The sequence below is a fragment of the Pteropus medius genome, unplaced genomic scaffold (genome assembly GCF_902729225.1).
Source record: "Pteropus medius unplaced genomic scaffold, Ma_sr-lr_union100, whole genome shotgun sequence".
NCBI lineage: Eukaryota > Metazoa > Chordata > Mammalia > Chiroptera > Pteropodidae > Pteropus > Pteropus medius.
In genome coordinates, this window is record NW_024342474.1 from 6598497 (window position 1) to 6670585 (window position 72089).

At 38.1% G+C, this 72089-nt stretch overlaps 3 pseudogenes; 2 read left to right on the forward strand and 1 right to left on the reverse strand.

Annotated features, from left to right (window-relative positions):
• The first annotated feature begins 24708 nt into the window (after positions 1–24708).
• LOC120605127 (uncharacterized) lies at positions 24709–24837 on the forward strand (annotated as a pseudogene).
• A 5585-nt stretch (positions 24838–30422) lies between these two features.
• LOC120604863 (ATPase family AAA domain-containing protein 1-like) lies at positions 30423–37637 on the forward strand (annotated as a pseudogene).
• A 15308-nt stretch (positions 37638–52945) lies between these two features.
• LOC120605087 (uncharacterized) lies at positions 52946–53064 on the reverse strand (annotated as a pseudogene).
• Between the last annotated feature and the right edge of the window lie 19025 nt (positions 53065–72089).

The following is a 72089-nucleotide window of genomic DNA, read 5'->3' on the forward strand; positions in this document are numbered from 1 at the left end:
GTGGGGAGAGAGGAAAGTGTCTCGCTGACTTTATAAAAATTATTTTTAGACCAAAACATTCTCCTTTCTAAGGTAGATTCTCATCTCAGCTGTGAAAAATTGTAACATATTTTCTCTGTTCTAATACATTTGTATGCTTTGTTCCACCCACCTCTGTGGAAGGAGTACGCATTTATCACTTTTTTGCATATTCCTTCCACACTTGTTATTGAGTGCCTGCTCTGTTCTAGGGGATGGGCTAAGCACTGGGACACACAGGCCTTACCTCAAGGAACTGGTATTTTGGTGACAGCCAGAAAATCACATTTCACAGAAAATTCATTTTAGCCATGTTTGAATGGCCTGCTGGGGATCGTGGTAAGGGCTCTTCTAGTGAATGCTCAGTGCCCCTGACTAGTTTTGTCCTATGAGCAAAGGTTCATGTAGTTTGCTTGTGGCCTTTGTCCAGCAAAGCCTTTACCTCTGCCATCAAGAACTTTATTTTTCTCATTTTCCCATTGAATTGCTGTTTTTCCCTCTTGCTGTCTTGGCAGCACATAAGGAAATAGAGATGTTTGAATAGACTCTTCTGAGATCTTATTTCTAAGTTAAAAAAAAAAGCAGGATTCTGGATTGTGGGTGTGTTCAAGGTAGAGCTCCTCTATCATTCTCTGTCCTGATAATTTGGAGGTGAAAAGATGTAGGCTTATATCCCATTTCCACCATTTCCAGCTACCTGACTTCAGGCAATTATTGAACCCTTCTGAATCTCAGTTTTTTACGTATAAAATGGGAATAGAATAGTATCTACATTGAAGAGTTGTAGTGATGTGAAGTAATGCCCGGTGTAGAAAAAGCGTTCAAAAAATGGTTGCTTTTGTCTTAATCTTCATGAAAACTTAAAATCCCACTCTCTGGATGGGGAAATGGTAGCTGCACTACTTTGCGCCTCTGTAGAAAAGATTGTTGAGAACTGAGTAAATGTGAAAGAGAATGAAAGAAATCCCCCTAACATAGGCTGGTTCCACTGTCTGCTTATGTCACCAAAATAAGAAAATAATTAACTAATGCAAGGAGATTGCTGGGCCTCAGTGTTCCCCTCTGCAAAATAAGGGTTGGAATAGATGATGTTTTAATTCCCTTTCAAACTGTAACTGTTCATTCATTTCAGTTTCCAGAATAATTGCTAAGTGAGGAACATCAATTACAAGGTTCAGGTCTTTTAAATATGGTTACATATTAGATTCCCTTTTAAAAAATCCTGATGTCCAGGTCCCACCCAGACATATTAATCAGAATCACTGGCAGGTAGTAATTCTATGGGGCAGCCAGGATTGAGAGTTACATTAATGGCTACAATAAGAGTCTTGTCTTTGATTTCCAGCTTATGACATCATTTATATTAAATCACTTAACAGGAGAATTAGATATCACAAGTTATTGCAATTTGCTTTTGCTTTTTATTGTTTATTTTTTTTGTTTTTATCCTCAAAGTGAATAATAAGGCTTCTTAGAGATATATGTAATTGCTAGACTTTGAGCTTCCTTCACCAAAATAGTCATAGCATAAAGACGTACGTTACCAATTATGTTTTTAATTAGAATGGAAATGTGTGTAAAGCTCTTTCATAGAAATACAGACTAAATCTGTTTTAGAAAAACTTACTCGTGAGGCTTTTTTTTTTCTTTTTACTCAATCCCAATTCAGACTTTGTTATTCAATCAAGAGAAGCCATTGTGATGAAATATTTTCTGACACTATGTGGAAATAGCTGTCCTTGATGTGTGTCTTTATTCATGTCAGGGTTCCTAACAACTCCCACAAATAAAACCTGTTTTTTCAATGAAAAACATCAAAATGGAAGATGGATATATGTCATATTGACCCAAATAGCTTGTGCATAATGAGCCCAACATGGAAGAGGCTTTAAAGTCTCAAATCTTCATGGAAAATACTTGTTGATTTTATTTCGCTATAATTGGAGGAGAAAACATAATGGATTTTAGTATGACAGTTTTTAATGTGTACTGATTTATCTTCAGTGTGTGTGGTCTGCTAAAAAGAATTTTATAGGAGAAACTTCATAAATCATATATATATGTATATATATATAATTTTAGAGTGATAATAACTATACACATTGTTTTATAACTCACTTTTTTCACTTAATATAAGTAGACATTTTTCCTTGTCAAAAACTTTGATCTTCAACATCATTTTAATGACTATATAAGATTCCTAATTACCAATACATCAGAATTTATTTAACCAATCTCATTGTTGGACATTTAGGTTGTTTACAGCTTTTCCTATGCTGCAATGAACATTCTTGTTCATATAACTTTTTGTCTTTGTACAATTATATTTTTAGAATGCATTAAAAGAAGTGGAATTACTAGGTCAAAGAGTGTTCATAATTTTAAGGATTTTCATACATATTGCCAAATTATATTGAATGAAGCCTGTACCAATTTATACTCCTACTGGCACAATTGGTTTTCATTCAGCAAGTTCTTTTCAGCAATAGAGTGTTGTCATCTGCAGAGTAATTTGAAATCCAAAATAAAACTCTCCTTTACTAACTCAGCAAATAACTTCTGAATTCCCCACACTCATTCTGCAAAGTAGAAGGCTGGAGAAAGCTACACACATATTGAAGCAACGAGAGTGGAGGCCCGGGAAATGAAGAGGACAAAGAGGTTGTCAACAATGGGTTTAGAAGAAATTAATATTTTTTTCACTCGCCAGGGTCTGACCCAACCTCTGAGACAAGGAGCTTCCTCTTAAAGAAAAGTTGAGGTTGGAAAGGAGGGAAAACCAGAAATTCTGCTTAAAATTCCGCTGAATCTCCTATTTGAGATTGGCAGCACTGAGGCATTCCAGATGGCTTTGTCTATTCTTTTGAACCTGCCTTTTGATCTTATTTAAATTTCCTCTTCATTTCACCTGTTCTGGGTTTATTGCCTGGAAAACAAGCAGGTGAACATATTAGCTCCTCCTTAAGGCACCACTAGACTACAGGAAATTTATGTTCAGGTCAGGAATCGTATAACATGACTACATGCTCCACATTTATGGGCAAGTTAAGCAACAGGGAATTTTATGCTGGGATTTATGACACAAACGTGTAACAGGCACATTGTGAGGTGGGAGGGAAATTTAAACAAGGGAAAACTCTGCCTGTAATATTGATTCAAGTTCTCCCATTGATGGAAAAAACATGTAAGGATTTTATTCTGGAAATTGTGAGTTAGACAAGGAGCAGGAAAGCATAAATATTATAAACACATCACTTCTCCTTTCTCCATATATTGGTTCTCCTCTTTCAGATGAAATCATTTCAGTTTTCTAGTCAGTCTGTGCACAGAACCAAATTATCCAAAAGCATTTAATTAGATGCTTTAGCAACCGCTATCCCCATAATTCCAGGCAGGAGTGGAGAAGAAAAGAGAAGCATGTGTTGAGTCGAGAGGGCAAGACTTCTACATTCCCTAAACAACTGACCTACACCTTATGTATCCGTTCTTGCAGCCCATAAAAGCCAGCACAAAAGAGAACGCCAGCTGGAATTGTTCAGTGAAGGCAATGGCTTTCAAAGACCTGGCTAGCAGCAGGTGGAATATACATCAAGGGTCTTTTTATTCTTTAGTACTTATTTTCAGTGGGAAGCAATATGGTTCTTATATTGTCAATAAAAAGCAAATCCAGGGTGTTTGCCCTTTAGCCAGTGTGGCTGATGATTTGTGATGACCCCAGCACCCAGAGAGTTCAGAAAACTTTGGACTAAGATACTAAAAGATGTGGGTCCTGGCTCGGCAGACCTGATTCTTCATATCCACTCGGAGGTCTGGAGACACACGGCCTAATGGCCAGAATGCTTCTGAGGCTTGGGGCTGCTGGTTCAGTGTTTGCTTGGAAAACTGTTTCTTCATGCTTGACTGGCTTCTCTCTTGCTAATTTGGTCAGCTACACTCCCTTGGGTGGGTAGGCTGTGTATGGCCTAGGTGGGTTTTGAGTAAATTGTCTTGTTTCTCCTAATAACATCTTTGTTTAAGAGTTATAGTTATTCCCATACTAAACGTAGATGGGTGGTGGTGGGTGGATGGAGGAGGAGGAAACCCCTAATTTGTCCACCTGCTTTGGGCATTCAGGGATTCGAGGACAGGTCAACAGTGTCCAATGCTGGAAGAAATCTGAATGTAAGCTCCTTGAGAGAGACTTTGCTGGTTCTGTCCTCCACTGTTCTCTCAGTGTCTGGCACAAAGTAGGAGCTTGATAAATATATTATGATGCCAAAGGCCAAGTGGCATGGTGAGGAGTGACACCATAATTTGTGACAACAGCAAGAAGGAAAGCTTTAGTGTTCTCTAAGGACAGATGCTCAAGAAGCTTAAAAATATGAAAAATGGCTCCTGTCATTAATTTCCACTTTTCTTCCTCGTGTGCTATGTGGGCTGGAATGGGGCAAAAGGTAGCTTGTTTAGGATTACTTGACTTATCATTGCTGAGGAGTTGGTTTAATCTTAAATTCAGAGCCCAGGGCTATCTTCCATGCTCTTTGTCAAATACAGAATAAGGAGCTGGATTCTAATTGAAGAGGGAATGCGTAGTGCACAGTGCAGTGGTTCTCGAACTTAAGTGTGCATCAGAATTACCTGGAACACAGATAGCTGGGCCCCACTTCCATACTTTCTGACTCAGTGGGTCTGGGGAGGGGCTGAGAATGTTCATTTCTAAAAAGTTTCCAGGTGATGCTAATACTGATCCTTTGACACCAAGCTTTGAGAACCAATGGCTTAGAGGAAAAAGCACTCGCGCTGGAGTCACATAGAGCTGGACTCTTTTCTTGCTTGCTGTGTGACCTTCAATAGGTCATTGTTGCTTAGCCTCAATTTATTTGCACAATGGTGATAATATCCACCTCTCAGGGCTGTTGTGAAGACTAAATAAAATAAAATGAATAAGATGACTGGTCCATGGTAGTCACGCCAATGATATAAGACCTTCTTTAACTCCTTTTGTGGGATCTGCATGTGATGCAGGGCCTGTTTGACGGTTTATTGTTATGTGAACGGAGCTTCCACTTTATTATCACTTATTTGTATATCCTGAGGTTTTTACTCTTACTGAACATTTACTATATGAATGGCGCAGTGTGAGATAATTATTACATTATATCATATATAACACTGAGTATTTTTTTCTTTTAAAAGATGAGGATAAGTAACTTGCACACAAACTCACAGCTTGTAAGAGGCAGAGCTGAGTGTTCAAACCAAGGTCTCCTCCACCAGCCTCTTAATTTCTTTGTTATAGTGGCTCCCATGACTCTCTGAGTAGAATATGTCAAGATTATTAGGTACCTTTCTCTATTAGTTACTCACTAATAGGCTATATCTATCTACATAGATAACACATTTGAGAAAATTAAGCAATTAGCCTGCAAATGTAAGTGAAAGGGATAGGATTTCTTGTGTATCTTTTCAGCCAGGCACTGTCTTATTCATCCTATCATGCTGCCTTGTGCATAGAGGAGCTCAGCAAATGCTTGTGGAATTAACAAATGAATTAAAGATTTAGATCAAATTACTAAGGTAATTACTAAGTTTCCTCCTTAAATGATCAATATGACTTACCTCATTATCATTTATACACACCAATTTGTACTGGTTCTTGAACAATTGAGTATTCTCTCAAGTCTTGGATCTAGGACCTTTGATGAAATGAGAAGCAGTTGTTATGAACTTCCCTTGCCTAGATAATTTGCACTCATGGTTTGATTTACCAGAATAATTTGAAAAAGCAAATCAGGGACCCCTGCCATGACCAGAACCATTCTGAATAGTCTCAGGTTAAGTTTCAGTTCTCCTCTGCTGAGATAACCTTAAACACTTCTGCACTTGAATCTGGTGCCCCTAGAGAGGTAGTTCTCAAACTTTTAAAAATCAGTCACTACTCATGATCCCTTGCTTCGTCCGCAAAAACCTCCAGCAAATCAGAATACAAAATTGCTTTGCGCAAGGAAGGCCACAGGGATGGACTAGCAGGGTGGCGGGGCTGCAGACAAGGCTTAGGGCAGGGCTGTGGATTGGTAATCATCCAAAGATGCATGACAAGTTTCCCACTCCTGCTAGTTTGCATTCCTGAGGGCAGTGGTGACTTCTCCATGGTGATGGCTGCAAATAGCATTCAGAGATGTAGAGGAGGCAAGTGGATGGTGACTGAAAAGCTGGTGGCCTTTATGTTATTTTTGTCACATGCACTCTAGGTCATTGCTTCCTACCTTGGAGCTCAGTTTAACTACTCAGTTTAACTATTTTGTCAACACAAATGTTCCAAGGATAAATACATGTGCTACAGATATTTGGGAAAACAATGAAAAAAATTTCTAAAAATACCAATTTCCAAAAAGCAACATTTAGTATGTACCAGTTGATTACTGCAGATGTCTGTACTAAATGGTAACCACCTGTAACTTACTTGTTTTTAAAAATTTTGAATATCACCCCAGTTAAAAGTAATAGAAACCACTAAAGCAATTTTATTTCTACATTTTGCAAGATCAGTGGGCTGTTGACATGGCATGATTTTCTAAAATTATACCAATACTATTATATTGCTTTTTTGATATTGGGCAGGTGAGAATGGGTTAGGTGGTGATTATACTTGAGTTACTGGATTTGTAAAATGTCTAATGGTGTGACACAGGCCACGAGATGTTTCAAGGGAAAAGCTGGTTTTAGCTCAGACTTCCAATCAGAAAACTACTCTCCTGCTGAGCACTCTTCCCCCATTCTCTCCTGCTTCCAGGTCACAGAGGGCAGAAGGCAGACCCAGAATACTCACATTAGAGAGAGAATCCATTCCCTGGCAGAGCCTTCATTCAATGTCATACTCGTCTCTGCACAGACTGGCACAGGATGAACATTTTGTATGGCACAGTGTCAGATTAGCAGATCCTGGGAGAAGAGGAATCCAGTCGAGGCCCACCCAAGGACTTGTCTCTCGTTTCCATAAACTGCTTTTCTTGACTATTGCAACAAAGCTAGTTCCATGCCTAGGGCATTACTCCAGGCTAGCAACAATTAGAACAGACAATTTATTGGACAAGATATTAACACTAACTAAAGCAAGCAGAGTAAGATACATTTTCTCTTTTTAATAGAAATTAATGAAAAGTGGAAATCAGAACCATTGACATGTAAATAAAAAGGAAATACATTAATTTCTCTAAGAGTACAAGACAAGAAAATGGCATTTCTGAATGTATATGCTCATATTTAAGGTTTTTACTCACATATGCAAAGTAATTAATTGCTCATGAATTAGTTCTTTGGAGGTTCTGTTGAATTGCACCATGGCTTCAATTCTTAAGAGATATGTGGAAGCAAAACACAAAATTATAGTATGCAAAATTTTTTTATTAAGAAAAGTGAACAGATTTAAAGTTCTCTTGGCTTTGTAACTTTTTTTGATAGCTTACACAGTGGAATATTTTTTAGCAGTCCAACAGGCATTTATTGGACTCTTGCTATGTACTTAGAATCACGTTAACTGATAAAGATGATTGATAAAAACTACATATCACATATCAGAACTCTTTGCACGGCCAAGATATCTTATTAAGGTGTGTGTGTATGTGTATATCTTAGTTCTTGCATTAGTTTTGTTATGTGTGGATGGGCACAGGGGTGAAGAAAAATGCTTTTTTTGGGTTTGTTTTTCTTTTGTTTTAAAAACAAAATACCATTGAAGTTCTCTGATTTCAGAAAGGTTAAGAAAAAAATTTCTCAATAACACTGGTGGAATTTTCTTAAAAGATAAGTGGAAGTCACAAAGGGCTTCCCAAACCATTCCCTCTTGCGCTGTCCCTCCTCATGTGCCCCATGACATACATAGCAGTCTCCTTGGGACTACATGCCTCCCTCTGGCCTGACACAGGTGCTTTTTGGATTTGGAGTCAATCCAGAATCCCACACCCAACTCAGCCAGTTCGAGCAGGGTCCACTCAGCCTCAGGTGAGACTGGGTAGTGTCTTCTCAGAGTGTGTTCTCTCCAGCTCTTCCTTTCTCTTACCTACCAACCAGAATAAACCTCGACACAATTTTAAAGGGAAAGAGAGTGAAATTTATTACATTCTGGAAAAGAAAGAATTTTAAAAGGGAAAGAAAAGAAGGAAACATTGGAAACCATACCTATCTGACAAGTACAAACTAAAGAGTATACAGAGAAGAAAACTGGGTCAGTCACCAGATTTGGTGAGGAATAGCTGTGACTGGCAAGATGAGGCCTATAATATGTATAGTCATTTTGTGTCAATTTAGCACTGTAATTATATTTTAAAAATCTGAGTAATTTGAGGGTGAACTGAGTCGATAGAAGACATCCTTTCAGTCTGACAATTGCTTTACACCCAAGTCCCTGTTGGCCACCTGGGGGCAGCACAAGAATCATAGGCCTTAAAATTCAAGTATCACCCGGTTTCTTTGTCTCTACAGGTTTGAGAGACCAACAAGTTCTGAGAGAGAGAGAGAGAGAGAGAGAGAGAGAGAGAGAGAGCGAGCGCGAGCGCGCGAGCGAGCTCACCTTGCTGCCACCACAACTGAATACAAATTCTATAAGATTTCTCTATGAGCATTTTAGTGTTAATCTCATGCACATTTACTTATAACCCTCATCTCATCATGCCTGGTTGGATATGGGGCATCATGATACAGTTTCATTCACAACTTATGGTGATCAAATATGAAATCATAACTCCTCAAAGAAAATCTTTGAGGGCAGACTACTGAGCCTGTTGAAAATTACTAAGAATAATTAAGAGCTCTGAGTTCTGTTCTTAGTATTTCCAACAACTAGACCAGGGGACTTCGGTGTTCCCAGGCAAACAGTTTATTGGCTTGGAGACTTGAAAACTCCTATGGGGCCCCATGGCAACCTCACCCTAATCTAAACTCCATTAAAGGACATTTGGGAACCCAAGTATCCCAATGGTTCTCATTTTTTCAACATGTATTACTGAATGCCTACTGGATGGTAGTCCCTGCATGGGCTCCAGCAGTGGGTGGGGTTAGGAATTAAAAAGTAAAAATGTACTCCCTGCTCTCTTATAGGAAGGAACAATACAAATCTTGAAAGGCTATAGAACTACGAATGTTCTCAGCATATGGAGTAAGGCTTGATCCCCAGTAGGTGATCAATTAATGTAAACTGAATTAGCATCTGACTTTCAAGTTTCATAACTTTCTTTAAACATCATTGATAATCTCTAGTGTAATTTTTTTTTAATCCTGGAATTCTTAGAATTCCTGAAATTCTGGGGAACAAAGACAAGACTGGCAGGCTGCTCGGTGGCTCTCTGTAGAGTTCACAAAGTGGATGTCTCCGTGGTTGACCAAACCACAGATGAGCTCCTTAGGGACCAACACGGAATGCATATCTAAAACTTGCTGGTAATTAGGCCTGTTCCAAAGTAATTCACCCTGTTAATAGCTGTGCATAGAACATAGTATTCCAGAAGTCTATCTTGGAGCCTAGAATGTTTTCAGAAAAAAGCTTCTCTTCATATAATAGACTCTAAACTGCTTTGCAGTGAAGATGTGAACATTTTAAAAAGAGACTCCATCTGCGTAAAGATGCCCTTGGAACCATCCTCAGAGATTCTGGACCCGACTCTCAGGGCTGTTAGGTGCCTCGTTGCATCCTCTTAGAGTCCATTTTCCTTTCCTCCAGAGCACAGATCTTGGTGTGGAAGTTGCAATCATCCATGTGATCGTTTGATTATTGTCTACTATTCTCTTCTATCCTCCACCAATGCAGAGATTGAGTGTGCTTTTACTCACTGAGTTCCCAGTACCTAGTATAGTATCTGGCACAAAGTTAACACAAAACAAATAAACCAGAACTTCTGTGAATGAACTCACACTATATTTAAGAATCATAAGGTCACTGGGTCAGTAAGCACACCTGCTGCTTTTAGCTCTGTCAACTTGCAATTCTTCTCATACCCTGATGCTATTAAAAATATATGATATATACACATGCACACACATGTATACATATTATATGCACATATATACACATTATATATACACGCATATGTAAGTGTGTGTGTGTGTGTGTGTATGTATCTGGAAAAATCATGAAGACAACAAATTGGGACAAATATATGCAGTACATTTGAAAATATGTTAACATCCTTAATGTATAGTGGCAAACGTCAGTTAAATAAAATGAAAAGAGAGAGAATTGGGCCATTTCAAAGTTGCTAGTGGATTTTTTATGTACAATATAGCTGTATACCATGCAGGGATTATTTTGGGAGCATGAACAAACACTGATGCCTGGGTCTCACCCACAGAGAATCTTTCATGAGAGAAGGAGGAGTTTGATAATCTAGGCCCAACATGAGGCAAAATTTATAGCAGTAATGATAAAAACAGTGAAAGATTGTTCTAGAACTCTTTTACCCATAGTGCTTTCATTGGCCTAGCTCAATGTGTTTGGCCTAAAGTAGGTGGCATATAGTGATTGGCAGTCCCATCAGGATGGCATGGGCTGGGAGAATGTCAATTCTCTACTGGAAAGACAGATAGTAGGTTGGCAAAAACCCAGCAAATGTGCACCTTTCTTCCAGGTGGTTTGCAAACTCCTTGAGGGCAACGATTCTACTTGGCTCCACGGCTTCATTCTTCTTTGAAGATATTAAGAATGTGGTTAATTATAACTTGCTCCATTTTTTTCAGCTGAGATCTAGCCTCAGATGCTCAGTTTCCTTGCCTCTAAATAAATTTCTTAGATTTGTGAGTGATATCTCATTGAAATGAGGAAAAGTCTTTACACGTGAGTACCTTCTATGTGCTGAATGAGAAAGGTTAAGAGGTACCTCGCATGATGTTGAGCCTCCGGGACGGAGCGATGGGGGCAGAGGCTGCTGGCATCACCACTGGAAGACAGAATTCAATTCAAGTCTCAACAATTCTTGAAGTCTTTTGCATGCTCTTTAGGGAGTCTGAATGAGCGTCACTTCAGATGTGGCGAGAAGCTGAAATGGAAACTATTACATGAAAACATTTCATTTGGTCGGGGGGAACTGTTTGGAAAAATCCTAATTTTTTTAAGGAACAAAGAGAAGTTGATGAAAGGATTTGAGGTTATAATGACCAAAGTCTCTACTGCCTCTCTTTGCTCCTCAAGCCTTCTTCCAAAATGGAGAAGGAAATGAGGCCAGAGAAATAAATGTCTTAAATATTCTAAGTCTGGCAGGCCAAGCTTTTAGCTAGGATAGCATGTAGTAGTATAGTAATACCTTTTAATTACAGTTATATAATTATAAATAGGAAAGAAATTAAAAGATGAAGATGTGGTTTGTAATGAAATTACCATAAATACCATGGCAAGCTTTAAAGTCATCACAAAATTTCATAATACAAAAGCATGAATGTAGAGGTTAACTTCTACCAAGACTAGAAATTAAAATTCTGTGGATTCGTGGCCTGCCTTGTTAGCTTGGTATTTCCTCCTCAGTACACATAAGCACTGTTAGTCATGCAGACACAAACAGGCCTGTAGAGTCAGAGCTCTGGTTGGCAGTTCTTGTGTTCTCTGAGCCACTTGGACAAGCTGACATAGAAGTGACTTGGGTTCCAAAGACAAATGGTGGAAACAGCAAAAGAAGTCTAGTCCAACTATCTGGATGTTTTTGATTACTTCTCCTTTTCGAAGCAGGCATGTATTTTGTTTGTGATACACGAACTTATTGCAGTTTTATTTATAGACCCATTACTTCTCACTGAACTGACAAATTTTCATGATCAAGGATAGGATATCATAATTACCAACTGCTGCATTGGTCCTGGGGCCAGTAACCTAAGCTATTCAATCGGAGCACGTAGACAGGTTACATCGTCATAGATTAATCCCTGTTTGTTAAAATACTGCTAATAAGAACAACATCATAAGGTCACTTTCCACAAGCCTGTTCCATAGCTGCATACTACTAAGATATCTTGAAAACATAACACCTTGATCAAAAGAGATTAAATAAATGAGTTTGGCTTGCTCTATTGTAAACTGTTATCCAACACTGTGAAAATGATTAACACATGTTGTAATGATGGTAGCTTGTGATCTCTTTGCACATGACAAAAGACTTTTTTATTTTTCTAAACCAAGAACAATTATGTTGCCACTTTTCTACTCTCATTAGCTTATGGCTAGCACAATCGGTTAAGAGGTATATTTTTGTGCTTCTGCTATGAATAAGAAATTATGCTATGATGGCAATCTAGGATTAAAGGTAGGGCAGCAAAGTAACTTTGAGGATGCCAAATAGAGGAAAATATTGATAAAAAAGGGAGGCAGATTGGAGAAGACCTTGTATACTGTTTTTTTTCTTTTCTTTAATCCAGTGGATAATGAAGGTGTTTGAGCATAGAAGTGACACAATGAAGTGGTATTTTGGAATAAATGAAAAGGGGAGTCAATTGGAAACTGGTCACTGCCTGCATTGAAAACACTGTGGGACAGGAAAAAAGTGACAATCACTTTTCCTTAGCTTGAGGCTGTGGGAAAGCTGGAGCCCAGCTCCTAATACCAAGGGTGGTGGGAAGTTTGGTTCCTGAGAATTACCTCTTCCTTTCTCCCATTTTCCCCAGCCAATGGACTATGTGATTTCAAGTCAATGATGTAGTTCTCCAAGTATTGCAGTACCCTAAGTAGGAGGAGAGGAAGGTTCTTGGAGGGCAGGGCCACCTGGTTCGGGACATGTATATGTAGTTGGGCGTAGTAATGGTAGTGGAGTTTGAAATGGCCAAGAAGAAGTCATTTCATTCCTCCATTCCCCTTTCTTAGCTCTCAGGAAAGGATTGATATAAGACCTGGGTAACTTTAATTAGCCCCTCTGTTGCTAGCCAAGATAGCTGATATGGTGAATTCACTGAGGGAAAATAGGAGAGATTAGAGGAGTTTAATGGCTATAAAAGAAAGATGGATCAGAGAGCATAAGAATATAAAATAAACATAATATCCTCTAAAGGGAAAAAAAAGAAAAAACATCAGAAATAGAAAAAAGTAATAAGCAGCCCTAGAGTGGATCCAACCCAAGATATTTGGTAAGAAGAGGCGATAGATGAAATGAGAACTCAATAGAGGGATTGAATAACAGAATGGAAACCTTGGATAAACTAATCAATGAGCTGGAAGACCAAGCCTTTAGGCATCAGAAAGGGATAATAAAGAGAAGGACTGGACAAAAGAAAAGTTAAGATATATGGAAGATAAAAAAGAGAAGTACCGACCTAACAGGGATCCCAGAATAAGAAAGAGAAAGTAGGAAGAAATATTTCAAGAATTAATGACTATATAGATAAAGGGTCTAGATTAAAAGGCCTTCAAAGTGTCATACAGAAGAGATAAGAAAAAATCAATACCTGCCACATTATAAAGAAATTTAAGAATGTAGAGACAAAGGAAAAATTCTAGAAGATACTTGAGAGGAATAGATGATTTCAAAAGGGAAAGGAATGCACTATCATCACACTTCTCAACAGCAACACTGAATGCAAGGAGACAGTGGAGTAATACTCTCAAAGCACCAGAATGTTGCTCCTGGGTTTTATACCCAGATAAAATATCTCTGGAATGTAAGGAGTGAAATGAAGACATTTTTAGAAATACATGGTCTGACAATGTTTACTTCGCAAAGACATACGTTGAAATGTTGTTGGAGGAAAAACAATCATTCTAGGAGGATGGTAAAAATATGGGAAGTGTATCAGTCAATGGCTAGTCAGAAAAACAAATCATTTTAGTTCATTTAAGCTGAGAGGGAGTTAGTGTAGGGAGTTGATAATGTAGCAGTTGGAAGGCCTGGAGGAGCAAAAGGGAAAGGGTGTTTTACTCAAAGCTCAGGGAGCTGCTACTGCATCTGGGCTGGAGCCCGTGAGCCCACCCTTGCTGCCACAGTCACCAATGCTACTGAAACCAATGGGCTGCCACTGAGCAGGACCCACCACTGCTGCTGCAGTTGAGGTGCTGTCAGAAAGAGAATGGCTTTGATCCTCTTTCCATCTGTTAATCAGGTACAGGTGCCTCTGGAAGGCTGCATGGTGTCCTCTCATTATCAGCTGAAGGGGAGAGAATATCTCCCACTGAACTCTCAGTGTCACGGTGATGCCACTCCAGTCACTTCATTAGACAGGCTTACATGTGGGCACCAGCTGTTATCCAGGCCGAGCTTTTTCCACCTGTCCTTGTTCACATTACACTCACAGTATTTAGGTTTTTGTTACTCCCTGAAGGCTAGAGCCACCAGAGAAGACAAAGTCCTGCTTTGTTCCAGCCTCTATTCATCTCTCCTCTCATTGGGTCATTCTCTTAAACTCCTATCTTTTCCTGAGGCCAGGTTCATATGGCTTATATCAGTTTGCAACTACATTGTGAATGCTCCTTTGGAAAATATCTCTGAAGCAGGCTGAGCTTTTTAACTTTTATTTTATAGAGTTTAAAGCTGTAACATGAGGTTACAGTCAGTCCACCAGGGATCTACATTGGCTGGAGCCTGCCTTGTGAACTGTGCACTGTGCTCTTCTTCCTACACCGGTCCCCCTTTTTCCTTTAGAATCTGTCTTTACCCTGTGTATTAGTTACCCATTGCTGGATAAAGAATCACCCCCAAACCCAGCAGCTTAAAACAACAAACATTTATTATCTCACAGCTCTGTGGGTTAGGAATCTCCATGGTGGGGCTTAGCTGGGTGCCAGTGACTTATTGTTTCTTGTAAGGCTACAATCAAGGTGTTGGCCAGGGCAGGAGTCATCTCTAGGTTCAGCTGGAGTAGGATCCACTTTCAATTTCACTCAAATGGCTGTTGGCAGGCCTCAAGTCCTCCTTGATTGGAGACACGGTAACTTGTTTCCTTTAGAGTGGGGGGCAGGGGTTGCAGGGGTAGGGAGAGAGAGGCCAAGAGGGAAGCCATGATCTTTTATAATCTAATCTTGAAGTGATATCCTGTCACCTCTCCCTATTTTATTCCTTAGAAGCAAGTCATTAAATCCAGCCTACACTCAAGAGGGAAGGGATTTCACAAGGAATGGATACCAGGAAGCAGGAATCACCATCTTAGAGGCTGCCTAAAACACCTCAAGAGTTAGTTAGAGAAACAGAGTGTTACCTCTAGAAGACTAAGGATTCTAAAATTAATCCCCATACCACCACCCGAAGTATAAAGAACAAAAGAACATAGACTATAGAGCTTGATGAACCTGGTTTTAATTTCAGTTCTACCATTTACTAGCAGAGTGACCTTATGCAAATGAATTAATCTGTGCTTTAGTTTCTTCATCTGTAAAAATCAGGTAATGATACGTAATTCTCTGAATTGTACAGGGTTAACCGAAACAATATATGTGAACTGCGTATAGTTCAGTGCGTGGTGTGCAGGTGACCTTCCACAGAGCTGTGTACCCTTTCCTTCCATTCACTTTATCATCCAGTTATCCGGTAAGTGTATAGTGCCAACATATTTTGGCATTTGCTGAACCATTATTTGGAACATCCCAGTGTGAATGGAAAGAAAACAGCTCAGAGAGAACTGCTGTCTTTGTAGGGAGAGTGTTGGTGTGTATGCAGGGCTGGCTCTCCGCCTGGGATGCAGGGGTCAATGGGGCTGCCGCCAGCTGTCTGCAGTGTTAGCCAGGGAAATCAACTCACAGCCCTGCTGGCACCTACTGCTGGACTTGGGTAAACATAATTACAGTCTTTAAAGAGAGGAGAGGGAAAGCAACCAAGACCCCCACTCGCCATGTAAACAGGATGTCCACTGAATGGCGGCCATAGAGATGTTTATGTTCTGTTCAGGGGACAATTGACAAAAGGCCTCGGGGAGCCTTTATTGCTGCCTGGGGCTGTAGTGTGCCCGCAGTGGTGGTGGCTGGGTTCTTCCCAGCAGCTGTGTCTGTGCTGTGAATGTGGAGCTTCAGCTGAGAGCTCTGGGGCTGTGCTGTCTGGAGTGGAGATATAGTCCTTTGAGATGCTGAGTCTGGTTATCTGATCAAGGCCCTTTATACATGGATAGGGGGATTCTGGTGTCTAATGCTTAGTTTCCAGCATGCCTCCCATGACCTGGAGGCTGGCTGGTTGAGGCCTCTATGAAATAATAATCTTAACAATAGCTACTGTTTACTCAGAGCGAGGCAGTGCACCACCAAATATTTCACATTGCTTATCTTATTTAACCCTCATGACAAGCCTTTGCAGTAATTTTATCATCCTCATTGTACACCTGAGGAGACTCTGCAAAGATAAGCAACTAGACTTGAAGTCAGATCAGTTAGATTCTGAAGCCTGTGCTTAAATAGTAAGTGAGGTAATAGCAAGGACCATCTGTCAAGGTCAGTACTCTATCTCTATGGCCCAGCATAGTGTCTGAGAAAACATTTGTTGAATGAATGATTTTTCAAAAAAAACTACCAAAATGCTGTTCTCCACTGATTTTATGGGGAGCACATTTTTCCCCAGTGAGAAAAATAGTGGGAGAGTGTTGCATGGTTTATTCCACAAGCTTCTGTTTCCATCCTGGTGACTCAGGGCACCTACTGATCAACACTGGCTGCAGTTGGGTCTTGGGTATAGGCTGAGGCACCAAGACAGTGACTCATTGGCCAAGTGTCTAACCAAGAAGCCAAGTGCTGCTTTAGTCCAGTCTTCTTTGGCACTATAGTCAAGGAAAGCATCGCTCGAGACCATTCAATCCGGCCTGCTCCTGAAGCAATAGAAACAGTGAACACAGATGCTTGTCTCAGCTGGCCTTTGTCTCTGGTGCACAATCCCTGGACAATGGTTTTGCTGCCCCTCTTCTAGGATACAGGTGGGTTTCAATGGAGTTGTGAAGATAGGCTGAGCAGGTTTCCCAGGAGTGCCAGGAGATGGTCCCTCTACCTTAATCATTGCAAATGGAATCAGTGGAGACCTAGGAGCCCTAAAGGAGCTACTAATTCTTGAATAGAAGGGAGGAGACTTGCTCGTTTTGCAGGATGGATTAGGACATCAACATGCCCAGTTCTAGAACAGAGTGTGACCTTTATCCAAAGACTGAACTTTTAGATTAGAGGAAGATGCAAACTTCTCCCTCTCTATCCAGGTATCCTCCTGGGCAGGCACATGGCTGGTGGCAGGGACTCTCCTGAAACTGCTCATTTCCCTGCCTGGACCTGGGGCCATAACTGCCTCCACATTGTAGCAAGTTATTATTAGTTAGCAAGAATATGTTTTCTTTGGGTCAGCACTTGTTAGTTTAACAAACAATATCCAAGAGACATATAAATAATGGTCCAAGTTTGTAGATCTTTTTCTCACTCTCAACATTTCTCCCTTTAGTTGCTATTGGGTATGTATATGACATCATGTTTCAGAGCTTGTTCCAACTTTCCAGGTGTGAGTTTGACTGAGCTTCTGCTGAATGTCATGTTGTCAGGCAGTAGGGATCATATCAGTACTTACCTTTGGTGAAGGCTTTCTGCTCTAGAATAAGTTTTTTATTAGTAGCAAAGTGATTTGGAATCATTTTCCCATAAGTAACCCTTTTTCGCCCAGATTACATCGCCCCTTGTCATACATGGAACCCAACCCTGCACTGGTTTCTATTATTGCATCTGGGAGTTGTAATCCCATCCACTGCACCAGCTCACTTTCCCTGCCTTATTGGCCTATTGCAGCCTCCCAGGTGTGAGGCCAGAAGGGGCCATGCTCCTTCCCACTGCTTTTCCTTTCCCATAGTTCCCATACGGCTAATGCTGCTGCTGCTTCCACCGAGCTCTGCCCAGCTCTAACCACCTTCCTATGACTGGGGCCACTGCTTGCTTCTGCAGGGTTTCCGCCATGCTGGATGGCTCTTTCTACCAACATTGGCCAAGAGTTATAGTTCTTTACAAATCAAATTGGAAGGACATTTTTGTCTACTGAAGTGACATGTGTTTAGGCCAAACTATTAGCTTGATAATTCAGTTTTATATCTAGAGAAACTTAGGGGAGTACTCCAAAGTTCAGATTCCCTAAGTTCAAGTGCCCTAAGTTCAGGTTCAGAGAATGAGGCAAGATCATTCAAGTGTCTGGGGTCTGAGGCTCTGATTGTCAGCCCCAAAATTTTCTTTCCCTTTCACTTAGGGAGGCTGGAGCCCTCAAACAGTTGGAACTTTCCCTGGTGGTCTTCCTGGACACTACAAGTACCCACACTTATATATAAAACTCCCGTCAGACCATTTTCATTCACATGGAGCTCTGCTGGGGCCCCTGTAGATTTTTTCTAGGCTTGACTCAGAAATATTAAATTTTTTGAAAAATAAAAGTATTAGCTGTAGTTATGTTTTGGAGGCAAGAGTATTTATTTTTTAAATGCTTTTCTGTGTGTGTGTTTTTTTTATACTTAAAAAGAAGACAAAGTAAAATTCAAAGAATCTAGCAGACATTTGTTGTTAAACCTGAAAACATTTCTCAGTCTTGTTTACTGTCACTCCTCTCACTTAAGAATCTGTGTAATGAGAGTCACGTTTTCCAAGGCTCTAAAGTGTCTTAAAATTTTCCCTATTGGTTATTGCCTAAATAAACACTCAGATGTGCTATTTTATAGATCATAAGACTTACCAAATGGGCCCTTTCATTCTCTGTTTTTCACATGACTCCTTGGCCCTGGCTTTCAGAGCTGAGCTCAGGTTCCTTGTCAACCTGAACCATGGCAGACAGAGACGTAGCTTGAAGGAATAAATGACAGTTGTAGTTCACCTATGGGAGACTCTGCCAGCAGAGCTGATCTCTCCTGGCCTTGCTGGGGAATTAGGTAGGAGGGGGAAGTAAAGGCAGCCATGCAACTGGGAAAACTGTGAGTTCAACTGACCTTCACTGGGCTCATCAATAGAACAACAAACATGATAATCAAATGGATGCTTTTGATTGATATACATTGAAACAGAGCTCTGGTAAAGCCATGGGAAACAAGAGGAAAAGGGTTAAGATCTGAATAGAAAGAGCTTGAAAACAGATTCAAATTCATTAGGGTTGCTGCTCGAGTCTTTTAATGATTCAAAGTGTTTCTTTGGATCAGAGCATCATGGGGCTCTTTTAAATTGAGTATTTCTTTATTTATATAAAGGAGTTAGCAGATTCTTAAAAATATATAAATTGGACTTTGGCAGGAAACCTGCTTCTTGTCATCAGAGAGTCCTGCAAGTCTCAAGAATGGCAAACATCTGTTTGAAGGGCATCCCGACCTTGGCTTGGCAGAGAACTCAGAAGAAATGGCACTGGGATTTGTAGTTTTTATTCAAGATAGCAAGTGTGGATAGCAATGTGGCCAAGTATTAAGAACAGAGCAACTATTCAATAAGTATTTACTGACTGCTTACTATATGCCAGTTACTACGTTATATGTGTGGGGATACAACAGTTACTAAGACACACTGAGGACCCAAATAGTTTATTACTTCACATGGATGCTAAGATAAAAGTTCACAGTGTGTTGTCATGAATGTACTGTACCTTTACTGTGGTTCTTTCTTGTGCAGCTTAGAATTTGGTGTGCAGTTATGATGCATTTAATGTACACCAGTGGGAGAGACTAAGCCTGGTTCACTATCACGCATGTAAACCGGTAGCTAGTCATTTTTTTCTCTTGACCATTTACTTATTAAAATAGTGGAAGGTTGTTTTAAGGTTAAAACTATGAAAATAGTCTGAGATTTATAAGTGCAATTTGTTCTTACAAACTTTATGCCAGATGTTTTTCAGAATTCATAATTTTTCTCACTTAATGTAGATATATAATACTCCCAGTGGGTACTAGACATTGTCTTTTAATGAAGCATTTTCATATCTCTGTCATTAGATGGATATGTATGAATATTGACACTAACATGACAAATAAAGACTATAAATAACCTCATATCACTTCAGGTCAGGAATTGCTAGCAAACAACTTATGAAGAAGATCCAGTTTTCAAAGATTTAAAACAATTTTTGCAATCATAGATATGGAATGATGGACTTACAGTATTGATAAAAATCATTCACTATGACCCAAATAGTTTGTCGATTCATAAAGACCCTGAAATAAAAGTTCACAAAATGTGTTGCCATGAATATATTGTGCCCTGGTGTGATTATTTCATCAGATTTACCTGGAAAACAATTTTGACTTCTCTCTACAAACAAGTTGAATAAGAGGAAAAATGACACTAGCACCCCATGAAGATCTTTTGCCATTTGTGTTTGGGTTCTTTCCCCAGGCTTCAAGGCTGGCATTCTATTAGAATCATTCTTCTTATGAAGCATAATGTGAAGTAGGAAAGGAAATTCCACCAGAGCCATCCTAAAGCTTCTGAATTGGAGCCAGGAAGTATTTTGTCTGATGCACTAAACAGCATAAAGCCAATATCCTGGCCCATGGTGCCAGTGACATCAGCATCAATGGCTGGATACAAAGCAGGAGCAGTCGGGACATACGGAGGGGTTGGTGAATATAGCCACATTGGCCTCATTTCTCTGTCTATTTGTGCACTCCAAACTTCTTCCCAGCCTGGGACTTTTACACTTTCTGTTCCCTCTTCCTGGAACATACTTCCTTGTGACTTTTGAAGAACTAATTCCTTCTCATTATTTAGGCATTCTCTTCAATGGCACCTTCTGTGGGGGGCATTCCACCTTTTATAATGCTGTCCACCTTCAGTCACTCTTTATAACATTACCCTATTTTATTTTCTTCAAAACACTTCTATGGAAGGACCTTGTTATTTGTTTATTTATTTACTTGTTCATTATTTTTCTCCTTCATAGAGCAAAGACCTTTCTCACTTGTCGACAGGATCTTTAGTCCCTAGAATACTGCCTGGCATATTAAGGGAATCAATAAATATTTGTTGGATGCATGAATGCTCCCTGCAATATCACTAGTTCTCTTATTTTATAATGCCTTCTACCTCTCCCATTCCAACATCCCAGTGTTCCTTTTGTGACAAATGTCCCCAAAGAAAAAAACTGCAAATGTGGGAAACATGATAGAGCGTGAGGCACGGCAGAATATTAAATTAGCTTCATAAACTGTGAATCATAAATCATGGTTCCATCTGTTCTGTAACAGTGAAAACAGCAAAAATTTCCACCAGATACAAACTAAAAATAAAGAGAAACCATGAGTTTTAACTCACGGAGAGCCAGTTACTATTATTTTGGATCGTTTTCTCTCTCCCTCTGCTTCTCAGTAGCCATTCTAGTCATGGTGTGCCTTTCTGGAACAGGCCCAGGAATCTATTCATAATAGTCATTCGTTTTCTCCATTCTAAAAGTTTCTGCCCTGTAGCTCCATGCCTGGCACATAGAAGCCACTAAACAAATATTTGTTGACTATCAGTGTAATTCCACTAGTACAGATTTATTCTTGATTCAATTATTTTTTTTTCTAAAATGGAAATAACATTTAGAAGAGGTAACCTACAAAAGGAAGATATTTCATTCACAATCTGGTATTTATTGGTGTTATCTCATTGAAAGAATTTATGAGATCTAGAGTTTTTTGAGCATGGATCATTACTTGGTTGGGCAGGAGAGGTCTGGGTGAAGCATGGTTATAGGAAGCACAAGGGCACTAACTGTCCTGCGAAGTGATGGGACATTAGAAGGGACCAGAGGAACACAGAAAAGGTTGTAAGGTGAGTGGTTCACATTGCAGTTTTGTCCAAGGTCAACATGGTGAAGGATGCTATTCTGGGAGAAATGGTATTTTCAGATTATGCCTATTGGCTAAAGGCACAGTGAGGGTGGTAGGTCACCAGGACATCCAGTTTTATTCAGGGAAATTATGTTAAAATAAACATCAATACACAGGTGACATTCTTAATAGGCTTCCCAAGAAATGGATAATTGTGACTGCCTCTGAGGAATAGAAATGAGGGGTGGTAGAGTTTTAATTTTTTCCAATGACAGTATATTGATGTCACAAATATAAAACTCAATTTTTTAAAGATTTTGCCATATTAACATGCTAGCTGAATAACAATGAATATAACAGTGATTGTAATAAAATAGTAGGGGCATGTCACGACAAGGTTCACATTAACATATTAAGATAAGAAGAAAAAATTTGGATTTGTAAAACATCATTATTCATGTGTAATTTTTGTTCTTCCCTATAGAACATTGTTCAACCTTTCAAGATACGAAAGCAGCTCCAGAAGCAGAACCAGCAATGGTTCCAGAACACAGATCCTTAGACTTACTTCTCTGACATACTGTTCCCTACTCAGTTCATTCTACACTCTTCGTGACTCAGTTTCCTTTATTTTTTTTTCTTTCTCATTACTAACATAGATGGCTGCCTCTCTGAGTATTTTGAATTCAAACCCTGAAAGAAAGGAATTGACTGTCACAGTGCAGTACTCAGGGTAGGAATAGGCTTCTTTACTCCTCTCACATCTTTACCAGAAAATGCAGTCACCCTGGGGGTATGTGCAAATGCACCTGATCTTTTCAACCTGGAGGTTTCTAACACATACCTCCTGCACTTAAAAAATCCAAATGCTGCTTTCTTACACTGATAGCATACTGAATAGATTTTCAAGCTCTCATCTACAGTCCCAGTTCATCTCTAGCAGAGAGAGGGACTCTCCTGTTGTGATCCTCTCGTATAATAAAGGGGTTGTTTAGTGACAATTATACATAGAGAAAGAGGGTTTGCACCACAGGTATGAGGGTATTATAGTCTATAGCTGTAGGGGAGTAAAAGGTTTTTCCAACTATCATCTGCTTCTGAAACAGTGTACCTTGTTTAGTCTACAGAATACTAAGTGAGCAGGACACTATGGTTTTCCCCAGGCATTAGTCAAGCACTTTGATACATGTAGTTTGTGTAAGAGCTGCAGTGATACTGGAGTTGCATCAGTTTGGGGGGCTTTCTTTTTCATTTTCTACTCTTGTCATTTAGAAAGGGTGGGAAACTCTCATTTGGAAGAACTGTTGGGTGCAACCTTATTTGGAACGGTGGAGAAGATCACAGAGATTGTTGAGGCATCTTCTGGCTCTGTGATTTTTTTTTTTCCATTGTTGACCGAAGTTAATAGTTATCTGATTTTCCATAACTGCAATAAGTTACAGCCCCTTCCCTGGCCTTACAAGTGCAATTTGTTTCTGAAAAACTTCTTGTAGCCAGATTCCTTGAAATAAAAAATGGAATGTCCATTGAAATTATTAATACATAGTTACTTTGAAAATTAACAAAGTATATGTATACAGTCCATCCTTGAAAAATGCAGGGGTCTGGGGTGCCAGTCTTCCAGCATAGCTGAAAAGTCCCTTGTCACTTTTGACTCTCTAAAAACTTAACTACTAATAGCCTACTGTTAACTAGAAGCCTTCCTGATAACTTAAACACTCGATTAACACATATTTTATATGTTATATGTATTATATACTGTGTATATATGTATTACTTTATATAATAAAGTAAGTTAGAGAAAAGAAAATGTTGTTAAGAAAATCATAAGGAAGGAAGAGAAAGTACATATATAGTGTTTATTGAAAAAATCCATGTATAAGTGGACACACACAGTCCAAATCCGTGTTGTTCAAGGGTCAACTATATATGTAACTGAATCTTGGCAGAGAAATCTGTCCACCAAAAGTATGTTCACAGGGAAGGCCTGTGCTCTGACATGCAGTATAGAAGGGAAAGTGTCCAGAGAGGTGACGCCCAGACAGAAGCTACCTCTTCCAGTCTCTCTAACATGTGCGACCACATGACTACTCCTTACCAATAGACTGCTTCTTACCAGCAGAACTGAGCCAATAGGTATCACTTTGGGGCTGGGGTTTTAAGAAGCAGATGTGTATTTTCCAATGTACTTTTATCCAGGATTCTACCAGATGCAGAGTAGCCTGAGGCTTTAGGAGCTGGTGGAGCCATCAGGAGCCTGGATCCCTGAATCACTGTGGAGAGAAGACTCCTGTCAACCAGGAACACCTTCATTGGACTATTACATAGCAAGAAAAAATCCTGTATTGTGCAAAACCACTGAAATTTGGAGTTTATGTATTTCCTAATTTGATGGTCAGGAGACGTTTTCTATAAAGAACCAGATAGTAAATATTTTAGATTTTGTGGGACACATATGGTCTCTAGCTTATCTTTTTTTTTTTTGGTCAAAAAATGCTATTTATGTTTTTCGGCTTTATTTAGGTATAATTGAAAAATAACATTGTAAGATATTTAAAGTGTACAATATGATGATTTTGAAGATATATGTGTATATCTTCTTTTTAATTTTTTTACAACCATTTAAAAATGTAAAAATCATTCTGTTCACCTGAAGCTATGAAGACTGTGGCACCCAAGTGCTCCCAAAGCATACAAAACTACAAATTCATTCTCATAAATGCAAAGAATGCCCCCCAAAGTTGAAGTTGATGTAGTACATCCAACTGCTGGAAAAGTTAAAATCTCATAACCCCAATTGGCCGATATTAGCATATGACTATATTATGGCTTCCCCTCTCACCTTCTCACTCTGTCATCATAAAGCATTTTTTATACTACTTGTACCTGGTTTACTACTAGATCCTACTGGAGTCTTTGAACAGCAGATCAAGACCAGCCAGCAAGGACGTGATTCCACAGTGTAGCGGTTAGCATGTCTGCTTTACACGCAGAAGGTCCTGGGTTAGTGCCCCAGTGGAGCCACGGTCCATGGTTTACAGCCATGCCATCCTGAACAAGCCTGATGAACAAGCCAGATGTGTGATCTCGAAAGCTAAGCAGGGTCGGGCCTGGTTAGTACTTGGATGGGAGACCACCTAGGAAAACCAGGTGCTGTAGGCATAAATTAAAAAAAAAAAAAAGACCAACCAGCAGATCCTGAAGTTCCACATGAAAAGATTCCAAGAAGGCTTCTCCCTTTCCTTGAGCCCCAATGCCACAGCCCTTCTCATGGTTGCCAGAATTCATACTTGAGAGGGTGATATTGCCAGCCCTGGTGCCTTCCATTCCACCTAAGCCCTCATCTCAGTCAGCATAGAACCCAAGACCACTCAAAACTTCAAGGAAAGTTATCGTTCAACAACAGAATGAATAAGTACACGATAGACTCTTCTGTAACAAATACAATGAATACAACCATATGGGAAAATGTTTGTGAGAGAATATTAAATGAAAAGACCAGAATTTAACATTATATATTCAATATGATCCTAATTGTTTAAAAACAAAGACTTGAAGGAAATACAATACAAAATTAATACTTGTATTCCTGGGTGGTGGATTATGAGTGATCAAAGAAAATTCTGTTCTATGTTTTTTTGAACATGCGTACAAATGAGCCTGTGTATTTTTTTTTTTTTAAATGACCAAGAAAAATTAAAGGAACTTCTTCCTACAGGGTCTTTGGAGAGCCTTGCTATACAGGGTGAGTTCTCAGCCCTAGTCCTGCCCTCTGAGTTTCCACTTTGAGAAGTTCTCAAGTAACCCTGAAGCAGGAAAGGGAAGAGGAGAGTGAATGGAATAGTTCTGAATATGAGTCAACCTCAGGTTTTGAACCAAGGGAAATCTGGAAACCCAGAGCAACCTTTGCTTGGTGAGCTCTGTTTCTTCCCAGCCTGCAAGTATTCGCCTTGTTTCAGATCCAGTGTTTTATGTCAAAATATACTCTGTCCACTCTGATTGTTCTCCATCCCCAACTCTTTGTTCCCTTAGTCCTCTCATGGGAAGCAAAGGAAGCAGGAAAGGCTTTCAGGCTAAGTCTGTGCCCTTTCCTCTCATCCTTACCCTTCCAGGTGAGTGTCAGGGCAGAAGGCTCCCCACGTTCTATTCTTGTGTCCCCACTCTTGCTGTCCAGACCCTTCATGCTTCCCCAAGTGATCACTGTGGGAGCATGCTGTGACTATCCCCACACAGGTCATCATTTTGTTTGTGCACATGCACTCACATATACATGTGCACTCCCTAGAATATTTGTTGGCACTCTGCTAGATGTGGTTAGGCATTGCATTAATTTATTGAGGCAGTCAGCAAATTGCCCTCTACTCTGTGTCAGGCATTACTCTAGGTGCTGGGGTACATGAGAAACCAGACAGAAAAGATCCCTTTCCTCTTGGAGCAGATATTCCACTGGAAAGACTGATAGTAAGCAAATACATATATACTGTAATGTAGAGTAGTGATAAGTGCTATAAGGAAAAACAAGGCCTAGGAAGGGGCTAGTGACCTGGGGTGGAAGGTGTCTTTAGATTGGTCAGAGAAGGCTGCTCCATTTTTGCAGACTTGGAGTGAGGGAAAGAGCTATGGGAAGTATGGAGACAAGTGTTCTGACTGAGAAACAGTAAGTACAAAGACCCTGAGTCAGGAACTAGCTTGAGTTCTGCTTTCAAGTTGCTCCCATTCTAGTGAAAAAGGTACATAAGTAAAGAGGCAATTACAATATTGTGTGATAGTCATTTACCACTTAGCATTTGTAACTGTCTAACCTTTATGGCATTTAAAATTGTATGTTATCTTTAGTTCGTGTCCCCCAATAGAAAGTAAGCTCCATGATGGCAGAGGTTTTTATATTTTTCTGTTCATTATAGTATCTCCAGCACCCGAAACAGCTACAGGCACATAGTAGATGCCCAATATTGTTTAAAAGGATGAAAGAATCCCACATTTGTCCCTCTGCTCCCAGTTCCTCTCCCCAGAGGCAACCACAGTTTTTAGGCCCTGGGAAGAGCATGTTATTTAAATAGACTGCCATGCTCACCATCCAGTTTTCACTTGGGGGCTACAGGTGAGTCTCTGAGTCTGCCAAGAGGCGGACCATTCTACCCCCCACCTCAACTGTCATGTGAGCTGCAATAGACACTTGTTCTCTGAGGCTCATAAAGACCTGGGTGCCCTTCCTGACTGGGGAGCAAAGGAGGAATCGGGCAACTCTGGCTAAAACTTGGATTCCACATTCAGGCTTTTGTGGGGACTTGGCATTTAGGAAAGGACATGCCTGCTGCCCCATACAATGAGGCCCACTCCTTCAGCTCGTCACTGTATTTGGACACAGGGGATCTGGCAGCAAATATTGTTTCTGTATTTGAATATGTAAACTCAGAGCTGCATACATTTCTCAGTGCCACAAATGTTTAGAGCCTTGGCTTACGCAGTGGACTCGATGTACAGCCCTTGGCCAGGGACCAAGTTGAGGGGCAGGAACTTAGTTCCCATCTTGGAAGAAACTTCTCAGAAGTACTCAAGAATCTACGCAGATTATCTGGGGATTAAAAATGAATTTTCCATCATTTCCTTCATTGACAAACAAGGCAAGACTATCCCTGAATTTTATACTTGGGGTAATTTACAATTTACAAGTATTAGGGAGGGAAGAAATTAATAATTACTGGATATTTATTATTCTTATGGATTAGTCAGAAAACATGGTCCAGAAGATTTAAGTGTACCCAAAACCACACAGATAGTAAGAGGGTGATTACTTAATTAGTTTTTAAAAATTAGGGCAGGATTCCTTGCCTCAAAGCAAGTCCCCAACGAGGTTTCATTCTGTTTTTTAAAATATCTTGGGTCAAATCACCACATCTTTAGATTTCGAGTACTGATCACAAAGCTATCACATCATAAATGCAATAAATGTTAAGAAACAGAAGAAAAAACAATTAGTCACTAACACTTTTTGTGAATCAGAATTAGTCTATTAATTATTTTTCCTTCATGTGGTAATAGCATATTCACTAATTGTAACAGTTACAGTGGCTTCTCCATCTCAGCTAATGGACACTGAGTTCTTCCCTTTGCTCAGTCCAAAAATCCTTGGAGTCATCCTTGACTCTTTTTTCTCCTCTCCAACCTTACTTCCAATATGCCATTAAATCTTTTTGTTTCTCCCTTCAAGAGATGTCCCGATCTGACTAATTCTCATTATCTTTCCTGCTACTACCCTGGTGCAAACCACCATCAGCTCCTATCTGTACCACTGTACCAGCTTCCTAACTGGCCTCTGGGCTTCTGTCTTTGCTCCCTCCAGCGTATTTCCAAAACAGTGGCCAGAGTGAATCTTATAAAAACACGTAGATAACACTCCTATATGATCTGTACCCCACTCTTCACTTCCATTCTGAAATTCTTTTATTCCTCCAGTTTTACTGAGTTGTAATTGACATACGACATTGTATACGTTGAAGATGTGCAACATAATGATTTGATATGTGTACATATTATTGTGAAGTGATTACTGTAATAAATTTACTTAAAACCATCACATCACATAGTTACAATTTTTTCCTTGTGATGAGAACTTTTAAGACCTACTGTCTTAGCAACTTTTAGATATTCAATACAATATCATTAACTACAGTCACCATGCTGTATGTTATGCTTCCAGAACTTATTTATCTTTTAACTGGAAGTTTATACATTTTGACTTTCTTCACCCATTTCCCCCACCCCAACCCCTCCACCTCTGGAAACCACCAATTTATTCTCTGATTCTATGAGTTTGTTTGTTTGTTTGTTTTGAATTTCACAGTTTTTGTCTTTCTCTATCTGACTTATTTCACTTAGCATAATTCCCTCAAGGTCCACCCACAATGTTCCAAATGGCAGGATTTCCTTCTTTTTATGACTGAATAATTTTATTATATATAAATCACATTTTTAAATTCATTCATCCTTTGATAGACACTTAGGTTATTTTCATGTCTTGGGCTATTCTAAATAATGCTGCAGTGACCATGGGAGGCGCAGATATCTCTTTGCAATAGTGATACTATAGATAGTGTTCAAGGAATATTTGGTGAGATGGAATTTTCAGGAGCAGAATGAATTACATTGAAGGAGAGGACTACTAATTTTTCCCCACTGGACTGAACTGACCCGTAGTATATTTAGGGCAAAACCAAAAAGCTTTCTGTCAAAATTCTGTTTTATAGTAATTGAACTATAAATCGCTTCTAAAACAGCATAAATCTTTGATTCTTGAGATGAAAGTGTGTGTCACAGACCACATCTTGACATTTCATATGTTATAATGTGGTTAGCCTCTGTTTTTAAACTTAGTCATCTTAATGATAGAGATTTTCCATAAAACACTGTGTATATGAGTATTTGAGTATGGATGTTTGTATGAAAGAGAGAACAAAGAGATTACAGAAAAAAATGGGAGCAGAATTACATTAAGAATCAAACAATGTAATATCCAAATACTTTTATTATGGGCTGAGTGTTTGTGTCCCCTCGCCTCCCACGTTTGTATGTTGGATCCCTAAACTTCTGTGTGGCTGAATTTGGAAATGGGTCCTTTAAGGAAATAATTAAAGTTAAATGAGATCATAAGGGTGGGGTCTTGATCCAGTAGAATTAGTGCCTTTATAAGAAGAGACACCAGAGAAATTGCTCTGTCTCCCCATGAACACACATGAAAGAAAGGCCATGAGAGGACATAGCGAGAAGGTGGTCATCTGTAAGCCGGGAAGAGAGTTCTTATCAGAAATTGTGTCAGCTGGAATTTTGATCTTGGACTTCTAGCTTCTAGAACTTAGGGAAAATAAATTTCTGTTTTTTTAAAACACCATCATTGGTATTTAATTATGGAAGCCCTAGCAGACTAAAACACACCTTTGGAAGAGTGTAGGTGGCTTTAAAGACATGAAAATGCCATTTGTGTGTAGGAATTGCCAGTCACTAATACTATGCCAAAGCCTTTTATTGAAGCTCATTGTCAGAAGTTTAACTGGAGAAAACATTCAGAAAGAAGTGTGGAGTTTATATGAAATAATTTTTTTCTAGTTAAAAAAGCAGATTAGTGCCATCTACAAATTTGCCTATTAAGATGAGTTATAAAACTACAAAAAGAAAATGGCTATACAGAGGCATGGAAAGCTGTGGGTGAAATTGCTCCCTATGTCAGAGTAGATGCATATTTTGTAGGCTAAGAAGATTAATTAATTAATTAATTTTTATAGTGACATGATTAACAAAATACAGTAAGTTTCAAGTGTATAATTCAACAGTATGTCATATATATACATATATACATTTATGTGTATGTGTGTGTGTGTGTGTGTGTGTGTATTGCATTGTGTGTTCACCACTCATAGATTTCTTTCTGTCACCACATATTTGACCTCTTTTGTCCCATCTACCTCCTTCTTCCCTCTGGTAACCACTAGTCTACTATCCATGAGACTCTGTTTGTTTGTCATGTTTGTTTCTTTTAGATTTATATCCCACATATAAGTGATATCATGTGGTTTTCAACTTTTTCTGTCTGGCTTATTTTGTTTATCATGATTATCTCAAGATCTATCCATGTTGTTGCAAATGACAGTATTTCATCTCTGAGTAATATTCCGTTGTACATATGTACCACATAAGAGGATCTTTGAATAATAAGATTAAAATAGTTTTTCTGCATGGAGATTAACATCAAGATGGCACATACTGAAGTCTTTTCTTGTCCCTTGCATCAGAATGAAGTTGTTGGTTTAATTTTCCTTTTGACAATGTTCGGTGCAGTAAAACTCTTTACTCAAATGAATGGTAGATTCAATTGATCCAACCAGAAAGCAAAAAGTAGAAGCTCAGAAACAGGTCGAGAAATTAATGAAGCAAAATAATGTAAAAAATGTGAAGCTTTCAGAACATGAAATGGGTATTTCTTCTCATCTTGTAGACCCTCTTAATGTGCATGTTAGTTGGAGTGATTTAGCAGGTTTAGATGATATCATTATGGATCTGAAAGACACAATCATCTTACCTAAGAAAAAGAAGCATTTGTTCGAAAATTTCAGGCTTCTGTAGCCTCCAAAAGCTTTTCTATGATCCTCTAGGCTGTAGTAAAATGTTGATTGCCAAGGCTACAGCCAAATAAGCAGGTTGTCAATTCATTAACTTTCAACCTTCAACTTTGACAGATAAGTAGTATCGAGGATCCCAGAAATTAGGTGCTGCTGTTTTTTTCCCCCTTGTTATAAAGCTATAGCCTTCCATTATCTTTATAGATAAAATAGGCTCCTTTCTATGAAACTTCAAATTGTGACCATAAAGCTACGGCCATGGTGAAAGTTCAGTTTTGTGAGTCTCTGAGATGGATGGGATACTGACCACAGCTGCGAGATCATAGTGAGGGGAGCTACTGATCATCCTCAGAATCTCGACCCAATTGTACTGATAAGAATGCCTGTAGGGTTTCGTACCAACCAGCCTGCTCTTAAAGAAAGAAAAGCAATCCTGAAACTCATTTTGAAAAATGAAAATGTAGATAGACATGTGGACCTGCTAGAAGTTGCCCAGGAAACTGATGGGTTTTCAGGAAATGACCTAAAAGAAATGTGTTGAGATGCTGCCCTCCTCTGTGTCAGAGAATATGTAAATTCTACATTAGAAGAAGGCCATAATGAAGATGAAATTTGGCCTGTGCAGCAACAGGACCTGCATCGGGCAATTGAAAAGATGTAGTGAAAGGATGCAGCATTTCAGAATGTCTTAACACGTTTGTTTAGATTAAGAGTAAATAGTCATTTGTACAGGTCAGTCTGACCTGCTTTAATGTGTCCTGTTATCTATCACTACTGGAAATAGAATGGAAGAAGTGTTTTTTAAACAGTGAGGGAGTTGAATGACACTGGTTTTAGCCTCTGAATTCTAAGTTATTGAGATATAGTTGTTATATAAATGGTATTACTACTTGTCAAAAATCATGAGGAAGAACAATTTAATCCAGCCTGAGTGTGGGCGTTTGTGTCTGACCTCTTTAACCATGTGTTGCAGCCTTATAGCATCTAAACGGGCCTTAAAGCAACAAAGGATGCTTAATTTCTCACTAAATTAAGTCATTAGTGAGAAAAGGGGATGAGGTTAGTGAAGGATTCTGGATATATGAGTGTGTGTGCGTATGAAATGCACATATTCACACATTTTATATGTGATACGTTTGAATACAGAAACTTTTTTTTACCCCAACTACTGAATCAAAAAGTACCAAATAGCATATGGCGAAACAGATTGAAGGTTTTGTCTAAACTGTACAATGATTCAGCCATTTTCAGTTGTCACTCATTTCAGCTTTTATTTTTTATTTTTTGAACTTTTATTTATTTATTTATTTATTTATTTATTTTAACATTTTATTTTTTATTTTCCCCCTGTCCCCTCTGGTAATCAATCACTAGCCCATTGTCCATGTCCATGAGTCTCTGTTTGTTTGCCTTGTTCATTTGTTGCTTTTAGGTTTATATCACACATATAAGTGATATCATGTGATTTTAAACCTTTTCTGTCTGGCTTATTTCACTTAGTATGATTATTTCAAGGTCCATCCATTTTGTTGCAAATGGCAGTTTTTCATCTCTTCTTATGGCTGAGTAATATTCCATTGTATATATGTACCACAGCTCCTTTAGCCAATCATCTATCATAGGACACTTCGGTTGCTTCCATGTCCTGGCCACTGTGAATAATGCTGCTATGAACATCGGTGTGCAAACATCTTTTTAGATATGGGTTTTCAAGTCTTTGGGGTAAATACCCAGTAAGGGATTGCTGGATCATATAGTAAATCAATTCTTAGTTTTTTTGAGGAACCTCTATACTGTTTTCCATAGTGGCTGTACCAATTTGTAGTCTCCCCAGCAGTGTATGAGGGTTCCTATTTCTCCACATCTTCTCCAACATTTGTTATTACTTGTCCTGTTGATTATAGCTATTCTAACAGGTGTGAGGTGGTATCTCATAGTGGTTTTGATTTGCATTTCCCTAATAGCTAGCGATATTGAGTATCTTTTCACATGTTTGTTAACCATTTGTATGTCCTCTAGGGAGAAGAGACTTTCCTTTCTCCACTGTATATTTTTGGCTTTTTTCGTTGAAAATTATTTTCCCATATAAATATGGGTTTACTTCTGGACTCTCGATTCTGTTCCACTGGTCTGTGTGTCTGCTTTTCTGTCAATACCATGCTGTTTTGATTACTGTTGCTTTGTAGTATAATTTGAAGTCAGGCAGAGTGATGCCTCCAGTCTCGTTCTTTTTTCTTAGGATGGCTTTGGCAATTCGGGGTGTTTTGTGCTTCCATACAAATCTGATAATTTTTTTGTTCTATTTCTTTAAAAAATGCCAATGGGATTTTGATGGGGATTGCATTAAATCTGTATAGCGCTTTAGGTAATATGGTTATTTTAACTATGTTGATTCTCCCAATCCAAGAACATGGAATATCTTTCCATTTCTTTGTATCTTCTTCGATTTCTTTTAATAGAGCTGTGTAGTTTTCATTATATAGATCCTTCACATGTTTCAGTAGATTTATTCCTAGGCATTTTAGTCTTTTTCTTGCAATTGCAAAAGGAATCATTTTTTTCCACTTCTTTTTCAGACACTTTATTATTAGAGTATAGGAACGCTATGGATTTTTGAACATTGATTTTGTATCCAGAAACTTTACTTGATTTGCTTATTGTTTCTAGTAGTGTTCTCGGGAGTCTTTAGGGTTTTCAATATAGAGAACCATGTCATCCGCAAATATTGACAGTTTGACTTCTTCGTTTCCTATTTGGATGCCTTTTATATCTTTCTCTTGCCTGATTGCACTTGCTAGGACCTCCAATGTTATACTGAATAACAATGGCAATAGTGGACAGCCTTGCCTTGTTCCTGATCTTAGAGAGAAGGTTTTTAGTTTTTCACCATTAAGTATAATGTTGGCTGAGGGTTTGTCACAGATGGCATTTATTATGTTAAAGTACTTTCCTTCTATATCGATTTTGTTAAGTGTTTTGATCATAAATGGATGCTGTATCTTGTTGAAGGCTTTTTCTGCATCTATTGATATGATCACATGATTCTTATTTTTTAATTTATTTATGTGGTGTATCACATTAATCAATTTGTGTACGTTGAATTATCCTTGTGCCCCTGGGATGAAGCCCACTTGATTGTGGTATATAATCTTTTTAATATGTTTCTGTATTCAGTTCACTAGTATCTTATTTAGGATTTTTGCATCTGTGTTCATGAGAGATATTTGTCTGTAGTTTTCTTTTTTTGTATTATCTTTACCAGGTTTTGGTATTAGGGTAATATTGGCCTCATAAAACGAGTTGGGAAGTATTGCCTCCTCCTCAGTTTTTTGGAAGAGTTTGAGGAGAATAGATATTAAATCTTCTTTGAATGTTTGGTAGAATTCACTGGTGAAGCCATCTGGTCCTGGACTTTTACTTTTTGGTAGGTTTGTGATGATCGTTTCCATTTCCATACTACTGATTGGTCTATTTAGATTTTTCAGTTCTTCTTGATTCAATCTAGGAAGGTTGTATTTTTCTAAGTACTGGTCCATTTCTTCTAGGTTATTAAATTTGGTGTTATATACTTTTTCATAGTTTTCTTGTATGATCCTTTGTATCTGCAGTGTCTGTCATAATTTCCCCTCTTTCATCCCTGATTTTGTTTATTTGTGTCTTTTCTCTTTTTTCTTTAGTGAGTCTAGCCAGGGGTTTGTCAATTTTATAAACCTTCTCAAAGAACCAGCTCTTTTGTTGCATTTATTTTTTCCATTGTTTCTTTGTTTTCAATTTCATTTATTTCTGCTCTAATTTTGATTATTTCTTTCCTTCTGCTGACTTTAGGCTTCATTTCTTCTTCCTTTTCTAGTTTTTAAGGTGAAGCGTTAGGTTGTTTATTTGGGCTCCTTCTTGTTTTTGGAGGTAGGCCTGTAATGATATGAATTTTCCTCTAATGACCGCTTTTGCCATGTCCCAAAAGTTTTGATATGTTGTACTATTATTATCATTCTTTTCTATGTATCTCTTGATCTCTTTTTATTTCTTCTCTGACCCAGTTATTCTTCAATAGTATGTTTTTTAATCTCCACATATTTGTGGTTCTTTCCTCTTTCTTTTTACAGTTGATCTCTAGTTTCAAAGCATTATGATCAGAGAATATGGTTGGTATGATTTCCACGCTCTTATATTTGTTGAAGTTATCTCTGTGTCCCAGTGTGTGGTTGATTCTTGAGAATGTTCCATGTGCACTAGAGAAGAATGTATAAGCAGCTTTTTTTGGGATGAAAGGCTCTATAAATGTCAATTATGTCTAGTTGGTCTAATGTACCATTTAAGGATGTTATTTCCTTATTGATTTTCTGTTTAGATGATCTGTCCATATCCGACAGTGGGGTATTTAGGTCTCCTATTACAATAGTGTTCTGGTCTGTTTCGCCCTTTAGCTCTGTTAGTCATTGCTTTATATATTTCGGGGCTCCCTGATTGGGAGTATAGATATTAATAAGTGTTATGTTTTCTTGGTGCATGATTCCCTTTATGATTATCAAGTGTCCCTCAGTATCTTTCTTAATATTTTATATTTTCAAGTCTATTTCATCTTATATTAGTACTGCTACTCCCACTTTTCTCTGAATGGCATTTGCTTGAAATATCATTTTCCACCCTTTCACTTTGAGTCTATATTTGTCTTTGGAGCTGAGATGTGTCTCCAGGAGGCAGCATATTATTGTTTTTTTTTTTTCTTTTTAATCTATTCTGCAACTCTGCGCCTTTTTGTTGGTAAGTGCAGTCCATTTACATTCAGGGTTATTATTGAAATATGAGGTCTTCTTATAGCCATTTTATCTTTTGCTTTTTAGTAGCTTGGTGTTTCTATTGCTTCCTTGTCTTTGTGTTTCTGTTCTCTTTATTTTGGTTGGCTTTTGTGGGTTTTCCCTCCGGTACTTCTTGTTTTATGTTATATCCTTTGGTTCTGAATCTTTGGTGTGTGGTTACCATTACGAATATGTAAAGGATAGTTATATATATATATATACAGTCATCCTTTTTCTTCTGCACGTGCCTTATCTCCATTCCTCTTTGTGAATTTGGATCTCTGAATCTTCCCCTTTTCAGTCGTTGCTGTTTCAGATTGTCCCTATACATGCTGAATGTTCATTAATATCTTTCTTTTGCAAAACTCTTCTTATTTTAAGCTTATAGGGCCCTGTTCCTAGTAAGAGTTGCACTCCTCTGCTTTTATCAGCCTGCTAGTTACCTTATTCCTAATTATGTGGGTTTTTTTTGTCATTTTGTTTTAGTTGAGCTGACCTCTCTCATTATTTCCTGTAGTGCAGGCCTTATAGTGGAGAATTCCTTCAGTTTTTGTATGTCTGGCAAGGTCTTTATTTCTCCTTCATATCTAAAGGAGAGCTTAGCTGGATACATTATTTTTGGCTGGTAGTTCCTTTCATTTAATAGTTTGAATATTTGATTCCACTCTTTTCTGGCTTGTAAAGTTTGTGCTGAGAAGTCTGATGATAATCTAATAGGTTTTCCTCTATACGTTACCGTCTTCTTTTCCCTGGCTGCCCTGAGAATTCTGTCTTTATCATTCATTTTTGATAATTTTAATACAACGTGTCTTGGTGAAGGTCTTTTTGGGTTGAGATAATTGGGTGTTGTGTTAACTTCTTGAATTCTAAGCTCCAGCTCATTCTTTAGATTTGGGAAATTCTCGTCCACTATTTGCCCGAAAATGCTTTCTAATCCCTGCTCCTCTTCTGATGGTATCAGCTAGTTCTTGTATTTCTCTTTCATTATTTTTCATTCTTCAATTTCTCTCTTCTTCCTTCTGATCTATTTCTAGATTTCTGTCTTCGATATCACGGATCCTTTCTTCCATTTGGTCAACTCTATTTCCTAAGATTGTTATTTCATTTTTCAACTCCTGCAGTGTGTTCTTTATCTCCAGAAGGTCTATTCGGTTCCTTTTGAGGGTTTCAATCTCCTTACTAAAAAATTCATTCTGCTCATCTAGTTGTTTTTTCAATTCCTGAAATTGTTGATATGGTTTGTTTTGAATCTCATTGAGTTTTTTCAGAAGTACCATCCTGAAGTCTCTGTCATTTAAGTTGCATATTTCTATGTCTGTACACTTATTTTCTGGAGATTTTTCTCTTTCTTTCTGAGATGCCTTGTCACCTTGGTTGTTCATGGTGTTTAATGGACTATTTCTCCACCTGGTCATTAATGGAAGTATATTCCGCTTCCCCTGCCCCAGAAAGAAGATGTATTATATAATGGTCCCTAGCCTGTTGCAAGTAAGGTGTTTTTTTTCTTGGTTTCCAGTAAGTGGTGTCTATGCCCCTTGGATCTCTGCTTTATAGAAAGTCTTAATAATGTCTTTTTTTCCCCTTATAGATGTTTAATCACGCTTACTACCCTCAGTCTCAGTTCCTGTCAGTGTTAGCGACAGTTTCGGTAGTGTTTGCCAGATTACCCTGGGGCTCCATGGCGTTCTATCTCAGAGGGTGTGAAGGAGAAGCCCTCTGGATTGGGTGATGGGGGCTGTGGCTCAGCCTGGGTTTTGCAACTGCAGCCGGTAAAAATCAATTGTCATTTCTATGCCATCCCTGCTTTTCTGCCGTCCCCTTTTCTCTGCCTTCTGCCCTGATGACTGGGCACTGCCGGCGGCTGCATGGAGCTCACAGCACTCCCAGGCAGGGCTGTTCAATGAAGTCGCCACACCTTCTCCCCTTACCTCCTCCTATAGGGAGCTCCAGCTACGAGAAGCAGCTTCTTTGTTTCTCCCAGTCCACCGCCCGACACCTGGGATTCTGGCCTGTGGTAGCTCTTATGCACAAATCCCACGCTCAGACGTGCTAGTGTGCAGTCTGGGTGTTTTTGTTAAGTTTTAAATGTTCAGGTTATTGTTGTTTCATAGGGAGAAATCTGGGAATGTCTCTCACTCTGCCATGTTTAATCTAATCTCTCAGCTTATTTTTTAAGTTGAGCATTTCTCTGTAGTTGAATAGTTGGAGTCAACCGCTTCTGAATATTTAGATGTGGATCAATTATTATGGTTGTCAGGATAATCACATAAAAATACTTTTTCAGTGACTAGTATTGAATGGTTTTTAGGCAGTTACACAATCAACACCGATCTCATCTCTTTCTGCAAGCATAGTGGGTAGAGACATTTTAAAAATTGATATACGTGAAGGTGGATTGAAAGCCTTTTAAAAGAATGATTTTGAAAAACTTCGGTGCCATTCAATACATGTATGTGACTTTTTCTTTCTTAATTTAATGTAACATAGTTCCACTGTAATCATGGTTTTTTAAATGTTATTTTAAAGTTATATGTTCTTCAATTATGGTCAAATATAATTTTGTCATCAAAAATAAAATGATAGTTTAAAACAAGTAGCTGTCACTAAATGTGCTAAAAATACTCATGCTATAACTAAAAATTTTAAAGTTTTCTTAGCAATATTATAAATTGTGCCAAGTTAGTACAAATATTCACATCAAAATTCCCTATTGTACCTGTAGTAGTCATTTCATGCTATGTACACAACATATAGCTGAAACAATTTTTATTGTCCAAAATTTTAGTAAACAGAAGTCTGTTATAGTCACACACAGCATGAGGAAAATGGCACAATATGATCTTGAGACACCTTATGAATCATCAGAAAGATTAAATTATGCTTCACATATTTTTGTTTTTATCATACTTCTTTGAAAACTCTCTATCTTTATTCATAAGTTATTTGATTAATTTTTTTGATAATAAGTCTCTCACTAGAACCTATTGAATAGTTTGTTCTTTAGTTGTGCTTTGAATGGTGGTGGGGTGAGGTTGTGGGAAAACACCTTGGATAACAAAAAGCAAGTTTTGAATATTGTAAAGATGATTGAAAAATTGAATATAAAACACAATATACCAAGTCATTTTAAAATAATTATATTATACTATTATTTTATAAATATGTAATAAAGAAGTCCCTCTTAAAAATTAAAATAATTAATATAGTACTTTTTGTTCATGCTTGAACTAATATCACCTATCAAAACTTTTTAATTTATTAACTGAACCAAATGGATTGTTTCTTTTATGATTTCGAACCAAGAGCCTGAGTTCGAAGCTGGACCTGAAGTAGCAGGTGCTGCAGTTGAGTCAATTAATAGCAGAGCATTAGTGGCTCATGAATTCCTGTCATGGAGTTTTTCAGAGACATTTGACCTATGAATCACTCTCTTCCACCCTCAGCAAAAGCATTTCCATAATTAAGAATGGGTTTACTGTGTGAGATGGCTATATCCCTATCATTTGAATGTTCAGGTAGAGCACAGATGCCTGTCAAGTGTGTTTTAGATGAGATTTCTTCACTGAAAGCTTTTCATGTTAGAATATAAAATGTGCATATATTTCTTAGCTCAGCTCTAGGCCCATTGAATAAGAATATCCTAATAATGGAGTTAAGTCACAGACATTAAAAAGTAGCAGCAATAACAACAAGCAATAATAACTTTCCTCTATGTTATGCTTAAGTAGCTGGTCTGTAGATCACTCAGCTATGGGAAGAAAAGGACTATATTATTGTTTTGGGATAGTTGACAAACTATCCTAACACTTAGTGTTTCACCATTTTTATTATATCTCATGATTTAGTGGGTCAGCAATTGAAGCAGTCTCTGCTGAGCGATTCTTCTGCACTGTCTGGTATTGAGTAGGGCCACTTGGTGATATTTAACTGGAAACTAGTTTCATCTGGAGCATACAGGATGGCTTCACTCACGTGCCTATCTTCTCAATGAGGACAGCTGTATCCCTCTTTTTTTCCCATACAGTTTCAGGACTTCTCCTTGTACTTTCAGCAAGCCATTTGAACATCTTATGTGGTAGCTTGACAGCATGTGGTAGCTTAGGGGCCTTGCAGTCCTTTGAAGCAGTAGGCTTGGATTTGACATCTGCCACTTCCACTGTTCTTTATTGGCCAAAGCAGTCACAAGTCAGCCCAGATTTGAGGGGAAGGAAAATAAATCCCATCTCTCAGTGAGAGAAGAGTTAAAGAATTTGTGACCGTCTTTAATCCATCACAAAGACCTCTTAATTTATTGTAAATTATCTCTTTAAATCCTTAGTGGATGGAATATGAGAAGGGCAATTCCAATGTCTGGTAGCTGCATGAAAAGTTAGGCCAGGCAGGGCAGGGCAGGGCTAAGCAAAGGGCTGTCTGGCCTGTCCTCTGTTAGAAAAAGAAGTAATGAGCACACAAAAGGAGGGAGGTGCATCAGAGGTAATTTCACCCTAAGTAGAGTTTTATTTAAGATTGTTTCTAATCAGAGTAGTCTATCAGAATAGAATGGCAAAGAATTTGAGTCTATAGGTTTTCCTAGGATTGGTTGTAGGTGATTTTTGTTGAATTCTCACCAAAAGTATGCCAGTAAATGCTACTTCAGCACTAATAAAGTGATAGTAACATATTAATGAATTCAATTTGTAATTTTTCCAAGTTAATATTAATAGCATAGCATTCTTTCCATTGAAACAATCTTTGTCTTTTAACTGAGAAGAAATGAGAAAAGAAATGTTTAATTAGAATTCTTTTAGATAAAAGATCATAAAACATTATAAATAGGGTCACTGTTATCATTTTTCTTGGAAAGCCTGATTTCATTTCTCTTGTAATGAGTTTTCTGAATTGGCTTTCATAAAGTTTAGTAATTTATTCTCTCTGAAATATGAAGCATGCTTTGATAAACTTGTTTTCCTCCTTTATTGTTGTGAAATTGTTCATAAATTGCATTTATGAGCTCTAAATATGCTGTTGGTATTATTTATACTTGAGAGCCAATTAAACATGTTTTTGTTTATGTTAAAATATTCTCAATTCACTTTAAATTTACTAGTCCTTTAACCTTTTCTTATGAGTATATTGTGTTCCTTTTGCTATCCTTTACAAATCTGATTTTACAATCTTTCATTCTTTATATTTAGGAAATAGTTTAAAATAATGGTCAAGAACTCAGATTTTGTGAGGTTTCTACTTCTGTTCCTGGGGAGAGTAGAGAAGGACATGAAAGACCTCCTCTCCCATTGAAATGAAAAATACCTAAAACAAATTGTTTTCTGTGGGAGCGGGAACAGTGGTGTTCACTCAAGGAAGCCTTGATTAACTGAATTCCAGAAAGAAAAAATCCTTTATAAGTGAGCAGAGAGCCAAGACAGCTTCTATACCTGGGGAAGCTTCCTCATCTGGTTATGGTAGGTCCGATAAAGAGATAGAGAAACTTTACAAAGTCAATAGGAAATAAGCTGGGCCTTGGACCAAGAGAGGCCATCAGGCTAAATTAGAGTCTGAAAAGCCTGAAATACTGGGACAGATACTGAGATCAGCAATTCTTCCTTCTATGCTGACTATGAGTTTTGCTAAGAAAGTAACGGCAGAGGAAGGGCTGGTAAGAAGAAATTGTTTAGTCCTATGAATTCCTGTGGTGTTTGGATTCCAAATCCCTGCCTGGAGATGAATCCAGAGATTCAAAATATTCCAAAAACATCTGAAATTGCAGCCAATCTTCTCACAGTTCAGCTACTGAAAACATAAAAAAAGGCTGTGACTCAGGAGGTTAGGGGTTGGGCTGATCACAGGTGATTTCAATCTACTTAAAGCTGTAAACCGCAGCCAGCTCAACTTTATTCTAAAAGAATTATGAATGATAAGCACTTCACTCTAGCTGCCAGATAAAGAAAGGGTTTGTATTCACTGGGAAACAAAACAAAGTAAAACAAAACTAAATATTATCCTTCAGTCATTATTTTTTATATACAATGTCTGAAATATAATAAAAGATTTATAAAGCATGCAAAGAAACAGGAAAATGGGATCTATATAAAAGATAGTCAAAGAAACAGCCCCATCGATTACCCAGTTATTGAAATTAATAGAACTTTAAAACATCTACGACATATATGTTTTTAAATTTTGCAGGAAAAGATGGATATAATGAGTGAAATATTAGATATTTTAGGATAGATGGAAATCTCTGAAAAAAAACAAAATAGAAATTCTAGAACTGAAAAATACAATGTCTGAATCAAGTACTCATTAGATGGGCTTAACATTAGGCTGAACACTGAAGTGAGGATCAGTGAACTTGAAGATAGACAACTACTGTATCTATGTTAATATCAGATAAAATAGACTTTAAGGCAAGAAGCATTAGTAAATAAAAGAAAGACTCTGTATGATGATAAAAGGGAGAATCATCAAGAGGACAATAACGAACCTCAAAATATCAGAAGCAAAAATGGAAGGAAGAAATAGACAAAGCTTAATTATCACTGGAGATTTTAATGCACTTCTGTCTCAGAAATTGATAGAACAAGTAGACAAAAAATTAGGAAGGCTATAGAAAGTCTGAACTACCCTATCAACCATGTTAACTTAATTCACGTTTACATAACACATAATGAAACAACTGAAGAATACTTACTCTTTTCAAGTGCACTCGGAATATTTACCAAGATAGAACTCATGTTGAACCATAAAGAGAAGGCTCGATAGAGTTCAACAGACAGAACTTGTACAGAGTTGTTCTTGAAATACTTCAAAAAACAATAAAAAATATATCAAGAAAAATCTCCAAATATTTAGAAATTAAACAACATGCTTCAAAGAAGAAGTCACAAGGAAAGGAGAAAATATTTGAACTGAATTACAACAAGAACACTTAGCAGAAAAGCATAAAGTAGTGCTTATAGAGAAATTTATAGCTTTGAAGACTTGTATTAGAAAATAAAAAAGTTTAAAAATCAATGCTTTCATCTTCTTCCTTAAGGAGCTACTAACAAAAAAGTCTAATTAAATGCAAAGTAAGTAGAAGGAAAGAAAGAAGGAAAGAAGGAAATAAGAACAGAAGTCAATAAAATGGAAAAATGAAGAGTCAACAAAGCCAAAAGTTGATTCATTAAAACAATTGATAAAGCTTATAAACCTTCAGAGATGCCGACCAAAGCAAAAGAGAGAAATACAATTTACCAATGTTAGGACTAAAAGAGGGGCATTGTTAGATGTCCTGAAGACATTACAATGGTAACAAGGAAATATCATGGTAAGTGTATGCCAATAAATTTAATGACTTAGATGAAAGGAACAAACTCCTTAAAAAATAGGAGTTAATAAATCTGACAGAAAAGAAAAAGAAAATTTCTAAGCCCTATATATCTGTTAAGGAAATTATATTCAAAATAAAAAACCTCATAAAGAAAATTCCAGGCCAGATGACTTTAATGGTGAATTCTCCCAAACATTTAAGAAAGAAATAATGCCAACTTTACGCGAACTTCATCAACATTAAAGTTGTTATTATCATCATCAATAAGATGTTTATAAGTCTCCTCCTTCAGTTTTTAGCATCTATCCTAAAACAAAGAGGACAGAAATTGTCATAGTCTTTTAGAAAAAGTATGAATTCAGTGGGAGATTACTTTGTAAATCCTACCTTTCCTATTTGTATTCCTTTGATTTAGAATGGCATGTATTGTTTGCAAAATACTCTATATTGCTGTCGCTTCTGACTTTAATCTTTTCTAACCCTTTTACACAAAACCAGTTGTTCCTCTGAAACTTGAGAAAAAGTTCTGCCAAGCAGTCTGATGAAAAACTTTTTAGAATCCTCTCATGCCTGGTTTTCTGGTGATCTTTTAATAACAACTAAAACTTTGCTTACTTGTTTTTTCAGTTCTTTTGTATGAGCCCTTTTTGCAGAAAGACAAAGAATTGTTCACATCAAGTGTTTCCTGCCTTAATTTCATTTCACATAATGGGCTGAGATTAAAATTTGTACGGTAAATGGAAAATTTGTGAGCAATCACAATAATGGCTGGAGGAGGCTTTCCTTTTTTTTTTTTTTCTGTCCTTCCTCAGAAATACTAAGAACCAGTTAGACTAAATCCTTCAGAAACGTTCTTTATCACTGTTGTTTGATGTAGTTCCAACCACATCAAACACAGGAGACATCCAAACTACTCTGAGCTGAAATGACTGAGGCTGCATTTTTTTCAGAGATCCCAGGAAACTAATAGTATTGACTAAAGAGTAGTCACGGTAAGAATTTCTGAGTGTTTAAGTGTTCATAACTGACTCAGTGAGGAGGACCTTCTGCTCTGGGTACTTTTTTCCTACCCTTCCTGGTTTCTTTACTCATCTTCTCCAGCAGCAGATAACTGAATTTTTTTAGGCATCAAGATATTTGGCTCAGCAAAGGATAGTTTTCTGATAGACTATGATATTCTACCCTATTAGAGTACAGACCAAGCTGCTGTAACAGAGAGATTCTAAAATCCAGTAGCTTTAATAAAATAGAAGTTATTTTTTCTCTTACGTAACAGTCAATAGGTAGGTTGGAGATCCATGGCAAGTAGGTGGCTTTGCCCACAAGGTCATTCTTTATCTTTTTTCTTTATTTTTCCCCGGAACAAGGTCTTAACTTTAGATCCACGTGAGGTCACGGATAGAATTTAGGGAATCTCTTGAACTTGATGGAAAACGTTAAATCTTTTTCACTCATCTCTAAATAAGATTTAGTATTTCTTTTACTTTTGAATATAGATCATAAACAACTATGCTATTAGCTGTACCTATGACTTTGCCATTGATAGAAATTACAGAGTATTTTATGTCATATTAATTTGTTACAAATATCTTAAAATTTTATACTACATCACTACTAACAGTAAACCTACCTCTAGAGTTTGCTATTTAATGGGTTAATAAATACTTGCTTAATATTTAAAAATTATAAACTAATTTTGAGTATATTTTTAATATATTTTCCTTTTTAACATTATATATTTTATGTCATATATTTATAAATGTTGTTCTAAGAAGGGCTCCATATGTTTTACCAGACCACCTAAGAGGCCCACAGCATAAAATAGGTTAAAATCTGTTCTCTGAGATGTTTCCCTTGTCCTCGTTTTAGAATTTTGCTTCTCTGCTCCATATCATTCCATTCTAGTCAGAAGGAAGGGAGACAGAGGAAGCGAGGTCAAGCATTTTCCTTATAAGAAAATAACCGAGAAGTAGCACACATACTTTCTGTTCATGTTATGCTAGTGATAATATGGTTAAATGGCTGCACTTAGCTGCAAGGCATGCAGGGATTGTAGTATCTAATTAGAGGCCATGTGTTAGCACCGAGCTGATTGAGAAGGGAAGGTTTCCGTGGTGAGATGCCCAGTTGGAAGATTGCACAAGGGGCCGACATGAGAATGAAACGGCAGGCACCAACTTTATTGCGGGGAGCGTGTTTCTGTTACAGGGAGTGCAGTTCTATTGCAGGGAGCAGGCTTCTTCTGCTCTTCTTCTGCTCCCCTTCTTGTGCTCCCCTTCTGCTCTCTAGAGGACTACATCGCTCCACACATATCAGAGTACAATAGTGGCATTCAGCCACACATGCATGATACAATAAGCTGAAATATATTTACATATTTTAGGCGTGGGTGCCCTACTACACTAATGTAACATCCTAAATCTGAGCTCCTGTTCCTAGCCGTGAGCCTGGATCACAGCCAGACCTGGGACCAGCCATGCCTGGGACCCATACCATGTGCTCTGCTAAATATGGTGGTAGTGGTGGTGCACTCTAGCACTGAAATGAGAAAGAGACTACATATAGGATGACAGCCTATAGTCACTACTACTCTCATATAATTCTATTTGGATTCTGAAAAGTTTCATAAATGCTTTAGCAAAATGTATGATTTCTCTTGATCTGAAGGGTCAAACACATTTATAGTCATATTCGGGGTGTGTCTACACTGTCTAGCTCCAAAAAGTTAGATAGCATCATAGACACTTTCACAAAAAATTGGTCTGCAAGATTTTTAGACTGATTGTTGTGTTTGTAAGCTAGAAAAGCATTGTAAATCTAGGAGGTGACTTTCTCGCCTCAAAATGGTTAAATGAGAAGATCATGCAAATGCAAATAATTACATCAACATTAGTAACAAACTCATATTCTAGATCATCCATTTGGTTGTGAAAGTCTTTTTTTATAGAGTTAAAAGCTATATTCAAATTCTGTTTTTTAATTGTTGTTTGTGTTTTTTTGAGTCAACATACTTTGAATGTCTGCTCTGTTACAGACAGGATACTGAGGACTCAGAACACCCAAATTCATATTACAATTTTCTTATCCTCAAGAGACTCAGCATCACGTTTGAGTGTGCGTGTACATGCATGCACATGTACGTGTGTGGGGAGGACAATGGCTCATGTAAATAAATAAATTGTAAGTACGATTGTTGTTAAAAGAAAGAGAGAATAAAGGTATAGTGGAGATAGGAAGAAGAGAGAAGGAAATAAGTCGTCGGTCCCTGAGATCTATCTCTGTTTTCACCCTCTTCTGACTTGGAAGCAGGTATCAATATTTCTTTGCAATCTTCTTAAAAAATTTTCTACTATCAAAACACAAGCCAGCAATATTAATTTTACTGAATATTTTGTAAGGGATGAGGGTAATTGACATTTCACAGCTTGATATTATTTCACTCCAAATTAGTATTTTACTCCAATATTTCACTTCAGAAATCCCTTTAGACCTTCCTCTTTTTCAGTCTCTCCGACCCTGAAGTCAAATAGGAGTTCATCTCTGTTCTTTCTCCAGGCATCACCTAGTTTTTCTGTTCCAGTTTCCCTTAGATCCTCTCCCTGTCCCACAACCAGCCTTTCTTCTGAGAGCGACTTAGTTTTACTCAGCAACTACAAATCTGTTCACCTATATCCACAGTTTGACAGTCTTCTTTTAAGTACAGAAAAGTTTATTCTTTCACATAGTATTAAGATGATTAATTTAAAAATGTGTTGCTACACCCAGAACTGTTTAGAGCATTGCTTGCTTTAGTTAAGTGAGTGAAAAAAGATGTAGTAACATAGTGTTGAGGGGGTAAGGTTGGGTAATAAGGTGGCTCATTTTAATGATCTTGTTACTTGTAATTGCCTATACTTGTATACGTTAGTGACCGAGAGTGATATGTCTCTAATGGGGCTCCTGAAGTTCTGTTTCTTCCCTACTTCTTAATATATTACAATATTTAGGTTCATCTTTTCAATCTTTTCAGTTTTCCTGGAGAAATTAAATATTGCGCACAATTTGGAAGTAAAGGAAGGGCATGAACAGAGAGGAGGCAGGAAAACATTCTAAGTTGGAAATAATACTAGGACATTGGGGATTGGTGGAGATGGGAACAGAATCTAGGATCTCTTCATTTTATACCATGCTTCTAGTTCCCTAAAGTTAATATAGCCAAACATTAACTCCGCTCATTTCTAATTCAGAAGGGTAGGATGAATATGCTCTTCTAGCTATCTCTTGAAAGGTGAGCTCCTGTAATACATCTGACCCAGCAGTCTCCTCAGAGGCTTCATTCCCGCTAGGCTGTATGCTAAGAGAGGATGGTCAGACCAAAGGGTTAAATAGATGTGAGGTGAGCTTTGAGCAGGAGCTATTGTGTAAATGTGGGACAGTACTTGGCGGTGGGGGCGGGGAGAGCGGTGTTTGTGTTTTAAAGATGGTGAATTGAACTGGAATCAAGGAAAGAGAAGGAGGGTGGAGAGAGCACGTTATGACAGGGGTGATCGATACCAAATATTTCTCCAGGTGTGGTGAGTGGAGGAGGAGATTGGATGTACCCTTATTAGATCTCCATCAGTTAGTTCACTTTTTGTTGCCAGTATTAGCTAGCCTAAATGAAGCTTTTTTAAATAGTAGGATTTTTCATTAGAACACATTAACAGTGGATTTTGGAATAAGACTGTGTAAGTTTGAATTCTGCCTTTAACGCTTGTGATCTTGAGTTAAATTACTTAATCTTGGTATCTCAATTTCATTTTAATTAAATAAATTCATTTCAATTAAATTTAATAAATGCAAAGCACCTAGATGAGTGCTAGGCTTTTGGAAAGCTTTCAATAAAGGTAACTATTACTTGTTATTATTATGTCAGTAAAACCAACTTCCCAAAACTCATGAAGTCAATTTACAGAAGTCTACCAGGCAAAAAGAAATAGGATTCTTTACTTTGTCGTAATTTGGTACTTAGTATTTTAAATCATTGTAGCCACAATGTTAACTATGCCATTCTCTCCATTACATTATATGTGTGCATATGAATTACAGGGTCTTAACTTGAAACTCTAAAGTAACTGCATGTATAGTCACTTTAATTGTACAAAAAAGAAAACTACAAAATATTAAATGTAAATTATGATAATGGCTAAACCCAGAAAAGCTGTAATTACTAAAACCTCCACCCAAACTGACTGTTCAGAATGAATAATTGGATAACAGTGTAAAGAATGCTCATGAATATCAGGCTGCTGCTAACTAGATCTTCTATACTATTTAAATATTCTCCCAGCTGGAAAGTACAGTAGGCAGTGACTTTTGGGGGTTACTTACATGGGACTTTTCCTAGTCTGCTGGTTAACACACTGTCATTTTAATCCCTTAAACCAATAAATAGAGGAGAGGAAAAGAAGCCCAAACTGTAACTGGAGGAAAACAGAAAAATAAAGTGAAGTGAAAGGAAAAATAATATTCATGAAATGACTTCTTTGGGACAGACACTTTCTAAGGATTCTTAAATATTATTCACCCATCAGCCCTGTGGGAAAGATATTCCTATCCCCATTTGTAACAGACATCGTCGGTTGCCTATATAACAACTATTTCTCTCCCATTTTTTCTTGCTGAGAGTTTCAAATTTTTTTCTTTTTTAAAAATTAATTTATTTTAATTAGTTTCAAGTATACAGTACATTGGTTAGACATCTATATAGTTCTCAAAATGATCCCCCAATTGCTTCCTCCCTCCCCTGACCCTCCACCTAATCAATGTTTTAATGCTAATTGCATTCCCTATGCTGTGCTTCCTATCCCCGTGACCATCAATTAGCTACTAATTTGTACTTCTATAACCCTTCACCCCATTCTCCCAGTCTCCCAAACCCCTCTCCCCCTGTCTGTCACCAAATTGTCCACTATATTTGTGAGTCTGGTTTTGATTAGTTTGTTCTTTTTTATTCCTTAGATTCTGCATATGAGTGAAATCATATAGTGTTTATCTTTCTCTGTCTGACTTAAATATATTCTAGTTTCACCAATGCAATATCTTTTTCCATCCCCTTCCTTTTAGTCTGTGTGTGTCTTTTAATCTGAAGTGAGTCTTTTCTATTTTTTCTTCTTAAAGAATTCCCTCCAACATTTCCTGTAATACTGGCTTGGTGGTGATAAATTCCCTTAGCTTATTTTTGTCTGGGAAGCTCTTTATCTGTCCTTCACCTCTAAATGATAGCTTTGCTGGATAAAGTATCCTTGGTTGTAGATCCTGGGTCTTCATCCTGTTGAATGTTTTTTGCCAAGCCCTTCTGTCCTGCGTAGTTTCTTTTGAGAAATCAGCTGCCAGTCTTATGGGTGTTACCTTATAAGTAATTATGTTTTTCTCTTGCTGCTTTTAATATTTTTTCTTTATATTTAACCTTTGGCATTTTAATTATGATGTGTCTTGGTATGGGCCTCTTTTGATCCCTGATTTTTGGGATTCTCTGAGCTTCCTTGGGTTTCATGTCCATTTCCTTCACCAGGTTAGGGACGTTTTCCATCATTATTTCTTCATACAGCTGTTCAACATCCTATTTTTCTTCAGTTACACCAATCAGATGGGTATTTGGACCCTTAATAGTGTCTCATATGCTCCTTAAATTATTTTTATAGTCTTGGCATCTTTTTTCTTGCCATTCTGATTGCATGTCTTTGGCTTTCCTGTCCTCTAGATAGGGCATTTGATCCTTTTCTTCATTCACTTTCTTTAGTCCTTTGTTTATTCTATTTAATATACTTCTCATCTCAGATAATGTGTTCATTTCAGAGTGGTTCCCTTTTATAATTTCCATTTCCATTTTTATGTTTTTTTAATTTCTTTATTGATGTTCTCTATGCTTCCCAAAAAGTTCATTGAGCATCTTTATAACCAGTATTTTGAACTCTGCATCAGTTAGATTACTTGACTCCATTCTATCTGGATCTCTGTTCTATTCTGTCATATGGTTTCTGCTTCTTTGTCTTCCCATTTTGGCTGCCTTTCCATGTCTATTTCTATATATTAAGCAAAGCTCCTAAGTCTCCCGGTCTTATTAGTGTGGATTTGTGAAGTAGGTGTCCAGTGGCACAGTCCTGAGAGAGGTTCAGCAGGCCAAATTTAGCCCAAGCCTCTATCCCTCTGGGGTCACCTGTTAAGATTCAACAAGCAATCCACAGATGCTGTGCTTATATTTACCTCAAAAGGCCACACCAGAAACCAAGGCCAGCTGCCTCCACTGTGAGTCTAGGCGCTGTTCAGTAAGGAGCACCTGACTCGCTGAGGATGCACATGGATGTGGCTTGGGTAGGGCTGCAAGTTGGGGGAGGCAAGGTTTCAGGTAATCCACTGGGCAGAGCGACCTCTGTTATGCAGTTTGATGACTTCTGGGCTACAGCAGTGCACTGGTATGGGAGAAGGCTCAACAGGGAACAATGGATACCACCGGCACTTCTGTACAGGGCGAATCTCGCCTACACCCTCACTCCAACAATGCCTCCCTGTAAGTTCCTGGTGCCCCATGAACTCAGCAGAATCAGCACTGGTGCTCAGAGCGAGCAGGTCCATCACCATGGACATGGCCCCTTTAAGAGGCTTCTGCTGTTGCCGCAGCCTCCATCTCACTCAGCCGCTGGAGATGAGCAGCCCTGCATCCTTGCCCTGTCTTACCTTCTGCCATTTTAGGATGATTTCTTGGATTTCTCCCTATTTTATGTCTGTTCTTCTAGATCTCGGGCGATTTTTCCTTGCTGCTGCTCCTTGCTTCCGTCACAAACTTTGATTTGGTCACCAGAGGGATGAACTGAGCCTCTATCATCTATGCCATTTTTTTCGGTCCCCAATTTTTTGAGTGTTTACCTCCCTCATATGACTTAGGTCCTTCACATGTCCTTGTACAGGGATAATCCTCATAGGTCATTGTTTTCTCATTATCTTTGACAGGGATGGTCTAGCCATGAACAGGAGATACAATTCTAGTCAATGAAAGGCGATGAGAAGGCTATTGGGAAGGTTCTGAGGAACATTTCTTTATTCTTTAAAAGAGATCTCAGAAGGAGTCAGGGCTTCTTCTTCTGCTGTACATCATTTATATGTCTGGGAGCTATCTTGTGATCATAAGAGCAGCTAGTTTGAGGGCAAAGCAGACTCTTATCTTTAGATTTTTGTGCGTGATTATAAACATTGTCATTGTTTAATCCTCTTTAGGGTGGGGTTCTATTACCTGTAGACAAAGGCATCCTAACTGATATGCCATTTTCTGTATTATGAGAAAACTAAGGTACAGAAAAGTGAAGAGAATTGACTATATGCATAATGAGTAGAGAGAGCAGGTTATGCTTTCTAGTATGGAGATAAAATGTGTCTTCTAAACAGCATGCACGCTTACATGAACACAGACACATGCACATGCACACTCTAACCTGACAATTTCTATATTTGAAATGACAACTTAGTCCATTTACACTTATTGTAATTACTGATGTATTGGATCTGTTTCTATTGCTTTTGTTATTTTTTTAATTCGCTCTACTTTTTCTATATTTCTTTCCAATCCTTTTTACTTAAGAAAATAAGACATTTAGATCTTCCCCCAACAAGAAGTCTACATATGCTTATGCTCTTAAAATTTTCTCCCTGACTTTCTACACCCTGACCTCATTATTTCTATATTATCTAGCAATTTAATAAGGGGTTATTATGTTTGTATATTTTTTCTTTTTCTTTTTTCTATCTGAAATAACAAAAACTCTATCAAGATATTTATTCATCTATCTATCTTATTATAAATTCACCCTATAGTTAAAATTCATAATATTTACTTATTCTGAAGTTAATCAATAGCCCGATTAGTAGCCTAATGTTGGTCTCCTGTATGTTTAAATTTGGAATATCACACTTTGCAGTGCACTATTTCATTGCGAATTTTACATTTCTTTAAAAATTTTTGAAATTTGAATCAAATATTTATGTACCCTTTGGAGTCCACAGTAGAATATCTTTTTTTTTCTTAACTAAGATTTTAAAATACATTTACTTTATATATGTCATACAGACTCTTTTAGATTTTTTTTCTCTTGCAAGTACTTCATCCAAAATACTTCTTCAATGTGAGTCTTACTGTGACCATTTTTTTCAGAGATCTTGAATGGCCGAAAATATTTTTTTGTCTTGCCCACATATCTGAATAACAGGAAGTGTTAGGATCTTTTCTTTCAATATTTTGAAAACTGTTTTCTCATTCTATCATCTATGTATCTTAATCTGTATTTCATCTTTCTTATCTTTTTTTTCTTTAGGCTGAATTTTAGATCATTTCTTCAGTGTTCTTTTCTAACTTATCAATTTTTTCTGTAGCTATGTCTTCTATGCTGTTGAGACCATTTATTGAATTTTTAATTTCAATTACTGTATTTCTCACCCCCAGAAGTTCTGTTTTGTTCTTTAAAAATCTGCTTACTGCTTTATCACATTATTCAGACTCTCTTCTATTGAATAAATAGTAATAAGTAATAAATATACTTATTTCATTTTGTGATTCTCATGATTCTAGTATCTGAAGTATTGAGGATTTGATTCTGCTGTTTGTTGTTTAATTTAGCTTTTGTTCATAGTTCCTTTTTTTCTGTATGTTTTGTTTAGTTTAGGGTTTTTGATTGAGAGCTGCCCATTTCTCTAGGGCGAAATTCTTTGAGGCTCTTCCAATTTAAGTTTGCATTTGTTTCTATCACATACTTGAGGGAACTAAAAGTCTGGTCCCTGTTAACTAAATTCTTACTTTGAGGTTCTTTAGACTATTCAGTTGGTATAAATTTGGGCTCAATTATATATGAGGGTTGGCTTATGGGGATGATTCCTCTAGGGGAATTTCTTTTCTTTTTCCTCATTCTATTCAGCACCAGTGTTCAAGGGCAATTTCCTCTCAGTGTTTTGGAGTGGAACTTACTGGTTATATTTTAGCCTTACACTGAGAGTGCAGGCCTTTGGGATCCTCATAATTTTTTTTTGTTTTTGTTCTTTTTGTTTGTTTGTTCATTTGTTTTTAATACCTACAGCACCCGGTCTTCCTAGGTGGTCCCTCATCCAAGTACTAACCAGGCCTGACCCTGCTTAGCTTCCAAGATCAGACAAGATTGGGCGTGTTCATGGTGGCATGACCATAGACTGGGATTTTCATTTGTGAATAATGTCTCTCAGTATATAAACCATCTTGTGAAGGCTCTGGGACTTATTTTCTGTATCCTAAGCCCTATGGGGCTTTGACAACTAATGCTCAAGATCAGTTGATTTGGTAAATGTTTTCAGGGTGCTCTCCTTAGCTTTCTGGGTTCCCACTTTCACTTTGGTTTTGGCCTAAGTATGACTTACTTTCTTGCTAGTTCATGGATACTTTTAAGAAGATGTGTCTATTCCTCCCCCACCCACCCACCCCCACCAGTGTTTTTATTTGAGTAAGAGCAATGGAAGTTTGGGAAAGATGTTAAAGTTTCTGTTGGTAATATTATTTAAATTTGCTTGTAGAGGGACCCTGAAGGGTTAGATACTCCCCAACCTCCCAAAGCTGTCCTGTTCCTGAAAATTGTTGACTTCTTTTAGGACATGTATATTTTTTGGTTCAAGCATTTGCTAGTGTAGAGGCCTGATCTTTACATTGAATTAAACTGATGGAAATGAAAATAAATTGTGTTGATCTTAGTATAGAGCTGACTGTACCATTTTGTTGGTGCTCCATACATAGTATATTAATTAGGATTCTCCAGAGAAACAGAACCAGTAGACTATGTATGTATGTACATATATATGCACATACATTATGAGGAATTGGCTTGCACAATTATGAAGTCTAAAAAGTCACATGATCTGCCACCTGCAAGATGAAGACTCAAGAAAACTGGTGGTATAATTCAGTCTGAGTCAGAGGACTGAAAACCAGGGTAGCCTATGGTGTAGATCCCAGTCTGATGACAAGAGAAGTTATGATAGAATGTCTCAGTTGAATCAGCGAGGAAGGAAAAACGGGACAAATGAGGTGAATTTCTCCTCCTCTCACATTTTGTTAGATTCAAGCCCTCAGTGGATTGGATAATGCCTGCACACGATGGGGAGGACAGTCTACCTTACTGAGTCTACAGCTCAGGGCAAGATTTTAACTAAATGAAATGGTTATTCCTCTTCATTTCTCCTGGAACAGAAAGAAGGTGCGTATTTGACTTGAAAAAGGGTGGTCTCTCCCCACCCCACCCCACCCCATCAATGTTCAGGAGGAGGAGAACTGGGAAGAATTGGGCTTAGACTTAGAGAAAGAGAGTAATGACAGATTCTTAATGCTCAAAAATCTTTACATTTGCTTTTGTTTTTAATGTGGACAGCAATAGTCACAATTGTACACTTTGTATTGCTCAATTTATTTAACTTATCTAATAAAAATTAAAAACACAATTTAAAATTTTATTTTATAAATGAATTTAAATCTACTCTAAAATACCAACAGCATAAGTTTAGTTTTTTGTCGTCACGCTGTTATTATTATTATTTTTTAAGGATTATTGCCATACTTATTTTGATAACTTTTTCTGGCTTCACTAATATTATTTGACACCTTTCTGGAATCTCAATGATCTTAGCAGAGCCTGAAAAGTTAAGGTGTGGGTACCCTGTTTCTACTTTAAGAGGGTTTGTGAACTTGGGTTGGAAAACATTGCACTTTGGTGTTTATTAACCTCTAACTAGATTGCACAAACTAAAATTTAGCACTTCCTTACATTATAAATATAGTGTATTAGTCAGCTATTGCTATATAACAAACTACCACAAAACTATCAATAAGTTATTTTTTATGCCTCTGTAGGTCAGCTGGAATAACTCTTCTGATCTCAGTTAGGCTTCCTCAAGCATTGATGGGTTGTCTGATCTCGAATGAGCTAAGCTAGTTGATTCTACCTTTTGCTACAGGTTTTGCAGGTTGGTTGGGCAGTTCTGTACCAAGTGTCTTTCTCCTTAGATTAGTAGGCTTGTCTGGGCAAATTCTTCCCGTGGTGATGGAGAATGAACTATGAGACCAACAAAAACACATGTGGCTTCTTAACGCCTAGGCTCAGAACCGGCATACAATCACTTCTGCCCATATTCCTTTGCCAAAGTGAGTCCAAAGCCTAGGGTAGGGAAGTGTACTTTGCATTTTGCGAGAAGAATTACAAAGTCGAATGCCCACAAATATGAATACAGAAAGGGGTGAACATTTTCCGCCCACCACGGCAACGAATATCAGAAATTTAGGCATGATCTATAGCTTTGTCACCAACAGAAATCACAGATATTTTGATATCTCATTATAGTTGTTTCAGATATCTCTAAACATTATTTATGCTCACCATTACTTTGAAATTGTGATTGACAATAAATCTGTTGGTAAGTTACACAGGATCGAAGTCTTCCTGTCTACAGATGTTCAGGTGATATAGTTGGCCAATAATTAGGCAGCTCTCTGCCTACGGGTCATTCGGCCACTAAACACTAACATCAGGTGTTCTCACCCTGATGATCCAGACATCTATGTTGCTCTCTAATATTCTTTTATCAATATGCAGAAAGAGTAAGATAAAGACTACTCCAACGTTTAATGTTCCAAATCAAATCAAGACTAACAGCCTTCACACTCTTATGTCATTAGAAAATAAAACTTAACTTTAAATTGCCTATACTTTAAATGTATTGTCTTGTTATTTAATGTAGTAATAAAGAACCATGCATGTTACTAGATTGCATTTGTTTCATTTTAATATTTCACTGACTATATTTCAATATAACAGATTTCCTTTGCAATCTTTTATTTTATACATTTTTAAAAAACATTATTCTGGCACGGGGTTCCACAGACTGCACCAAAATGCTAAAGGCTTGCATGACACAAAAAGTTTAAGTCTCTGCTCTAAATACTTAACAACATTTAGCTCCTCCGAGATGTCTTCTTCAAATAAACCAACATGTTTTTGCTGTGCTACAGGCTGTTGAGTGAAGGGCCACATGTCTACCCTTGAGCCAGAGTATTTATTAAGTGGACAGGAACATGGCCTGATGCCTCACTGGCCACCATGGTGTGAGACATCCCCAAGGGGAAAGCAAATTTGGAAGAAGAATTAATAATAGAGGCTTTCTGGTCTCCTGCCACACCTGCACAGAGAAATTCTCTTGTAGAAATAAACTTAAAAGATTTGGATTTTTATTACGAGATAGGACAATTTTCAATTTTTACTTCTACTTCTCTCTCAATAGTTTAGAAGGACATATTTTCCTAGCAGGGCTCTGTAGATCTTCATTCTTTACTGTCAACCTTCCAGCAAGGCAGGTATCACTAAGCCATTGCAGTCCTCTTTTCTACAGAGCATAGACTCTCTGCCTCCAAACTTCTTCTCAAAACAGAGCTCCAGGCAGCAGCCAACACTAATTGTGGAGGGCTGGCACACTAGAGAAAACCTATTTGCCACCCCGCTTTAGGCTTTTCCTAACTTCCCTCCAAAAGGAAACATACCAGTGCCCTGCTCATTCTCTGAGGTGCTGCCTTTCTTAAGATATGACGCTTGTTAGTGAGTTGATATGTTTTCCTTCCTGGTAATATATTTCTATTTAAAGTGTAGAGAATGTTTCAATGTGGAGGAATGACCCTAAAGCTAGAAATTTCAATAAGTCAGGTGAATAGGAAGACAGTATACCGTGACAAAAAGAGCACAGGTTTTGCCATCATAGGCGCTCAATAAATGTTAGTTCTATTTCTTTTCTTTTGTTGAGTGCTTCCTGATGACCTAGTACTGTGTCAAATACTCACAAAAGTTTAAGATATGAACATTTTCTTTAAAAAGTTTTATTTATATTGATGAGATTATATGGGACAATTTTTTATATTTCTTCAACTGCTATTATATTGTAAGCAGCAGTCTACAATACAATAAATTTTAAATTTAGAAAGAAAAGAAAAAGACTATGAGTCATCTGCCGTGTTGTCTACCCAATGTCAAACCAACAGCTGAATTTTTTCACTGAACTCTTTTAAATATTGGAAGGCAGAAGAAATACTTTACTTGCTGCCCAGAAACTTGAAGATGGAAAACACATCTTTTGATTAATTAAAAGCAAACAGTTGGAACTCCTTACCTTTCCATTCTTTAATTAACGAAGCCCACAGGCCACATGAGGAAGCAATAACACTCATTATGTTGTGATGAAGGACTGTGATGATGAGTTAAGTCAGACGGGACTCCAGGCATGATTCCCTTCAAGACTTCCCCAAGATGCTGCCCCAAAGTAGACAGATCCTTACTTGTTGAAGAATTCTATCTCACCAGTCTCAGCACATGCTTCTTTAGAGACTGCATTTCCTTTTTCAAGGGTAAGAAGAGCCCTTGAAACAAAGGGTTATATTTTAATTAAGCCTAGGCATCCTTTCTGGAATTTCCTTTATTGAAAGAACACCTCCTTTGATTTGTATCTGTTTGTGTTAGGCTTTGGAACAAAAAAAGATTGATCCCTTCCAGGCAGAACTGTCCCATCTGAATGATCAAAAGCCATGTCTGCTGACTTACAAACCAACAAATTATTTTCTTATTGTCCCTTAAATCTCCCAGGAAGAACTTTTTGAAGACAGTCTCTATTCCTCAAGCATCATCCTTCATGCTTGTGGGTGGTCTCAAGAAATTTGAGGAAATGACAAACACCCATTCTACCTGTAGGTGGAAGCTCCCACCCTGGCCTCCAACTTCCTTCAGAGTCCTTGGCCCCAGTGCTCAACGTCTGGGAGCTTTCCCTTGCTGTGTCACCAAGGCACTACTGAAATGTTTAATCGAATGGCTCCCCATCAATGGGGAAGGTGAGATTTAAAATATATTTGCTGCTCATTCAATTACAGCAATATCAGTTAAGACACTGCCTCTGCATGGATGTGAAAGGAGAATGAAATAGCAAACTCACTTTTTCCCCCCTTAAGTCCACTCTCTGATGGGAATAAGAAGTAGCTCAATAACATTAGTATGAGACATTGAGTGTCAAGATTTTTGCCCTCATTTCCCATTTTTTTCAAGATTAAATTTAGCGACTTCATTAAGAATCAGAGATGATGATGACTTTTCAAATGGGTTTCTTTCCCCCAGAAAGAAAATAAGACCTGTATAAAAATCTTTTTTTAATGATCTCATGGGGAACCCCAAATTTAGCAGCAGTTGGGGTTTCTAGAAGTCTAATAAAAATACTTTTTAAAGTGATTCTCTGATGGAATACCTACAGAAATCCTTGCTTCTTGACATGAAGATATTTTCATTCACTGAGTTTGATTGTATAATAGAAGACACCATTTTAATTAAATGAATTCTAGACTAACTTACATTTCCGTTTTTGATTTTTAAGAACTGAATGATGGAGTCTTTGTGGGAAATTTAGAATTTTTTTGTGGCTAACTTTGCATGCCATGTTTCAGCAACTTCAATAAATTTTATGGCTCTGGAAATTGTGTTAGTGGTGGAAATGCTGACCCATCTTTGATTATACTGGCACAAATGGCAATGCTATAATCTCTTCACTGAAAAATGTCATAATGCTAAAACCTTGAACATGATCTGAATTGTAGATATTTTAAAACTAGCTGAAGAAAATCACCTCAAATTCTGGACAGTCAGGGCCTGTTTTCACCAAGTTGGTTTAGCTACAGGTACAGAAGCTGTCTGAATATACTTTCTCCTTTTAGATCTTGAGATACTTGTAGGATGAGAGGAGCCCATCTCCAGAAACAGACAGATGGGATCTGAAACTTGAATTCTTTCATTAAATCTGGCATCTGTCATGCTTAATGTGAATATGGGATGATACCCCCCTGCTATAAGACACCACTAACTTTTGCCTGGCTTGTTTATATTATCTCTTATCTGATCTACCCAGATCCACTCTGACACTCCTCCAATCCTTTCTCACACATCATCTAGAGTGACCTTTCCAAAATGGCAACCTGATTTTGTCTTCAACTTGTGTTAGATTGGGTCCTCTGAGGAGCATATGCCAAAACATGATTTAACAGAGTGGCGTGCGGGGAAGGAAAGGAGCTGAAAGAGATTGGGAGAACCTTCAGACAGAGGTTGTTTTGGGTCAGTCTCAGCCTGTCAATAGTGATCCTATGGCAAGAAATGCCTGGGGTCTTTCAGCTGGGCCTGTACTACTTGTGGTGAGCTCCCACAGGCAACTGCCCTGATGGCAGCCAATGATGTGGCTGGACTGGCTTTTGTGGTGCTTATTATGACTGTAAGATGCACCTCAGCAACAAGCATCAGGGAACTTTGAAAAACCAAGGTTTATTACTCAGAGATCCTAGAGGGTGTGCAGCACACACAGGGCCACACAGCGAGGTTGTGGGTAGAGAGAGAGGGAGAGAGAGAGCACAGACCTGGGGTTCTGCTTTTATTAGGATCAAGGGTGGTGTGGCCTAGGGTTTCAAAGATTCACTCTTTACTGGTGAATTTAAAATATAAGAGTGGGAATTAAAGAGCGGGAAGGGAAAATCAAGTAGTTAGTCAAATGGTCAGTTAGCTAAGTCAACTGGAGCTTTATAAAAAGGGAATTTTGTAGGTGGGGCAGTCTGGCTCTTTATCTAGTTGTGTAGTTGGCAATGTGTTTATTTGAGATGAATGTCTTTGAAGTGGTTGCCTCAGTAATCAAAAGCTTAATGTCAGGTACTTATATTATAATAAAAAAAAGCTAATCATCACGCATTTACATGAAGAGATGTTGGCCTGATCTCTCTGAAGGAGAAAAGGAAGGAAGGAAGTTGGGTAGGAAGAGGCTGAGACTTTAGTGCAGTTCTAAGAAAGTTTCCACCTGGCTGATGAGGAGTCAAAATTGCCATCGTGTCCCACATCTCACAGGAATGGGCCTGCATTAGTATCCCTGCTATATTCTGTCATCGGCTTGGAGTAACTGTTGGAAGCGTGGCCTAAGTGTGGACATGGTAATAGATTCAGAGCACAGCATGTGGGGCCATCTGTCAACTACTCTCCTCACAGCAGGGAATCTGAAAGTTGCATTTTTATGACAGCCACTGCAGGTATATTCTAGAAACCTCTAGCTCCTTCCCAATATCATCCCTAGAGCTGTATCAAAGAAACAGTCTTAATAAACAGAGTGCTTGCTCTGCAAATTGAATGAAAAAAACTGGCCTTCTTTTTGAATCACATTGTCATTACCAAGTACTTGCAAAGAGAAGTTCTGAAACTATCTTTGGTGTCTCCCTCATTGTGATGGTTAATTTTATATGTCAACTTGACATGGCCATGTGGTGCCCAGATATCTGATTAATCTTTATTTCTGGATGTGTCTGTGTGGGTGACTCCAGATGAGATTAGCAATTAGATAGGTCGACTGAATGAGGCAAATTGCCCTCCTCAGTGTGGATGGGCCTCATCCAATCCATTGAGGGTCTGAAATGGACAAAAAGGCTGAGTAATAGAGAATATGCTCTCTTTGCCTGACTGCTGAGTTGTAACATCAGTCTTCTGCTGGCCTTGAACAATGACTTACGTCATTGGTGCTCTAGTTCTTGGGCCTTTGGACTCAAACTGGAACTACATATTGGCTTTCCTGGGTCTCCAGCTTGCAGAAGGTAGATAAGCAGGTAATGGGAATTTTCAGCCTCCTTAACTGCATGAGCCAATTCCTTATAATAATTCTTTTTATATATAATATAATAATATATGTAATTATATATATAAATGACATATAATATATGTCATCTATCTATCTATCTATCTATCTATCTATCTATCTATCTAATTATCTATCTATCTAATTATCTATCTATTTATCTATCTATCATCTACCTACATTCTATTGGTTCTGTTTCTCTGGAGAACCCTAACCAATATACTCATACATTCATGCTTAAAACTATTTAGTGGTTTTCTGTTCTTAAAATAAAACAGCATTCTTTTAAAAACCTATAAGGACTTCATAGTCCTACATCTAATTTCATCTCAAGTCTCCCCTCACCCTCTGTGCTCCAGCTATGGTGGCAGTCTTTCAGTTCTTGGAACTCTCCAAATTCCCTCTCACCTGAGGGTCTTGTTTTCTTTGACTAACATATGTCTCCCTTAACTCTCTAATGATGAATGGCAAATAGTCCCTGCCTTTAGTTAGCTTTCAGTCTATAGCGTTGGTCTCAACCATTGGCTGCATGTTAGAATCACATGGAGAGCTTTTAAAAATCCTGATGTCTAGGCCACACCCCAACTAAATTGCATCAGATACTCTGGGGGTGTCAGGCTTTAGTAGTTTTTAAAGATTAACAGGGACATTGCAAGGAAAAGTATTATTTAGAAGTCAAATGAACACACACCCATTAGTTGCTATAGGGATTTAGAGACTAGAGAGATTGCTAATGCAAATTATGATTGGAAAGTTTTTCTGAGGCCCTGAAATTTTAGGTGAGGTAAAAAGATTAATAGGTTTGAAATAAGTGAATGAATAACCAGCCCATGTCCTGGATGGAAACACTTGATTCTATGACAAATCATTTGACTAAATGTGATGAATAGCAATAATAGTCAGAATGTATTCATTGTTTACCAGGCACTGTTCTACACTCTTAACTGGTATCATCTTGTTTAACTCTCACATCAACCCTGTAAGGTGAGGAAACTGAGGCAAAGGTGGTTAGGTAGTTTGCTCCGGTCATCACAGTTGGTGAGAGGTAGAGCCAAGGTTTGAACCAGGAACCCTGACTTATGAGCCCAGTTCTATCTCTGATGATGAAAGGCAATGCACTGCATTGTCAGGCATGTAGTATGTACTTGAAAATGCTGTCGTCGTCTTCTTCTTCTTCTTCTTCTTCTTCTTCTTCTTCTTCTTTATTTATTTTTTTGCTTCATTCCTCTTTTCTTTATTTTCCCAGTCTCATTCTGACAAGGACTCCATTCTGCACCTCATTTAAGAATAGAGTGTTCCCGTGGCATAACTCTACTTCATGTACTTCTGTTGGGAAAGGTGCGTGAGATCTGATATTCTTCCTCCTATTCTCTCTGGCTATCTCAGGAGCTTATGTCAAGGGACTGTGTCGAAGGGTCATATGAAAGGGGGTGCATTCCAGAGTCCAAGTCTTAAGTTGAAATGAAGCATAGTAGTCTCAATTATTCATTGGTCTCCAATTTTTAAGCATTTCCTATAAATGTTAGAGGGACTCCCACCATTAGAGAGCCACCATCTTTAGCTTGCCAGATGTCAATTGGGGAAGAGGGAAGAATGGAAATTGAGGGGTAGAGACAGTATAGAAAAGAAATAAAAAGTTTAAATAGCTCACAAAATTTTGATCCAGGAAATTTACAAATCTTAAACAAGTGTTGGAAATCAAAAGAAATGAAACACTGTTTCAGTACATAATGAACTGATTGAGACAAAAAGCCAAACCAATTGAGTGTCAAGGCATTTTATAAAACTTGTCTTCACTGAGGCCTCTCTCAAGGAAAAGTATGCGGCTCCCTCATTCTCCAGGTAGCAAAGCTTTGCCAGCAAGCAGTCACTCTGTCCAAAGCCCTGAGCCCAGTTTAGCTTCCTGCCATCTAACAACCATTGGATTTTACACTGTATTGGAATGAAATCTAAAAAAGAGAAACCATAAAATGTTGTATTCGCCAGTGAAATGGCAGTGTTTGAGTCCATAGCAATGAAATCATTGCCTTGGGTTATCTGTTAATTCCCCTGGCTAACCATTAAGCCTGGAAAGTCATCAATTACAAAAGAGAAGGGGCTTGAGTAAGACATAAAAATAAATAGAAAAGGAGCAGCTGGACAGGCATGAGGCAAAGCTCTCCAGAGCCTAGGATGCTGGCTTCTATGTAGTAGCCAACTCTGGTCTGTAAAATCAAGTAATCAATTGTATGAGACTTGGAGGAAATGACTGGCCAAGGATTCATAAATGCCATGTGTGTATTGCCACGCAACAGTCAATGGTTTGGGAACTGTGTGAAACTGTTTTATAGCTGAACTGGTTTGTGGATTTAAAAACTCTTTTTGTTCATTAAAATATCCAAGGAAGAAAAGACCAGCTTTTAAATTTCCTTTTGTGATAATGGACTCAGAGAGCCTGTGAATTTGGTGGATTTGGTACATGGGACTTTTACTCTTTATGCCTTTCCATCAGCTACTTTCAAGATAAATGTGCAATCTGAGCAATAGAATCAGGGAGACACAAACACTTCTCGGCAGGAACAACTTCTAGGCTTTTTCAAAGTTGCCAAAGATCATGGGAAGAAGGGAACATGAGAGAGTAGTGGAACCATCCAAGAATGTGTTAAAGGAGCCACAAAGTTCAGCATGAAAGAAAATAAATATTAGAGATGACAATTAACTAAAGGGAAAATGAGTTCCAGAATCCCTGTGCTACTCACTAAATTGAAACTAGTCTTCTGTCTTGGAGCTAATGAATAGAAGGTGATCTAGAAAGTCAGTTTATATTATGATTCTAGATCTACTGCTGATAGAAATTATTATGTAGAATTATTATAATGTGTTTGAATTCTCTTATATCCTATTACTTTCTGTATAGTTAGCTGATGCAGCTATGATAGAGACCAGTGAGGTTAAGTATAAAACTGTGGCCTCTCAAGAAGCTGTTTTGTTTATTGAAGCCATGGAACATGTATGCCAAAAGGATCTTTAGAAATTTTCTAGCATACTCTTCCTATGAGTGAAGTCCAGAGAGAATAAATAACTTGCCTGAAGTCATACAGATAAAGATTAATGAAACAGAACTTCTGGATTCTAAGTAGGATACAGAAAATAGCATCATTTTCACTCTACGGAAAATTCCAGTATGAAAATTCAAAACTTTCTTGAACCCAGCAGGGCACTAAGGTCACAGGGCAATCAATGCACTTGAAATCTAAAGAAAGACGGGTACCTCCAAGGAACAATGAGACCCAAGCACTTGTTTAGAGGGACAGACCCACTGGTAAGTAAAATTTGGCTAATATGCAAGGGGAATTCACAGCCACTTTGGGGCTCTTCTCCATAGACCTTACTAAGTATTCACACACAGACACACACACACACACACACACACACACACACTCACGCACACGACACCAAAGACACTATACACGCACACGCACACATGCACACGCACAAAGATTGGGGGCAGGGTGAGAATCCTGAGAAAGCCTCTATCACGGTGCAGACCTGGGGGGAAAGGAACAGCTGCCACAGTGGGAAAGGCACAAGTCTTTCTCCCCTGTCTCTCATGTGGAACAAATCCTTAAACCATACATTATTGTTCTCAGGGCACTGGAGAAACTCAAGGTAACCAGAAGAAAGAGACTGCAAAAAACCTCTACTCCTGGAGAAGGGGCAGAAATACAAGCCGATCCCAGACCCATAACTGAGAGTGGGGTAGGATCACTGAAATGGCCCTAATCTGGAGATCCAGAAGATGTAGTGCCTGTCTAAGATTGAGGATTAAGCAGAACAACTGAGATAGTCTACTCCTACCCCCAAACCAGGCTAAAAAACCCCCAACTGTACAATTAAGTACTTGTACAATTAACAAGTAACAACACTGAGGTGCCGTGAAAAGAGAAGTCTTAAAGCCGTGTGAAACAGACATTCAGAGAAAAAAAAACCTCTTACAATCCAGCACCCACACTAAACACCAGGTAATACTAGAGGAATTTAAAGCTCATGGTACACTGAAGGTAACTGTAGCAACAACAAATTACAAACTCAACTGAAATCCTGAGTCCATTGATTCTGCTTCCCCACAATGAAGATCCTGCAGAAGGGAATTCACGCCCATATGCAGGCAAAATAGCCTTAGTGTCTACACAAGATGTCTGGCTTTCAACAAAATTACCAGGCAGACAAAGACAAAGCAAGAACACACACACACACACACACACACACAAAGTCAGGAGACAAAACATTTAACAGAATCAGACTCATATGACACAGATGTTGAGACTATCAGAAAGGGAATTTAAAATAGCTCTGACTAATATGCTAAAAGCTCTAATGAAAAAGGTGGACAATATACATGAAAAGATGGCTAACTTCAGCATAGAGATGAAAACAGGAAAAGAATCAATGGAAATACATAAATGGAAAACAGAAACAGAGATGAAGAATTCCTTAGATGGGCTCATCTATAAACTCAAAACAGCTGAGGAAAAATCAGTGAACTTAAAGATAGGCCAACAGAAATTACTCAAATTGAAACACAAAGAGAAAAAAAAGTGAATAAATAGAACAGAACATTCAAGAGCTATGGGGAAATATCAAATAGTCTTGCTTAGATTTATAATGATCTGAACATTGACTTTCAGTAGCATTGGACACAGTGGCTTCTTCTTTCCCTTGACAAACTTTCTTCATTTGGTTTCAAGGACCCAACACTCTCTTCATCTTTGTACTACACTGGCTGTTGCTTCTCCGTTTCCTTTGCAGGTTCCTCTTTTCTTCTAACTCTTAATGTTGAAGTGATTGAAGGATCAATCTTTAGTCTCATTTCCTTTCTACAATTACCCCATTGCTGATCGCATCTAGTCTCATGGCTTTAAATACCACTTATGTTCTGATGACCCTCATTGTATTCAGCCACGGGAGGCATGGTCAGAAGATTGAACGTTGGAAAGAGAGAGAGTTCGGGGTTTGTATTTCCCCAAATTTCTCTGTCAGAGGAGACTAGACTGGTAGCATAGTGTCACCAAACACAGTAAACTACTGACCTCACACAGGGTTTGGGAGAGGCAAGAAACTGAAGGATTGGTGGACTTTGAGTTGTTCCAGTGGGTTGGCTTCATCTGTAGAGAATTGTTATTCAGCAAGACTGTTATTGATTGGTTGCCTCTCAGAGGCATGTTTACTGGAGTGTGTCTGTCCCTGTTTGGCTGACTTTCAGAATGAGGGCCTGACAGTAGTTGGCTTGCAAAAGCGTGTTCCTTGAAGTGAGTTTTTGTGATCCTTTGAACTAGTTTAAGACTGGTTCTGATGGCTACTTATTTCCATGGCTATAACAATCGGTCTTTTTCTAAGATTGTGGGAACTTTTGAATTCTCACCTCTCTGCCATGCTGTGATTTGATCTTTTCAAGCCTCTGACAATGACTTCCTCATGTTGTGCTTTGGAGTGCTTTATCACATTTGAGAACGAGTCACTGAACTATATGCATTCACGCCTTTGGAGTGTGCCATCTATTTCTGGGAGGGATCCTGATACACCATTTGCCTTTCTCCCCTGGCTAGAATGTAAGCTCCATGAAGCAGAGATTTTTTTCCCCCCTGTTTCGTTCATTGATGTATCCCAGTGCCTGGTGAAGTGTCTGGAATATAATGGGTGCTCAATAAATATTTGTTGTTTGCTTGATGGACTGATAACTAGAATTCTTATCAGATATAAGTGGATACTTTTCGATACATACTCTATCTCTCTCAATCATTCTTTAATATTTATTTCTCTTTTTGTTGTTCTCTTTGTAAATTTCTTAGTGCATCTGTTATATACCATTGAGTGGGCTCTAACTCCTGGCGACCCCATGAATGAGTGATGTCAAGAATGTCCTGCCCTCAACAGCACTGCTCAGCTCCTGTAGACTCCTGCCTATGGCTTCTTTTATGGAGTCGATCTATCTCGTATTTGGGCTTCCTCTTTTCCTCCTGCCTTCTATATTTCCCCTGCATTATTGTCCTTTCCAAAGAACTCTGCCTTTTCCTGATGTGCCTGAAGTAGGACAGCTTCAGTTTTGTCATTTTTGCCTCCTGCGAGGTTTCAGGCTTAATTTACTCCAAGACCCACTCGTCTTTTTCTGGTAGTCCAGAGTATCTGTAGGGCTCTCCTCCAACGTCATGTTTCAAATGAATCCATTTTTTCCTGTCACCCTTCTTCACTTTCACATTCATACATAGTAATTGGGAATATGAGCACATGGATGATCTTAGCCTTGGTCTCTAATGACGCATCTTTACTTTTGATATTTCCTAATCCTTCCATTGCTGCCCTTCCTCTTCTCTGCCTCCTGACTTGATTTCTTGGGTGCAGTCTCCATTTGAATCGATGTCTGAACCAAGCTAAACAAAATCTTTCACAATTTCAGTGTCTTCATTGTCTGTGTTAAAGTTGTGTATTCTGTAGTCATGCTTTTTGTCTTCTTGTTGTTCACATGCAGTCCCGCTTTGGCACTTTCTTCTTTAACTTTCATCAGAAGTCGATTCAAATCATTGCTACTTTCTGCCAGTAAGATGGTGTCATCCGCATATCTTAATTTCTCAGTACTATCTCCCAATTTATATTTCTCTCTTCATCTCTGTCCAGCCCAGAATTTATGTCATCTATTGGATGTCTTATTTCAATGACTATATATTTCATTTTATTTCTAATTGTTCTTTTTCTTATCCATCTGTTCTGATTTCATTTCTGGCTGTTTTTGCTACATAATTCGTTGTTCTCTTTGTAGTTATTAGGACTTCTTTTATCTTTTTGAAGACCATAAACACACTTATATTAAAGATGTTTTAAAATAGTCCAATTTTATTTTGCTTGGATAGATTTTATCTCTTGATTATAGATTTTATTAACTATTTTTCTTAGTTTTGCTCATATATTTTGAAATGTTGAGGTATAGGCTCACCTTGAAATGGAGTTTTTCTGTTTCTTCTTTGGTTTTGCTTTCTCTCTCTGGTCTTATCCCACCCTCAATAGTCATTTCATGGTTGCCTCCATCTAATTCTCCAAGGATCCTTATTACAAAACCAGGTCTTGTGTTGGGGATTTAGGATCCGGCCCTGTGGCAATGCTAAAGAGAGAGTACATCTTATCAACAAGCACATGGACAACTCAGTCCTGGATTTGAGGCTGTACATATTTGCATTCTCCTTCCATCGTAGATAAGTGGGCATAAAGTATGGCATAGCCTCAGGAAGTGGTTAATTAAAGCATTTTCAGTCTTTTATAAGGGCAGGAAACTATATTTCAGTCTCTGGATTTGAGCACTGAACCTGGCTCAGGTCCCAGACTAACTACATCTTTACCCTACTTTCTGGTTTGTGTTTCTGTCTGCGGTCCACAAAATGATGATCTTCTATTTAAATATGGCTAGGCTGTCTTTTTTTTTTTTTTTGTATTTTATCTATCATTGCTGTGTGACTAGAGTAGGGAGGGTGCCTTAAAGCATAGCTCTCTAATATATCTTGACTGAAAGTCAAATAGTCTTCCATAACTTAATTTTTAATGGATACATTAGATTTCACTGGGGCGATTGCAGATTAAACTTTGTGGACAGAACACATGTATTTACTTTTACTTCTTCCTCAAGTCTCACAAAATGACAAAATCTTGAACCATGATCCTTTTTAAGAATGCACATGCCTAACACTCTTTATTCCACTTCTCTGCTTAATTTTTCTCAATAGGATTTATAACCTTTGAGAACCATAAAACGTATTTATATATTTTGTTTATTGTTTATCTCCTTCCACTACAATGTAAACTCTGCAATGCTAGGTCAGGGATTTTTATTATCTTATTCATGTCTATTCTCAGTTTGTAGGACAGTGCCTGATATGCTAGTAGATCTGTAAATGTTCGTTGTATAAATAGATGAATGAATAAAGGAATAAGGAGGCATAAGCCACAACAATGAAAATGAGAACAGAAACAACTACTGGCAAGAGAAGTCAACATTTTTTGGTGCTGAAAAACTAATCACTTAGAAGTAACTGTGATAGATGGACTGCACAAATAAGTACAGTACAGTCGTTTTTTATACCCTTTATTTATGCCCATAGCAATGTGACTTTGCAGATCCTTCCAGCAAGAGCTACAGTCTGTTTCCCTGTTTCTTGAATGTGAATTTGCTTTGTCATGGCTTTGACCAATAGAAAGGGACAGAAATTCTATCCAGCCTAGGCCTCGAAAGGCCTGTGTGTTTCTGCCCTGAATTTAAAAATGCCTGCCTCTGCCATGAACAATTTTGGGCTAACCTGATGAAATATGACAGAATATATGGGCCAGAACTGAGGAAGTCCAGTTGTCCCAGTCAAGACTGCAAGTATATGAGTGAACTCAGCCAAGATTGCCAAAACTGCCTTCCAGGCTTGCACCCAACTGTAGATGCCTAAGGAAGCCCGGCTAAAAGACAAAGAATCATGCAGCTGTTCCATAGACTCATGAGTAATCATAAGTGATTATTGTTTTAACCCACTGAATTTTGGGGATATTTTGTTACAAAACAACAGCTAACTGATACAATAACTCACCGAGCAAATAAGAAAAGGCTGAAAACTAAGCCTAGAGTGTGGAAACCAATGAAAAGCAGCTGATTCCTCCTGCCAAATTCCCTTGTGGAAATCAGAGCTATCATGTTCTATTGAAGCCAGAGGTCCATGGTTCAAATCTTGAAAAAGTGTTTTGAACTCTAGATCTCCTTCCCCACCCATGCATCCAAACAACTACTCTTCCCTCACCTTGGCATAAGATGAGAAGCTTATTTCTGGGAAAGGTCTTTAGATACGGGCACATTGGGGACCAGTGGTGGTGAAGAATCATATGAAAAATAGGGAACAATTCAAAGTCATAAAGGTTAATGGTAAAATTCTGAGCCCCCAATTTGGTTCTTAGGACAACAGCAGCCAGGCGTAAACCTCTAAATCACATACTGGAGGGAAATCTGACCTGTCCATGGAAAAGATTTACATTTATGGCCAGGTGCCACCCAATGAATGTTTGACAAAATCCACCAGTTGGCAAGCCCTGTCTCCACACACGGAGGACCTCTAACCAGTGTTTCAATACAATACTTCAATCAAGGATCATGTGAGGAAAGTTGTCTGTGTGAAATCCAGAGTACAAAACAAATAAACAGGAAAAATGAACAGACAAAATAGATACAATGAAGAGGGCAGAAGAAAACTTAAAAAAAAAAAAAGCCTTAAAATTAATATGTGAGATGAGAAGATATTGTACCCTTGAAACGAGACAAGGGCACATTAAAAAAAAAATAATCGGAGAATAAGAACATGTTTTGGAAATGAAATATCTGACAGGAGAAATAAAAAATTTAACAGGAGAGTTAGAAGGTGAGGTTAAAGAAATCTTCCCAAAAGCAGAACAAAAAGAGATGAGGTAATAAGAAAAAAAGTAGTGTTTAGAAGAGAAATACAGGAGGCTTAAAATGGCATTCCATAGCATCAAATTTGATTTAATCAGCACTTTAATGGCAATATTAAAACTTTCCAATTTTTGCAATTATCAATAGTTCTTGAACTTAACATCTTTGAAGCTAAATTTCGATGTTTTTTTTTTAAGTTTTCTTTTTCTATTTTTATTGCCTCTGTTTTGTCTGTCACCACCCCCACCCCTACCCCCATCCCACCTTTTTCCCATTTACTTGTTTTAGTCTCTGGCTTTCACACAAAAGACTTTCCTGACGTAATTGATGATCCTTGACTGAAAGTTTGTATTTAATATTGGTTAGAAGCTCCTCTGTATGTGGAGACAAAGGTTGCAAACTGGTAGATTTTGTTGAAGGGTCATCGGGGATGCCATTTAAAAGCAAGTGTATTTCTTCTGCTAAATTCTCCTGTAGAATCAGATCTGTCATATTTCATTGCAGGTAGAGGTGTATGGTTCAAAATCTTTAAAAAGACTGTTAGACCCCTATAACCAGCACCACCTGCCCGACATACCAGTCCTTTTTTCCCAGGGGGTTTCAGCCCTGAGAGCCAGTGCCCTCCAGTTTGATTTCTTTGCCTTGCTCCCCTTTTTGCCCTCAAAAGCTTTCCCCAGCAAGGGAGGAGCTCATACTTTTTGTTGGTTGAGAGAGATATTCTTCCTTCCTCTATGATTATCTTTAATATCGCCTTCTGCTTCCTTGGGCCATTTGCTTATACATTCAACAAATATTTAAGGGACACCTACAACGTACTGGGGACTATTCTATACACACTAGTTATAACAGTGGTCAAAACAAGGACTTCCATCTTTGTGAAATTTACATTCTAGTGGGAGGGTTGGGGGTGGAAGGAGAACTAGTAGACATAGAAAACGAGTAAATTGTATAGTATATTAGAAAATTGTAAATGTTACTAAAGAAGAAAAAGAAGGGCAAGGGAAGTGAGAAGGGGAGTGTGGGGCTGGAGGGCAGGTTGCAGTTTTAACTAGAGTGGTCAGGGTCAGCCACATTGAGAAGATGAGATTGAGCCAAGGATTGGCCATTTGGACATATGGGGATGAGTGTCCTGGGCAGAGGGAATAGCAATTAACCTATGGAGGGAGTATGACTGGCACACAGCAAGGAGACCAGCACTCCTGCAGCCACGTGAGACAGGGAAAAGGAACAGTAGTGATCGCAGTAAGAGGACTTATGAAAATGGGGCAGGATCATGGAATTTATATAGTTTGTTTTACCATCAAATTTTTAGCGCCTTTAGTCAAGGTGTGCTTAATACTGTTTTGCTGTATTTGCTGGCACTGGAAGTACTTAATAATTTCCGATTCTTTTTCTTTTTAAATTTTAAAAACTTTCTTGGGGATTATTTGGGCGTCTAATAAAAGGCGATGAGCTAAATTTTGTTTGCAGTTCTCCGTATCTCTAAATTTTGCACAGTGGTGGCACTTAGCCCTGAATTATGGTGAAACATTTCCAGTTTATATTCAAATCTATGCTTGTTTTGTTGGCAGAGCCTCAATGAATCAGGTTGGAGCAAAAAGATACTCATTTGAAATTGTGTCTTGATTCAATAAGACATTCAGAGATCACATTCCAAGTTAAAAAAAAAGTCCGCAGGTTAACAATGACATTTAGCTCAAAAGCACGGAGGCTCATGGGTAATAATTGTTTTTATCTAAAAAAGAGTGGCATTCTTACTTAATATTTAGGTAAAGGACAGTTGTAAATGGTCATCCCTGGAAATTCATTGCTGGAATTTGCCTGGTCTGTCTAGCAGAGACAATTCAACTCAGTGATATATAGTTTATATCTTGGAAATTGAAGTTTGTATAGCAATTCTAACAAAGAGAAATTAACAGGTGCCACTCTTGTCCAGTCAGTTATAATATCTGGCCCTGAATCACATCCTATGTAAATTTTATTCAAGCAGAAATTACTTATTTTCTGAAGGGAATCTGGATACTGGTTTTCTGAAGGGGAATCTGGATGCAAAGCCATGAGTCGAGCATCCA